The sequence below is a fragment of the Geotrypetes seraphini genome, chromosome 2 (genome assembly GCF_902459505.1).
Source record: "Geotrypetes seraphini chromosome 2, aGeoSer1.1, whole genome shotgun sequence".
Classification (NCBI taxonomy): domain Eukaryota; kingdom Metazoa; phylum Chordata; class Amphibia; order Gymnophiona; family Dermophiidae; genus Geotrypetes; species Geotrypetes seraphini.
In genome coordinates, this window is record NC_047085.1 from 76,511,664 (window position 1) to 76,583,752 (window position 72,089).

General features: G+C 44.6%; 1 pseudogene; it reads left to right on the top strand.

Annotated features, from left to right (window-relative positions):
* The first annotated feature begins 13,830 nt into the window (after positions 1 to 13,830).
* LOC117354807 lies at positions 13,831 to 42,988 on the top strand (annotated as a pseudogene).
* Positions 42,989 to 72,089: the final 29,101 nt, after the last annotated feature.

Consider the following 72,089-nt stretch of genomic DNA (forward strand, 5'->3'; position numbering starts at 1 on the left):
TGAAGGTTAGGGTCCATGTCAATGGTACGAACCCAGGCAAGACGACGCATAGCCACAGAGCAAGCAGCCACTCGGGCAGATAACTCGAAGGCATCATAAAATGATTGGAAGAGATGCAGACGTAATTGAGAGAAAGAAGCAATGACTTCTTGAAACTCAAAATGCATTTGGTTATCCAAATAAGCCAAAAACTTTGGTAGAAGAGAGAGAAGAAATTCAAAATAAGTAATGAAATAAAAATTATAATTGAGGACTTTAGAGGACATCATAGCATTCTGGTAGATGTGACGTCCAAATTTGTCCATAGTTTTTCCCTCTCTTCCAGGAGGAACTGTGGCATAGATCTTGGAAGGATGGGATCTCTTCAAGGAGGATTCAACAAGAAGGGATTGATGAGATAACTGTGAATTGTCAAACCCTTTGTGATGTACAGTCTTATACCTAGAGTCCAATTTTCCTGAAACAGCTGGTATGGAAAAAGGTATCTCCATGCATCGAGCAAAAGTCTGATTCAAAAGCTTATGAAGTGGAAGCTTAAGACACTCTGCCGGAGGTTGGGGAAGATGCATGACTTCTAGATAACTCCTTAGAATATTTGGAGCCAGTATCCAATTGAACATCAAGTCTACAGCCATCTGTCGCAGGAAAGACGAGAAAGATAGCTGATCTGCCAATGCTTTGCCTCAAGAAGGACTCGAGGACATCGAGGCAACCTGTATCGAAGAAGAAGCTTCGGCATGGAAAAAGGCATCAAAGGAACCTGGTGACTTGGACGAAGCAATCGAGACCGGAACATTCTTGAGGTTCAGCATCGGAGACCTCGACAGAGGAGTATGTGGTCTGGTTGAGGTTGGAGTAGATCGAGGCTTCGAGGAGGAAGGTCTGTCCTGAGAAGAAGAATGATGCCTGGAAGGATGCCTCGAATGGTGATGAGAACTATGTCTGGAACCAGATCTCGAGGATCGAGGAGGTTTTGTCTCGGAGACACAAGCAGCCAATGTATGAATAGGGCTAGAGGCTGTAGATCGAAGCTCCAGAGGCTTGGTGGAGGAACCTCGATGCACTCAAAGACTCTGCTTCTTGTTTAGAGTGTGAGGATTCTCTTCGAGGCACTCGCAAAGAATCTGCCCCTTGCTTTTCGTGCTTGGATGACAGACTAGACACTCGCAGAGACTCTGCTCCCTGCAAAAAGTGTGGAAGCTCAGACTGGGGCAAAGTAAACGGCTCAACCTTGCAGGAGTCTGCTGAATGCCCAGGCTGGATAAGAGGAAGCAGTTTAGGTCCCATGTTAGTAAGGAACTGATTAAACTGCTTCTCTAACATGGTCTGGAAGGAAGCCGGCAAGGATGGATCCGCGTCTGAAACTGGACCACCTGCTTTGGCTGGAGGTTCCTTCGAGGTAGTGAGAGTGTGTTTCGACTTAGAAGTCATGGACACTTTAATCACCACCGGTGGAACCGACTGCTGAGCTATCTGACCTGAGGAAACAGGGGAAGATACAGCAGATGACGTCGAAGCAAGAGCCGCTGCAAACAACGAGGGTCTGATGAGGCTCGAGGTGGAAGCAGTAAGCGCAGATGGAACCTCGATGGAAGTCGAGGCCGAAGACGCTTTCGAAGTCGAGGGATCAGTAGGAGACTCCATCTCGAAAAGCTTGTCCATCAGAATGCAACAACGCTTGAAAGCACGAGGCTGAAGTGTTTGGCAAGGCAGGCACGACCTAGGATGATGTTTCGGCCCAAGGCACTTGAGGCAACGTCTTTGAGGGTCCGTGAGAGAGATCGCGCGCTGACACTTGCTACACCTCTTTAAGCCTGTAGCAGGCCGGGACATAGACAGAAAAATAGTCGCCGCAAAGTTGAAGCCCTCGGGCTGCGGCTGAGCGGCATGTCCTGGAAAACAAACGGAAGAAGAAAATTTTTTTTTTTTTTTTGACTAAAAGAAATAAAATAAAACATCGATTCTTGAAGAAAAAAACACAAACCTCGGTTGAGAGAAGGGACAAAGTGTCGAAGTTAAACGCAGAGAGTCAAAGACGGACTTCTCGGCTCCGCAGAAAACTGAGAACTGAGGAGACGCGCCCTGTGCTGGGCAGGAAGGCACTTGCGCATGCACGATGCGGGCAACTCGAAACTTCGAGTTTCTTCAAAAAAGTCTGCTTGTGAGGCATCCGCATCTGGGCTCCATCAATGACATCACCCAATACCTGTCTGCTTGTCCTGGGATAATAGCCTTATTGTAGAAAGTCTGTCCACATAAAATAAAGCTTTGGTTCAAGCTGGTTGTTTGTGATTAATTTATACCACTTTGGTATGTATATATTGCCATTGTTGCTTTGGTAGCTATATTTTATGTGGATAGCTTTACTTTATGTGGTTGGACAATGAGGTTTTATTGTAGTGCTCTCATATGCAATTTATGGTTTTATCAGCTATTGTACTGGTTATTTGTATTAAGCTTTTAACAAGTCAATACATGTTTATATATTTGTGTTTTGATTTTCATTTCTATGTAGCTATTCATTCTTTTTTGTTCTTAGCAGTAATTGCCCCTGAAGCAGCACTCTATGAGTAAAACTTGGCTGTTGGTGATTATCCCGCCTGAGCTATTTAACACAATAAAACTTTCATTTTACTGTTTGTTGGTTTTTTGGTGTTTCACATCTGGAAACCATGATGCTGGTAGCTCCATATGGGCTTAAACTAATGGGATACCATCTTGTAGGTCTTTCATGGAAAGCTCCAGGAAGCAGGGATTCCCCACCATTCATCGCACAAGCTATCCTGCAGCTTGAGTCCCTTGCTCTTGCAGCTTAGATTTTGACAATTACTGGTTTCCAGGAGAGATTCAACTAGAATATTTTTTCAGTTTTAAGCAGAGGTGGTTTGGGATCTTACCAGGTACTTGTGACCTAAGTTGGTCTCTATTGGATACTGGTTTAATGGAACCTTAAGCATGTCCCATTATGGCAACACTTATATTTTTATGTTGTCTGATGTGAGGGAAGGGTCCTAGATGCCATTTCTTGTTCTCAAAATCTGTTTAAATATCTTCTACAGCTGGGGCAGGTTTGAAAACTTAACTCCCTTCTTTACTAATGCATAGCGCGGGTTTTAGTGCCGGCAGGGGCAGTAACGGCTCTGATGTTTATAGGAATTCTATGAGCATTGGAGCAATTACCACCACTGCCAGAGCTAAAACCTGTGCTATACGTTAGTAAAAGAGGGAGTAGCTCATTAAGGTAACCTTAATGCAGTTGGAACTGGCAGTTTATCACTAGCTTGTAGAAGGAAAATCCATACATCTTTAATTCATTTTCTTGTGCTTATAGGTGTGTCATTCTGGATGGAAAGGTATTACCCCGTACTCATGAGCCATGTAGAAGGAGTCCACTCCAGCTTTTGAATCCCTCCTCCTTCACTAGAGGCTCTACTTCCCCTTCAGTTTTTCCTTTGCACATGAGCTGCAAGGAGTCTTTCTGATTTGCTCTGCTTATTTCTTTATTTTTTTCGGGGGTGGGGATGGTGTCTTGCATTTTTTTGATTGATTTTTGGTGCTAAGAGCTTCCTTAGTTATTCCAGAGTTGACCCTATATGCAGATTTAGTGCATTTTCAGACAGGCCCAAGCCTCAGACTGCGCGTGCAGCCGGACCACCTTTCTCAGGGACCAGTAATCATAGCTTTGCTCTTATGGCATGGCTATTGAGCACAAGGTGTTAGCACACAAGGGATACTCTGAGGTAGACATTGCTATTCTGCTCAGATCCAACAAGCTGACATTCTGCCTATGCTAAGGCATGGGAAACTTTCCAGCAATGGTGCCTTAAGGAAAAGGAGGATTCTATCTCTGCTTCAGTCTCTGTGATGTTAGCCTTCCTCCAGGCTCGCCTTAATAAGGGACTTAACAGTGGCATCCCTCAGAGTTCAAATGGCAGGACTCTTGTTTCAGGGTTGGTGACTGAAGAGCTTCATTTACATCTCATGCGGACATAACCAGAATCCTAAAGGGGTCACTGTGTTTTAGTCCCCTGGTAAAACCCCCATTCCTTTCATGGAATCTTTTTTTTATCATTTTATTCATATTTCAATAAGATATATATTTAACAAAAACAAGAGTCTTACACATTAAAATAAAAAGAAGTTATAAACAAATAAATCAACAATTTCTTTCATTATATCAGTATTGTATAGTCTTCATTTCACAATCAGAAGGAATGATACTATAAGCAAACAGCTTTTAAGAAAAGTAGTAACACATCCCCATTTATAATAATAATTAATAATATAAGTTTATATACTGCAGGACCGTGAAGTTCTATGCGGTTTACAATAATTAGATGTTACAGATTGAATGGATTTAACAGTGTTCTGCCGGTTAACATTGACTGAAAGATGCTACAAGTTGAGTGGAATTAACAAAGTTAAAAACTAGTGATTAACAACTCTAGGGATCAGTTATTGTGGGATGAGGCTAGTTGCCTAAGTACTTTAGGAACAGATGTGTTTTTAGGCTTTTCCTAAATTCCCCATAAGTTGTAGACGTAAGCAATTGTTCTAGATCTTTACCCCATAATGCTGCCTGGTGTGAGAGGAGATGTTGATGATGTCTTTTGAATTTACATCCTCTAACCGGAGGGGAGACAAAATTTGAGTGTGAACTTCTCTTATGACTGTTGGCTGAGAAAGAGAAAAGGTCAGTTATGTATTTAGGGGCTAAACCGAATAGTACCTTGTAACAGAAACAACCAAACTTGAACTTCACACATGCCTCCATCGGCAGTCAATGCAGAAGTCGGTAGGAAGGTGTAACATGGTCGAACTTCTTCAACCTGAGGATCAGTCTGATCGCTGTATTTTGCACTAATTGTAGTTGCCGTATATTCTTCAGGGAAATTGCCAAGTAAGCAATGTTGCAGTAATCAAGTTGACTCAGTATGAGGGATTGTACCAGAATTCTGAATGATGACACATCAAAATATGCTCTAATGGATCGAAGCTTCCAGAGAGTGAAAAAACCCTTTTTGATTATGGAGTCCACCTGGTCTTTCATAGTTAGGCTCTGGTCCAGTGTTACACCCAGTAATATGGACTTCCATACTAAGGCTCACTCTTGGCAATCTGTGATATTACCCCTTTCCCCTCTAGAAAAATTGTAATTGGGAGGGCTCATAAAATACTTAAAAATTCTGATATAAGTAGATCACACATTTACAAGGATATTGTAATTTTAAATTTTGCTCACAATGCTTTCACGCTATCTTTCATTTAAAAAAAAAAAAATAAAACTTCCTTCAGCCTAAAAAAAGGCAAAGAAGTGCTTCTTTGTCTTGATGAAATACAAATGTTACAAGAAGTGTTGAACACAAAATGACTTCCTCTTGAGAATTCTTCAGTATATTTGATATATCCATCCAATGGACCTGCTGTTGTTGCCTGAGGGATAACCTCAGGATCAGAAGAGGAAGGCCTTTTTTTTTTTTGAGAAACTGGCAAAAAATAAATTTTATGTGGAGGAAGCAGTCCATTATCGGGATATTTAAAAACTTCTTTCAGAAACTTATAAAAAGTTTCTTTAGGTGTCATTCAGTGTCTTAGGGAAATTTAACAATCTTAAATTCATTTTTTTGTATAATTCTCAAGATTTTCTATTTTTCTCAACATCAGAAGTTTGTCCTGTATAATAGTTCCAGTAGTAGATTTTATTCCCTGCATCGACTGTTCTAAGGAATTAACTTTTCTCCCTGGGACTTCAAGTCCTCTTCAAATTTTTCTAACCTCAAAGATTGAGCCTGAACAAGAGGAAAGATTCCCAGACATACCTTATAAAGGGAGTCTAGCACAGTCCAAATAGTGTCCAAAGTAACTTCAGTGGGTCTAACAAGTTGTTGTAATGTTGGTAATTCCCCTCTCTCCGCTGGAGCTCTGTTGACCAAAGATCTTCCAGCCACGAGTTCCCCTCGTGGCCGCAAGGGAAGCGCAGGTCCCGCGGGACTAAGCGAAATCTCGCTTCCTACTGCCGACGCTTCCTTTGCATCTGGCTCAGCAGGTTCACCCTGAGGCGAGGATGTGAAGAAACTCTTAAGTACTCCTTCCCTTGTTAAGGCAGGTTCAGGCTGTCGGGCTGAAGCAGCCACCCTGCCTCGTCTCTTAGGCATAACAAATTTTCGCTCAAAGAGCCTGTACCACAAAGAAAAACCTTCTCTGGTGGGAAGAGAACTTAGAGTGTCCTTCCACTATGATGCCATCTTGTCTCTCCTTTCATGGAATCTTAATGTAGTTTTGCAGGGTCTCAGCCAGGCTCCATATGAGCCATTGAAGGAAGCATCCTTGATAGATCCGATGCTGAAGATGGTTTTTCTTGTGGCCATTACCTCAGCGAGAAGAATCTCAGCTAGAAGCTCACTCTTGCAAAGAGCTCAAATTTACAGAAGCCAGAGTTTCTTAGTGAACCGTTACATCCTTTTTGCCGAAGATTGTTTCGGCGTTCCATGTCAATCATGAAGTCAGATTACTGGCATTCTAGTCCACAGGTTCCAAGAAGGGCTGGATTCTGAAAATGTTGGGCATGAGAAGAGTACTTCTCCGATAGACTAAACTTGTTAGTGACCTCAATATATCTTGACCATCTTTTTGTACTAACTAGCCATACTAAACGCAGTGCACCTGTTTTCAAGGCCACAATCTCCAGAAGGATCCATAGGACCATTTTGTCAGCTTACATGTATATTGCTTGTCATCAGTCTCCATAAAGACGCATTCAACTAGAAGCGTTGATGTGCAGAGGTTCAGATGGTCTCCCCCAAGGAGATCTGTAATGCAGCATCTTGATCTACTCTACATACATTATTCCAAGTTTTACAGAATGGATGTAGCAACAAGTGAAGACTCCGCCTTTGGGTCCTCATTGTTACAAGCTAGCAAATGTGGTCCCACCCCACTCCAAATTTCTGGGTCTGCTTTTGTACATCCCATGTGTCCAGAAAGAAATATCTATTGCACTAGAAATATAAATTAGGTTCTTACTTTACTAATATCTTTTCTAGTAGATAGGTTTGTCATTCTGGAGCCTTGCCCTTTCAGTTTTTCCCAGTCTGCCTACTGTCTCAATCAGAATGTTTGTATCCAAACCTGAACTTTCAATGTTAGTCAGACTTAAGGATATGAAGAAGAGTAATGTAATGTAATGTAATTTATTTCTTATATACCGCTACATCCGTTAGGTTCTAAGCGGTTTACAGAAAATATACATTAAGATTAGAAATAAGAAAGGTACTTGAAAAATTCCCTTACTGTCCCGAAGGCTCACAATCTAACTAAAGTACCTGGAGGGTAATAGAGAAGTGAAAAGTGGAGTTAGAGGAAAAATAAAAATAAAATAAACATTTTAACAAGACAGCATTGATCTAAATACTTTGGAAGGTAGAAGAGAGGAGAGAAAGGAATAGAAGTAGAAGGGGGAGCCGTTGAACAGTAGAATTCTGGAGAAATTTAAATGATAGAAATAGAACAAAACAAAGACAAAAGGCAAAACAATAGATAAGATTAAAGATAAATCATAAGCTGGAAAGAAAAATAAAATAAAACTTTGTCTTCAATCCACGGTTTCAGCGTCAGTGATGAAGTGGAGCAAGCAAGAGTCTATTGCTAAAACACATTGGTATATTATTTGAGCTCCAAATAGGTTTTTGTTTGTCATGTTTCACTGCTTTGATTGTTCAGTGGCAATGTTTAACTTATTTTATGATTTCAGAACAGAGTTGTAATTTCCCATACCCCTCCTTCACGTGTTTCTATATGAGGCTATCATCTGTTTTGATACAAACTGAAGGGGGCAGTAGAGCCAAAGGAGGGATTCAAAGGCCTACCCCATGAGTACAGCCACAGTAACAAGTATGGCTAAAATTGTGTTGGAACAAATTACCCCACGATATGGGATAGTGGTGAACATAGATTTAGATTGGGAACCTCAGTTCATTTCCAGGGTGCTCCAAGGTATAATTACAGGATTAGGAGTATTCTAGGAGTTTCATACTCTCTGGTATCCACCCTCATGAGGATGGGTGGAACGGGGGAATCAAATGATATAGAGGTAATTAACCTAATTGCCTTGAGCAAAAGGGCTCTCATTGTTTAGAACAGGGGACCAATTCCTTAAAAAGCATATACTGGCGTTGTCTTTGCCTCTGTCTCTCCTCAGGGATGAAGGATTTTCTGGCTCAACCCCTATCCTTAGAGATGACAGATTTTGGAGAGAAGCCAAGTTACAACCTGAGTGGGAAGGACCATTACAAGTACTACTCACTAGAGACTGCTTTGAAAACGTAAGAAAAGGGATGGACTCATCATACCAGAATCAAGGGACTCATTGAAGTGCCTGCTGAGTGGTATATGCAGCAATCTGGAGAGAATCCTCTCTATACCTCACCAGTAGGAAACGTGGATTCAGCAAAGTGACTTATCTCAGCAAAAATGTCCTTTTATATATTGGACTTTAATGTTTTATGCTGCTCTGAATTTCTTTGAATTTTTGCTTTGGACATTTGTTGGACATTGTTTCTTTGCTAATAGAGTTAGTCTAACACATATGAGATTTGGGGAATGTGGGACAAAGAATCTACAACTGCTGAAATATTAATGTCTGTGTTGTTGGGGGGAAATATCTTTATTTTTCTGGTTTAACATTACGAAGTTGTGTGTGAAACAAAAGGAACATGTGAGGCTTAGTACAGAACAATATGAAATTGATTCTTTGGTTTTCCATGCTGGGAAGGGAGCTAATTGCAGCCTCATTATGGAAGTACAGAGGGAAACACACACTGAACTCTCTGAATAGGTACAATTTACTATCATGGTAAAAGAGAGTAATAATCCATAGGTAATACAGTTTGATACATTCTCCCTAATAGACTGTAGAGATGTGTTGAGAAAAAAAAAAGGTACAGTTCAAAAGAAAAATATATTGCCTAGACACTTCTGCCCAGATTTTGTATAGGACGCCCGGTCTCAGAAGCCGACGGGCGTCCTATCCAGAATCAGGCCTAAGACCACCTAAAATAAACCTGATTCTGTAACCGATGTTCATGTTACAGACGCCGGTTACAAACCCAGGTTATTGTAGACGCAGCCGCTGATAAATATAGCAGCCACGGCCGCCAGTGCCCCCTCCCTCCCCCCCCTGAATGAATGCGGCAGAAGCGATGCCAAATCCCTCCTGCCCGGAACACCCCCACTCCTCCCTTAATATAGCCGGCAGGAGTGTGCCCAATCCCTCCTTCTGGAATCCCCCCTCCCCCGGGCTAACCTTGAAAGTTGGCCAGCTGCGTGTTCTTGCTGGCTGGCAGGCCTGCCCCTTTCCGGTCCATCCCAGAGGAGCCTACTTTCAAGGTTAGCTTGGGGGGGGGGGTTATTGGGGGAAAGGGGCAGGCCTGCCTCATTTTGATGGAGGTGGTCCTCCTGGCCGGTGGGAAGACCCATCCGGCCGGCCAACTTTCAAGGTTAGCCAGGTTATCTTCTGGGAGGGGGGGGTGTTTGGGAGGAGGGGGTCTGGCTGGTTAGACAGCTGTAGGACGCCTACAGCTGCCTACAATCAGGACACAATTTATAAAATCCGGGCCCCCATATCCCACTTGGGGACAAGTATGGTAGCCCACCCAAGCATCAAGGTGGACAGCTCAAACACATTCTTGGATAAAATATATAATTTCCATTGTAAGGGGATATCTGAATCCTAAATGTGAAACTGAACAGTGTAACACAATTTAGATGACCATTAAGCAAACATGGCAAGAACAAATTGAGGAAGAGAATCAGGAACAAAGTATTAATGACACTTTATTTTTGATGGGGATTTTGGTTATAGGGAGAGATCCTATAACATATTGTTTCAGAATTAGGTTCAACAAAAGTAAGGTAGTCAGACACACTGGGAAACAATTTTCTAAACATAAGCATACATCTTTCCAGCCTCCTAACAATCCAAAGGTAGTTCAGGTCATAGAAGTAGAGAGGCTTAAATGCTTGAGTAAAATGGGTTAAATTACTGTGAAACATGTGCACAAGAGCGATTGCTATGCTTGTGTCACTGGGTGTCCAGTGGCCCAAGTAGTACCTTTCCCTTTGGGGTGAGAAAAGAAGAACCACAGAATGCAGTAGATGATGACACTGTATCAAGACACTAATGCCGGGGAAAGAGAGAAAGCGAAGTTGCACACCTGTAACAGGTATTTGCTGTAGACAGCAGGGGAATGTAACCACACTTGCCTGCCCGCCATCCCCACATGTCAACTTCTTAATGAGCTAGAGACATACTGTCAAACTTGGGGGTGGAGCTACCCAGGTAAGGTGGCTGCCCATGCCCAGTAGGTAAAATTAAAAAAAAACAAAAAACACAACCTACTGGGCATGTGCAGCCACCTTACCTGGGTAGCTCCACCCCCAAGTTTGACAGTATGTCTCTAGCGGTGACAGGTCAAAAGTGCGCCGAGACAACTGAGCGCAAGGCGGAAGTCCATGCCGAAGAAAAATAGTGTTTCATGGGGCTCCGACGGGGGTGTGTGTGTGGAGGGAAACCCCCCCACACTTTACTGAATACAGATCACGCCGGTGTTGTGGGGAGGTTTATGGGGTTGTAACCCCTCACATTATACTGATAACTTCACTTTTTCCCTAAAAAAACGGAAAAAGTTTCCAGTATAATGAGGGGGGGTTACAACCCCCCACAACGCCGGCGCGATCTGTATTCAGTAAAGTGGGGGGTTCCACCCCACGCCCCCTGTCAGAGCCTCAAACCACTGTTTTTCTTCGACGTGGGCTTCCGCCTTCCACTCAGTTATCTCGGCATGCCTTTGTCGATGCACGCTTTTGACTATGAACTGTCTCTAGCTCATTAAGAAGTTAACATGTGGGGAAGGCGGGCAGGCAAGTGTGGTTTACAGTCCCCTGGAATGGAGGGAAGATCTGAGACCAATACTTCCCCCAAAATGGAAGGGTACTTGTTCATTTGTACAATTGGGTATACCATTCATACTAGCATTTGAGAAAAATCAGAGTGAGACACACAATAATAATAATAATAACTTTATTTTTCTATACCGCCATAGTCAGGCGACTTCTAGGCGGTTTACATTGTAAGAAGGCTGGACATTCAGCGAATAACAAAAGGTCTTAATACAAAACAATAAGTCTACATACAATACAATACAATACAATACAATACAGTACAGTACAATACAGTGAGTCTAAATACAATACAATACAATAAGACTAGATACAATACCATGCAATGTGTCTAATACAATATAATAGTCTAATGGGAAACTAACGTGCTAATTGGAGTTCTATGGGTAATGAATACCTGAATACTTTAGAGCTTACATATGAGTAGGAGTTCTATGAGTAGAGGATATCTGAATAGATATCATTTGATATCATATACGTAGATGCTATAGGGGGTTCCCCGATAAGTTTAAAGGAATACCTCAAATAGCAACAGGATTTGAGTCACTGTTTTGGTGGGTTACAATAAATAAAAATGTAGTTTGGATAAATTAGTTGTTACAATCAACAGGGATTTAGAAACTATACAAAGGATGCAGTAAAAAGGTATATCTGAACAATTTGATGCCACTAGCTGAATGGTTTGTTTTAATAGAATGATTTTTTAGACATAATGTTAGCTGAAAAAGGGGAAATATTTTCATTCCCAATAACATAGCACCTAATGGAACAATTACTAGGGTTTTGCAAGGTTTAAACACATTAGCTGCAGAATTAGCTGTAATACATACACTTACTTAATTGTGAGAATTGGGGTACTAATATCTTTAGGGTGTTGTATAATTCTATGTGTGAGAGGTATGACACAAAAGCTAAAAGAAACTATTAACAAACATTACATTGAAAAAAAAGCAGTCAGTAAGTAATCTGCTTCTATTAGAGGAGAAAAAGAGGAATAAGAGAATCATTTGTACATGAAAATTTGGTAAAAGTGATGTTATTACAAGGGAGAATTAATAAATTTTTGATAATGGGAATCAAGTAGAAGTAATGGTATCATAACTAAAAACAGTTCATTACAATAAATAATGCAAAATTAACATAAGTATAAAATAAAAGGAGGGAATTGTGAGAAATTAAAATACTAATATTTTCTAATGGTGTTAATTGTTGCAGAACAACACAAAGAGGGCGAACACTTAAAGAGTATAACATTTACATATAATACATTTAATTAGGTGTGGTTAAATGACTACAGAAAAACTATAAAGATACACTTCTCCCTCCATATCTGTAGTTTCTGTATGTGGATTCGCTTATTTGCGATTTTTCGACTGATGAATCCGCCCCCCCCCAAAAATTTACATCATCCTTAAAATTCTTTTTCCTTTTACTGTACTGATAAAAAAGTTTATCGCTTACCATTCACTCTGAAAATCGCTGCTTCCATGGTTGTTCCCACAAAATCCCTGCTTCCTGAGAAAAGACAAAATCCTGCACTAAGAAAAACATTGCTTCCCAACATCCATAGAGAGAAAGGCTTCTTCCCAGCATGCATGGAGGGAATTGCTGCTTGCCTGCTATTTGCCCTAAATTCTTTTTGAATCACTGCTCCAAGCCCTGAAATTGCTGCTTGCCTGCTCCAAGTTATTCGTGGTTTCAGTAATAAAAACGACAATGTTTTCTAAAAACTGTAAATAACATATAAAAAGTTATTCGCAGGTTTTCCATATTTGCACCTGTGGTCGGCCCGTATCCCCCGCGAATACGGAGGGAGAAGTGTATTACCAATGCATATAATTTTAATAAGGCAAGGGTAATTTTTGATGGAGTGAAAAATCGATCCACTTGTACCCGTTCTACTCCACTCAGGATTTTGTAGACTTCAAACATATCTCCCCTTCGCCGTCTCTTTTCCAAGCTGAAGAGCCCTAACTGTTTTAGTTTTTCCTCATACCAGAAGAGTTCCATCCCCTTTACCAACAGAAGAGAGAAACAGATAATGGTTACCGCAGATGGGCAGATTAGTTAGGCCATTTGGCCTTTATCTGCCATCATGTTTCCATCTAAGAGCCTAATTTTTCATTCTTTGTATTTTATTCCAGTGGTGATCAATTGCTTTGGGAATAAACTGAAGGGAGCACTATACTCCACTGGCAATGTGGGAGGTGCTGAAAGCTGTGTCACTTATGCAAGACCCGGTTTCTGGGTTTGAACACCATACATATGGAATTCGTAACAGAAAGAAGATTATCTGGGTAAAAACATAATCTTTCATTATATGCTGCTTTGTCCACTATAAGTGTTGGAACATTTAGGCTCTGGGCCACAGGAAAAAACCTCTACCGCGGCTTTGTAAAAGGAGGGGTTAGTAAAAGGTGTGTGTGTGTGAGGGTTCTCATCAGTGTAGATTTTAAAAGTTTAAACACCCCCCACCCCCCTTTTATGAAGCCGCTTTGGACTTTTTTATTGCCAGCTTCGGCAGTAAAAACTCCGACGCTCGTAGAATTCCTATAAGCGTCAGAGCTTTTACCGCCAGTTTGCGATAAAAAAGCCTAATGTGGCTTCGTGAAAGGGGGAGTAAATGTTTGAATTGTTTTCTATTTTTAGCCTGCCTTTCCAACAAACACTAAAATGAATTGCTTCAGGTACACTAAATCTTTGCCTTAAAAAAATTATAATTTAAGTGGCTATTGGGAATTTAAATATGAAATGCATTAAACAATCAAAACCCGAAAAACGTATTCCACCTACTGCAGTTCGACTGTTAGCAGTTGGCTGTACTGTCACCATAGTGATCTTAAAAGGAGCAGTGGCGCGAAATAACGGGTGCGCATGCGCTTTATCAGACATCGAGCCGTTAACTTCCGCGCATTAGAAGTCTTTGTCGCCATTTTGATGCAGGGTGCTTCGGGCTGTGAAAGAAAAGAGAATTTGTCTGTAAACACAGTATGTGAGGTTATTTGTAGGCTTTTTCTTTTGCTTGTTGATAGATCTTGTTCTTTCTTCTAAATTTTAAGTACGTTTGTGGGGAATTAAGGGGATGGGATGGGTACTCCTTTTCGTAGGTGAAGCAGATGCTTTAGGGGTGGCGCAGAAACTTTGGAACGAGCGTAGGCCGTAAGGTTTCCGAGTCGCTGCACAGTAGAGTATTGTGTGCTTGGGTATATTGTGGTTAGAGGAATTGACCTTTAATATGCAATTGTTTTGTTTTGTATGGTATAGTTGCCGTAGTTTGCGTGGCAAGGAATTATTATGTTGGTTGGTATTACGGTGTTTGTTTCCCGCGTGGCTATTAGGGCGTGCGTTAAGCTTTGGTTTCTCCGGTGTATATATATATATATATATATATATATTTTTTTTAAGACTGTTTTTAAACTTGGCCTTTTCTGGTTTTGGCCTTTCTGCTCTTGCACGTTTTCAGGTTAGATGGTTATGTCTTTTCTTGGAGTTCAATAATTGAGACCAGAAAGCGGCCGTTCTCCTTCGCTTCACTTTTTTATGGGGCCTGGTAGAGCAGTGTAACAGGTATGTGCTTAAGCACTTTTTCACTTGTATCTACATAGTGCTACCATTATTTAGTTTGGTAACTTTAGGCTGGTAATTGCTTGTTTTATAGTTGGGGTCTTAATTAGAAGGTTCTGCAGCCAGTGTGTATCTCTCCGAGACTCCCGAATAGTTTTGGAGTTTTGGTATAGGAATAGTACAGAATTCTTGCTTTGTATACAATTCCAGTGGATAAAATAAGATTAATATTATAATAAAGGAATCGATGATTAAAATCATTGCGTAGACGGGTCAACAACGCAACGGTAACGCACAAAAGTAATATGCTTTAAAGCAGATAGTATGTAAATTTTACGTGCAGTTAAATTGTGGTGTTTAAACAAAAGTTGGGGAGGAATTTGCTTGGGGCATGTCTACAAGGACTGGTAAGTGTGACTTTTTTGTAGGACGTACTTAATGTTTTCTTTCAACTCCCCCTCCCTGGTCAATCTAATGCCTTTTATCTTGCAGCAGTAGTTGCCCCTCCCCCCTACACACACACACCTTCACCACATGTGAATCTATTATTACTGCTCCTTCCTCAGTTTCCACTCTGCTCATTAATTGTCCCTTAGCTTGGCAGCAGTGCTAACACTTCTGGGCTAATTCAAGCTGCTTCTTTTCTGGGTCCTGCCTACACTTGAATAGGAATTTGCATCAGTGGGGCAGGATCCACTAGAGAAAAAGGTTCTGGGTCAGCCCAGACATGTACTAATCCTGTTGCTGCTATTGAATGACAAGTAATGCAGTTTGAGAGGGAGAGAAAGCTAAGGGAGGTTGAGGAAGAATTACTAGATATGGAGGGGGGATTCTGAGGGAGAAGTGCTGGACTGTAGGGGGGCTGAAGAAGAGATGCTGGTCTAGGTGGAGGAGGTGCTGTGCCATGGAGGTTTGTCAAGGGGTTGGTGAGTACAGGAGTGTAGAAGTATACCATAGGAAAAGGAAATAAAAGGCCAGGCAAAGAGAAAACAGGGGATCTAGGAGGAGATGGAAAGTTGATTAGTAAGTGAAATTTCTAGTAAGATACACACACTATTCCTAAACACTTAGGTAGTCAACCTCTTCTCCCAAGAACTCTTGTAGGGAGCTTCAGTTGCATTTTTGCTCCTCATTTACTTCTGGACTGTTCAACTTCTCAGTTGCCTTCCTGCGAATGAGACAGTAGGAGCTTGTCTTTTCTTCTTGTTTTTCGCTAACTACAAAGGCTTTCGGTGCTACAATTGATCCCCTTTGTGGGACAGCTCTGGCTGTGGGAGAGTGCAAAATTGCTGTAGCGACTGTCTTGGATTTCCCATTTTAAAATTAAAAAGCCTCTATCTGTCTCAAAGCATCTCATTTTTGCTTTAAAAAACAGGTGGGATGAACTTTGGTCAGGATACTTTGGATTCGTGCCCTACTTGTGGCGGCTGGACATTTGAGGAGCATCTGTGTTCCATGTGCCACGCAACATGTGAGGGTAGGCGGAAGTCACTGGCTTGGCCCCCTCTGGTCTCTTGTGAATGTTGGTACCCAGTTGTTTCAAGGAACAGGAAAAAAAAGTCAAAATTTTACCTGGGGAGCAGCGCAAGTGCTATGATGTGGCTGAAACCCTTCCAAAAAAGAGCTAGACAAGTGTCCACAAGGGCTGTCTGGATGTTGGGGGCAGGGTTTTCCCCTTGAATTTATTAATATGATGTTTGAGGCTTATATGATTAACAATGACCAATTGGAACCCTCTGGAATCGTGGCTCTGCTAGTGCTGGGAGTTAACCCCCCAAAGACCATAGCTCTCCAGCAACAGTGACATTTACAGGTCAGGGAAATTCGGTCAGAAGACAAATCGGACAATGATACTGTTTTCATGCCTTTGCTCTCCCAGTCAGGGTCCTCTATAGCAAAAGATGCTGAATCCCTGGGGGAGGGGAGGGCTCCAGAATTTGGCGAGAATACAACTATGCACAGATGTTTAAATGTTCAGCACTTTACAGGGATGATCACAGAAACTCTCCAAGAATTGAAGCTAGAGGCTTCTCAGTCTTCTGTCATACAGTCCTCGCTTATGAGCAGCGACAAAGCACAGGCCTCTTGCTTTCCTTCACATCAAGACATTACAAAAATGCTTACAAATTATTGGGAGGTACTGGAGGGGCCCCTTTGGGTGGCCAAAGTTATGTCAAAAGTTCTATCCGATGGATGCTGCGTTGAACCATTTTTTGTTCCCCAAAGGTAGGTTCACAGGTGGTGCAGGTTTCCAAACGTACCTCCCTTCCCAGTGAAGGCTGCGTGGTATTGAAGGATGCCCAGGACTGCAGACTTGATTTGTGCACAAAAGGCTCTTTGAAGCTGCGTCCTCATGATTGAAAGCAGCTGCATCTTTTGTCACCCGAGCTTGCCACTTAAGTTGCACCATGATCTGGACCCTAATATGGACAAAGATCTCCAGTTTTTAATGGCTGGTGTGGATTATGTGGCTGATGCTGTGGATCAGACAGTGGGCAGGGGATTCTTCCTTGAAGGTGACCCTGAATAAACTGCCATTTAAGAGTTATTTTTGGGAAAGTCATGGGTGTTATGGTCAGCATGCAGAATCGTAAGCCAAAATCCTTGCCAAATAGCAGACCTTGAGCCCCTAGGGCAGGGGTGTCAAAGTCCCTCCTCGAGGGCCGCAATCCAGTCGGTTTTTCAGGATTTCCCCAATGAATATGCATGAGATCTATTAGCATACAATGAAAGCAGTGCATGCAAATAGATCTCATGCATATTCATTGGGGAAAACCTGACTGGATTGTGGCCCTCGAGGAGGGACTTTGACACCCGTGCCCTAGGAAGACTTTTTGTGTTAATTTTGGACCTCCAGGTGCTACTGCCAGTTCTTGAGGACCATCTGGCCAGAGATTGTTTAGAGTTCCATAATGAAGATTCGGAGGGGTCAAGCCCCTCAGTCTTCACGATCCCACTCCGCCACAGCCCTAAACATAGTAAATGGTAGCAGATAACAGCCCATCCAGTCTGCCCAACAGTCACACTCATTTAACATGTTTAAATTGTCTTTTCTTTAATATTTCTTGGCGGTAGACCATAGAAATCTGCCTAGTACTGTCTGTTTCCACTGCTGGATTTGCCATTGAAGCCCACTCTAGCCTATATTAATCATTCTGTCACTGGAGCTTCTATCAAAGCCATCCTCGGGTCATCCTAAACCAATTCACCAAACAATAAACTTGGCTATCTGTCACCATGGGGGATTGGTGGATGCCAGATAACTACCGTGTTTCCCTGAAAATAAAGAGTGTCTTGTATTAATTTTGGGCCCAAAAAACACACTAGGTCTTATTTTTTTTCATTTACAATGGTCATCCTCTTCTTCCCCCTCCACTCCAGTTCTTCCTCTTTCCCCACATGTGCAGCATTTTTCATCCCCTCTCACCCATCTCCTTGTACCTTCCCTCTGCAGCATCTTTCTATCCCTCCCATCCCTCGTGCAGCAGAACCCTTGAGCAACCCCCGCTGACCCTTCCATCTCTCCGATCCGAACCCTGCTGACCACGAGTCCTACATACCTCCCTCTATAGAGCAGCGTCAGCAGCACTCTAAACAGGCTGCTTTGCAGCCTTCTCCCGCTGGGGCATTCCCTCTGCTGCATCACTGATGTCATCAGCAATGTGGCGCATGGAAGGCCCTGGCGGGAGAAGGCTGCAATGCAGCCTGTATTGAGTGCTGCCGACGCTGCTATGTGGTGGAGGGAGTTATGTAGGACTCGCGGTTGGCAGGGTTTGGATGGGAGAGATGGAAGTCAGCGGGGGTTGCTCAAAGGTTCTGCTGCACGAGGGATGGGAGGAACAGAAAGATGCTGCAGAGGGAAGGTACAAGGGGATGGGTGAGGGGAGGAAAAATGCTGCACATGTGGGGGAAGAGGAAGAATTGGAGTGGAGGGGGAAGAGGAAGGAGTGGAGGAGAGAGGTCAGCAGGGTTCAGGTGGGTGGGAGAGATGGGAGGGTCAGCAGGGGTTTGGCTGTGTGGAGGGAAGCGCTGCTGCCGGCAAATCCAGGAAATAGGACTTATTTTTGGGGTAGAGCTTATATTTAGACATTTTAAGTGCTTATTTTCAGGGAAACAATACTTTCTGGTTGCTTGAGAGTTACTGTAAAAATAGTTTTCTCTCGCTTCCCCCTCACTCTTATCACCCCCCACCCCCACTTGTAGGTTCAGCATTTGTTTTCCCTTCCTGTGTAATTTTCTGTCCCACTTTCTCTTCTTCCCCCACTCCCTTCCTGAAGCAACAGAGACGATCTTGACAACCTCCTTCCCTCCCCCAAAGCAGTAGTGACAGCCGGTGAGTAGAGGAAGCGTCGATAAACAGGCTCCTTCTGGCCAGTTTTGGCAGAGCCTTTCCAATGCCGCATCAGAAGTGACTCTTCCACTGCTCACCTGCTGCTTTTTTTTTTTTTTTTTTTTTTTTTTTTTTTGAGGGGGGGGGGTCATCAGGACCAGCTCAGCTGCTTTGGAAACTGAAGGAGGGAGATTAGCTATGTATTTTAAGAGCTGGAGGGAGATTGTGGTGCTGCTGATACCTCTGGGGATGGAGGGGGGAGTTGGGTCAGGAGCACAATTTTGGACATTGTTCCTGGAGTGCAGGAAACAGGGTGGGTGGTGGTGTGGTTGTTTTGTTTTGTTTGCTGGTTGGTTGAGAATGCTAGTTAACTGAAGATTTTACTGTATATGGGACACCCAGAACCAGCCTAGAGAATGACATGGTGACAGAATTAATTACCATTTCCATTCCGGCAGTAAACCAACCCATGTTGGTTAACTGAAGATTCTACTGTATATGGGACACCCAGTAATGGCCTTTGTTTTATACTATACTAGAGAATGACACAGTGATAGAATTAATCACCGTTCCCATTCCGACAGGAAACCAGCCCATGTCATGCTTTAGTGTCTATCCCAACCTTAGTCCTTCTGCACCAGCATTCTTTAATGCAAGGCTTGAGGGTCAATGGTTGTGGCCGTTCATACTTATGATTTTTCTCTCCATAAAGAATGACATGGAGTAGTTTCCTCGGTTATCTGCTGAGGTGGGAACGGTGATGAATTCTGTCACTGTCATTCTCTATTTTATACCTTCATTTTCTAATTAGAGATCCTCTGTGTTGGTCCCACAATTTTTTGAATTCTGTCACCGTTTTCATCTCCACTTCCTCCTTCAGGGCGTTCTAGGCATCCACCACTTTATCCGTGAAAAATAATTTCCTAATATTACTCATTATCCCAGGACAAGCAGGCAGGTATTCTCACTAGTGGGGTGATGTCATCCGACAGAGCCCCGATACGGACATCTTGCAAGCATGTCTTGCTTGAAGAAACTCAGAAGTTTCGAGATGCCCGCACTGCGCATGCGCCAGTGCCTTCCCGCCCGATGTACCGGGCATGTCTCCTCAGTTCTTTTCTTTCCTCAGAGCTGAGAAGTTTCTCTTCATTCTGCGCTGACTGAATTTCAGTATTTTGCCTTCTTTAACCCGCGTTTTTTGTTTCTTTGAATTTATTTCAATTTTAATTTATATTTTCTAAAAAAAAAAAAAAAAAGTTAAAATTATTTCTTCCGGCGGTTCGGCCGGGCCGGCAGCAGCGTCGATTTTCCGGCCTATGTCCCGGCCAATCACCGGTTTTAAAAAGTGCAGCAAGTGCCAGCGTGCGATTTCGTTGATGGACCCGCATCGACGCTGCCTTCAGTGTCTTGGTCCAGAACACGTTCCAAAATCGTGCCGGCCTTGTTCCACGCTCACTGCGCGCTCGTTTAAACGGCGCTGCTTGCTCTGGGAGTCGATGTTCAAGATGGAGACTGCCAAGGACATGTCTGCTTCCACTTCTGTTGAGGTTTTGCCGGTCCGTTCGAAACCTGCATCGACGACTCCTGCATCGGGCATCGTGAAGCCGGCATCGTTCACACCGGCTTCAGCATCGAGTTCAGCATCGGTGCCTGCCTCCGTCTCCTCGGTTCAGGTACCGCCTTCCACTGTCCCTCCGGTGGTCATCAAAGTGCCTAAAGCTAGCAAGCAGAAGCACTTGGCCACAAAGGAGCGCGAAGACCGTGCTGGAGGACCCCCTTTCGGTGCGGATCCCTCCATATCGGCTTCGCTACGATCCCTGCTAGAAGCTCAGTTTGTCGAGCTTATGCAGACTATGGGACCCCGGCTTATCGCCACTATTCAGGGTGACCTCCCGGTCCCGGTTCCGGGGGGCGGTCCGCCCCCTCCCCCTCGTCCTCGTCGTTCGATCTCCCTGCTAGACGAGGAGGATCGGCGGAGGGCGGCGGAATCCTCCAGGTGGGCTTCCCTTCCTGATATGCCGCCTTTGGAGCCCATCACGCCTCCACGACAACAGGGTACTAGGTCGGCCCCTGATAATCGGAGTCCTGGGCATACTACATCGTAGGAGGAGTTCTTCCGCACTCCATACCAGACCTGGGTGGCACTGCGTGAGTCCGCATCTTTGCCACCTCTGCGATCTAGTCCTATCCATTCCTTCGAGGCTTCGAGGGATCGATCGATGCATAGAAGATCTCGTTCCCCGTCCCGTCACCGGGAGGGGCATCGATCTCGGCACTCTTCTTGACATTCCTCACGTCATTCGGAGGTGTCTCCGCAAAAGAAGATGCAGCGTTTGGGATACTCCTCGTCGGACTTATCCCCGCCTGAGGGACCAGAGTTTGAGGAACCATCTACCTCCTATTCTCCGTGCCGCTCCCAGCTCTCCCTGGAACCGGAGGCTTCCACTTCTTCTAGTCCGTCTCGCCGGCCGGCGTTGGCGGACCAACTGTCCTTTTCCTCCTTCCTCCGACAAATGGCGGATGACTTGGATGTGACTTTGGACACTGGTTCTCGATATTCTAAAGAGTATCTGGACACTATGCATTTGCCTCACCCTCCGGCGGAGACGCTCCGGCTTCCTCTACATAAACTGCTGGACCAGACTTTCATGCGTTGTTTTGAGACACCGTATTCCATCCCTGCAGTTCCCAGTAAGCTGGATGCTCGATACCGCATCGTTCACCACAAGGGGTTCGAAGGAGCTCAACTTTCTCATCAGTCCCTTCTGGTCGAGTCCTCCCTCAAGCGTTCTCATCCCTCCCAGGTCTACGCTTCAGTGCCTCCGGGCAGAGAGGGGAGAACGATGGATAAGTTTGGTAGACGTATCTATCAGAACTCCATGATGGCGACTCGAGTGCTCAATTACAATTTCTTCTTCTCTTCATATTTGGATTTCTTCTTGCCGGTGCTCCGCAAGTTCATCCCTTTCATCGATGCTCAGGCTCGTTTCGAGTTTGAAGAGGTGGTGGCAACCCTGTCCCAGCTACGCCTGCAGCTGATGCAATCCTCCTACGATGCCTTCGAGCTCTCGGCACGTGCTGCGGCCTGTTCGGTCGCCATGCGTCGCCTGGCATGGCTTCGTACCATTGATATGGATCCGAACCTCCAAGACAGACTTGCAAATGTGCCTTGTGCGGGAGCGGATCTGTTCGATGAGTCTATCGAGACTGTCACTAAAAAACTTTCGGACCATGAGAAGTCCTTCCAGTCTATCCTGCGGCCTAAGCCGAAGCCTCAGCAGTCTCGTCCCTCTAGACCGCCTCTGATCTACCAGCGGCGTTATCAACCGAGGCAGACTCCTCCTGCGAGACAACCGGCGAAGAGACAGCCTCCCCAAAAGACTCAGCAGAAGCCTCAGATGCCGGCTGCACCCAAGGCTACTCAGTCTTTTTGACTCTCTTCCAGGGAGCATAACCGACCTCGTTCTGTCTTCCCCAGTTTTTCCCATAGGGGGTCGTCTCCATCATTTTTGTCATCGATGGGAGACAATTACCACGGACCTTTGGGTCCTTACCATCGTAAGAGAGGGATACTCTCTTCATTTCCAACGGGTCCCCCCGGACCACCCTCCAAGAGAGTATCCTTCCAACTTAACGCAGACCGCTCTTCTCCTCCAGGAGGCTCAGGCTTTGCTTCGGCTTCGGGCCGTCGAGCCGGTCCCGTTAGATCAGCAAAACCGAGGGTTTTACTCCCGGTACTTCCTGGTCCCGAAGAAGACGGGCGATCTGCGTCCCATTTTGGACCTTCGAGTCCTCAACAAGTTTTTGGTCAAGGAGCGGTTCCGTATGCTGACCCTTGCCTCTCTCTATCCCCTCCTCGAGCAGAACGATTGGTTATGCTCTCTGGACCTCAAGGAGGCCTACACTCACATCCCGATTCATCCGGCCTCCCGCAAGTTCCTCAGATTTTGGGTGGGACATCTGCATCTGCAGTATCGAGTGCTTCCATTCGGCCTCTCTTCGTCGCCCAGAGTCTTCATGAAGTGTCTGGTGGTGGTGGCCGCTGCACTCCGGAACATGGGTCTCCAGGTGTTTCCATACCTCGACGACTGGCTCATCAAGGCACCGTCGGCTCCAGAGGTCATTTCGGCGACCTTGACTACCATTTGTTTCCTGCAAAGCTTGGGCTTCGAGATCAACTTTCCCAAGTCACATCTTCAGCCCACCCAGTCTCTCCCCTTTATCGGGGCGGTCCTGGATACCATCCAACTTCGAGCATTCCTTCCTCCTCAACGCATGGATGCTCTCCTTCTACTATGCCAGTCAGTGTCTTCTCGCCAATCCATCTCAGCGAGACTCATGATGGTCCTCTTGGGCCACATGGCATCTACAGTTCATGTGACACCTTTTGCCAGACTTCATCTCAGAATCCCTCAATGGACCCTGGCATCTCAGTGGACTCAGGTGTCCGACCCGTTGTCCCGTCACATTGTAGTCACTCCTGCTCTACGGCAGTCTCTTCTCTGGTGGATGACCTCTTCGAATCTATCCAGAGGTTTGCTGTTTCACTCTCCTCCCCACCAGAAGGTTCTCACGACCGATTCATCGAACTATGCATGGGGGGCTCATCTGGATGGTCTTCGCACTCAGGGGTTCTGGACCAGTGCGGAACGTCTTCATCAAATCAATCTTCTGGAGCTCAGAGCCATCTTCAATGCTCTCCAAGCTTTTCAGCATCTGCTTCACGACATGGTGGTCCTTATTCGCACAGACAATCAGGTCGCCATGTATTATGTCAACAAACAAGGGGGCACGGGCTTGGCCCCTCTTTGCCAGGAAGCTCTTCGAGTCTGGGATTGGGCGGTCCGCCACAACACCTTCCTCAGAGCTGTCTACATTCAGGGGAAGGACAACGTCTTGGCAGACAACTTGAGTCGTCTTCTCCAGCCTCACGAATGGACGCTCCACTCCGACCCCCTTCATCAGATCTTTGCTCAGTGGGGAACGCCTCAGACCTCTTTGCAGCCCCCCACAACTTCAAACTGCCTCAGTTTTGCTCCAGGATCTACACTCCCCATCGCCTCGAGGCAGATGCCTTTCTACTGGATTGGGGGAATCGCTTCCTATACGCGTTTCCTCCGTTTCCTCTCATTCATAAGACTCTAGTCAAGTTGAGATCAGACCATGCCACCATGATTCTGATTGCTCCTCGGTGGCCCAGACAACCTTGGTACTCCCTTCTACTTCAACTCAGCAGCAGGGAGCCAGTACTTCTTCCAGTGTTTCCTTCATTACTCACTCAACATCAAGGTTCACTACTTCATCCCAACCTGCAGTCCCTCCACCTGACAGCTTGGTTCCTTTCAACATAACTCCTCACCAGTTTTCTCAAGCAGTGAGGGAGGTCTTGGAGGCTTCCAGGAAGCCTGCTACTCGACAATGCAATTCCCAAAAATGGACTAGATTCTCTTCCTGGTGTATTTCCAATGTCACGGAACCTCAGCGAGCTTCCCTTTCTTCTGTATTGGACTATCTTCTGCACCTATCTCAGTCTGGTCTCAAATCTACCTCTATACGAGTCCACCTGAGTGCTATTGCGGCTTTCCATCAGCCTCTACAGGGGAAACCTTTGTCTGCTCATCCTGTGGTTTCCAGATTTATGAAAGGTCTTTTTCATGTCCACCCTCCTATCAAACCTCCTCCTGTGGTTTGGGATCTCAATGTTGTCCTATCTCATCTAATGAAGCCTCCGTTTGAACCTCTCAACAAGGCTCCACTTAAGTATCTCACCTGGAAGGTGGTTTTTCTGGTGGCCCTCACGTCTGCTCGCCAGGTCAGTGAGCTTCAGGCCCTAGTAGCGGATCCACCGTTCACTGTATTCCATCATGACAAGGTGGTTCTCCGTACTCATCCAAAATTCTTGCCTAAAGTGGTCTCTGAATTTCACATCAACCAATCCATCGTGCTTCCTGTGTTCTTTCCAAAGCCTCATTCTCATCCTGGAGAATCTGCTTTACACACTCTGGACTGTAAACGTGCTTTAGCTTTCTACTTGGATCGCACAAAGCCACACAGAACTGCTCCTCAACTTTTCGTCTCCTTTGATCCAAACAAGTTGGGACGACCTGTATCGAAGCGCACCATCTCCAATTGGATGGCGGCTTGTATCTCTTCCTGCTATGCCCAGGCTGGATTATCTCTTCCCTGTAAGGTCACAGCCCATAAGGTCAGAGCAATGGCAGCCTCTGTAGCCTTCCTCAGATCGACACCGATTGAGGAGATATGTAAGGCTGCCACTTGGTCCTCGGTTCATACATTCACCTCTCATTATTGTCTGGATATTTTCTCTAGACGGGATGGACAGTTTGGCCAAACAGTGTTACAAAATTTGTTCTCTTAAGTTGCCAACTCTCCCACCATCCCATTGGGGTTAGCTTGGAGGTCACCCACTAGTGAGAATACCTGCCTGCTTGTCCTGGGATAAAGCAATGTTACTTACCGTAACAGTTGTTATCCAGGGACAGCAGGCAGCTATTCTCACGTCCCACCCACCTCCCCTGGGTTGGCTTCTCAGGCTTGCTACCTGAACTGAGGAGACACGCCCGGTACATCGGGCGGGAAGGCACTGGCGCATGCGCGGTGCGGGCATCTCGAAACTTCTGAGTTTCTTCAAGCAAGACATGCTTGCAAGATGTCCGTATCGGGGCTCTGTCGGATGACATCACCCCACTAGTGAGAATAGCTGCCTGCTGTCCCTGGATAACAACTGTTACGGTAAGTAACATTGCTTTATCCCAGGACAAGCAGGCAGGTTTTCTCGCATATGGGTGATGTCATCCACGGAGCCCGGATGCGGATGCCTCACAAGCAGACTTGCTTGAAGAAACTCGAAGTTTCGAGTCGCCCGCACCGCGAATGCGCGAGTGCCTTCCCGCCCAGCGCAAGGCGCGTCTCCTCAGTTCTCAGTTTTCCGGGAAGCCGAGAAGTCCGTCTTTGACTCTGCGTTTAACTTTGTTCACCTTCTCTCAACTGCGGTTTGTGTTGGTTTCTTCACGAATCGCTGTTTTAGTTTTTCTTATTTTATTTAAAAAAAAATTTTTTTTTTTCATTCCGTTTGTTTTCCGGGGCAGCCCGAGGGCTTCGACTTTGCGGCGGCTATTTTTCTGCTTATGTCCCGGCCTGCAAAAAGCTTTGAGGTGTAGCAAGTGTCAGCGCACGATCTCTCTCACAGACGCTGCTTCAAGTGCCTTGGGCTGAAACATCATCCTAGGTTGTGCCTGTCTTGCCAAAAACTTCAGCCTTGCGCTTTCAAGTGTCATTACATTCTAGTGGACAAGCTTTTCGAAATGGAGTCTCCTACTGATCCCTCGACTTCGAAAGCGTCTTCGGCCTTGACTTCCATCGAGGCTCCATCTGCGCCTACTGCTTCCACCTCGAGCCTCATCAGACCTTCATCGTTTGCAGTGGCTCTTGCTTCAACGTCACCTGCTTTATCCCAGGATTAAAGTGATTAAAGTGTCCAAGACTTCTAAGTCGAAACATATTCACACTACCTCGAAGGAATCTCCAGCCAAAGCAGGTGGTCCTGTTTCAGACGCGGATCAATCCTTGCTGGCTTCTTTCCAGACCATGTTAGAGAAGCAGTTTATCCAGTTCCTTAGTAACATGGGACCTAAATTGCTTCCTCTTATCCGGCCTGGGCATTCAGCAGACTCCCGTGAGGTCGAGCCGCTTACTTTGCCCCAGTCAGCTTCCACACTCTTTGCAGGGAGCAGAGTCTCTGCAAGTGTCTAGTCTGCCATCCAAGCCCGAAAAGCAAGGAGCAGATTCTTTGCGAGTGCAACGACGAGAATCCTCACACTCTAAATAAGGAGCAGAGTCTTTGAAAGTGCATTGAGGTTCTGCCACCAAGCCTCTGGAGCTTCACTCTACAGCCTCTAGCCTTATTCATACTTGGGCATCGGCTGCTTGTGTCTCCGAGATGAAACCTCCTCGAGATCTGGTTCCAGACACAGTTCTCATCACCGTTCGAGGCCTTCATCGAGTCATCCTTCCAGGCATTGTTCTTAGGACAGACCATCTTCTTCGAAGCCTCAATCTACTCCATCCTCGACCAGACCACCGACTCCTCCTTCGATGTCTTCGATGCCGGACCTCAAGGATATTCCGGTCTCGATTGCCTCATCCAAGTCACCAGGCTCCTTTGATGCTTTTTTCCATGCCGAAGCTTCTTAGACACATGCTGCCTCGACGTCCTCGAGTCCCTCTCGAGGCAAAGCATTGGCAGATCAGCTATCTTTCTCGTCTTTCCTCCGACAGATGGCTGTAAACTTGAATGTTCAATTGGACACTGGCTCCAAATATTCTAAGGAGTATCTAGAAGTCATACATCTTCCTCACCCTCCGGCAGAGTGTCTTAAGCTTCCACTTCATAAGCTTTTGAATCAGACTTTTGCTCCATGCATGGAGACACCTTTTTCCATACCAGCAGTCCCAGTGAAACTGGACTCGAGGTATAGAACTGTGCATCGCAAAGGGTTTGACAACTCAGTTATCTCATCAATCCCTTCTTGTTGAATCCTCCTTGAAGAGATCCCATCCTTCCAAGGTCTATCCCACAGTTCCTCCTGGAAGAGAGGGAAAAACTATGGACAAATTTGGATGTCGCATCTACCAGAATGCTATGATCTCCTCTAAAGCCCTCAATTATAATTTTTATTTCATCACTTATTTTGAATTTCTTCTTTCTCTTCTACAAAAGTTTTTGGCTTATTTGGATAACCAAATGCATTTTGATTTTCAAGAAGTCATTGCTTCTTTCTCTCAATTATGTCTGCATCTCCTCCAATCATCTTATGATGTCTTCAAATTATCTGCCCGAGCAGCTGCTTGCTCTGTGGCCATGCGTCATCTTGCCTGGCTTCATACCATTGACATGGACCCTAACCTTCAAGACTGCTTAGATAATATTCCTTGTCAGGGCAACGACCTCTTTGATGAATCCATCAAGGCAGCTACCAAAAAATTATCTGACCATGAAAAATCATTTGCTTCAATAGTCAGACCTAAACCGAGGCCAGCTCCTGCCAAGCCTGCACGCCCTGTTGTTATCTATCAAAGGCGTTTTTCTCCGAAGCCAGCTCCTTATACTCGCCCTCCTCTGAAGAAACAGCAACCTCAGAAGCAACAGAAACCTCACCCTTTTGCTGCACCTAAGGCTTCTCAGCCTTTTTGACGTTTTATAACAGAGCATAACCTCCACCGTTCTGTCTCTGTCTCTTTTTTTCCCCCTATAGGAGGTCGTTTCCATCATTTTTACAATTGATGGACATTAATTACATCCGACATCTGGGTGCTTACCATCATCAGGGAAGGATACTCTCTTCATTTCACTCAGATTCCACCAGAGCTTCCGCCAAGAGAGTATCCTTCCAATCCATCCCAGACTGCCCTTCTTCTTCAGGAAGCTCAAGCTCTGCTTCTCCATGCCATCGAACCAGTTCCCTTGGAACAGCAGAACAGGGGTTTTTACTCCCGTTACTTCCTTGTTCCAAACAAGACGGGTGATCTGTGACCCATTCTGGATCTCAGGGCTCAACAAATTTCTAGTCAAAAAAAGTTTTGCATGTGGTCCCTGGCATCCCTTTATCCCCTTCTCGAGCAGAACGACTGGTTATGCTCTCTGTATCTCAAGGAGGCCTACACTCATATTCCCATTCATCCGGCCTCCCGCCAATACCTCAGATTTCGGGTATGGAATCTGCATTATCAATACAGAGTACTACCCTTCGGCCTGGCCTCGTCTCCCAGAGTATTCACCAAGTGCCTGGTAGTGGTAGCAGCAGCTCTAAGGAATCATGGTCTTTCGATATTTCCTTACCTCGACTACTGGCTCATCAAAGATTCCACATCTCAAGGGGTTATTGTAGCGACCCAGTGGACTACCTGGTTCCTCCAAAGTTTGGGATTCTAAATCAACTTTCCCAAATCAACTTCAGCCCTCACAGAATCTACAATTCATTGGAGCTGTTCTGGACACTGTCCAACTTGGAGCATTCCTTCCACAACAACGTCTGGAAGCTCTTCTTCAACTCTGTCACACAGTGTCTTCCCGCTCTTCCATCTCAGCCAGACACATAAAGGTTCTTCTGGGTCACATGGCCTCCACAGTCCACATGACTCCTTTTGCCAGACTTCACCTCAGAATTCCTCAATGGACCCTGGCATCTCAATGGACGCAGGTTTCCGATCCTCTTTCTCGACACATCACAGTAACTCCTTTGAAGCAGTCTCTCTGTTGGATGCTCTCAATCTTTCCAGAGGCTTGCTTTTTCAAATGCTCCTCTCATCAGATGGTCCTCACGACAGACTCTTCGACCTACACTTGGGGCGCTCATCTCGATGGTCTACGTACTCAAGGCCTCTGGACCAGTATGGATCGTCAGTGTTGTATCAATCAGTTGGAACTCGGAGCAATTCTCAGAGCTCTCCATGCTTTTCAACACCTACTTCACAACACGGTAGTCATCGTTCGCACAACTTGAGTCGTCTACTGCACCTCATGAATGGACTCTCATTCTTCGCCACATTTTTTCACAGTGGGGAAAGCCACAGATAGACCTCTTTGTAGCTCCCCACAACTACAAACTGCCTCAGTTCTGCTCCAGGATATATACTCCTCACCGCCTCGAGGCAGATGCTTTTCTTCTGGAATGATGAATCTTTTCCTTTACACATTTCCGCCATTCCCTCTCATTCTCAAGACTCTGGAGTATCTCATTTGGAAAGTGGTGTTTCTCATTGCCTCACTTCTGCTCGATGAGTCAGTGAGCTACAAGCTGTAGTTACTGACCCAACATTCACTGTGTTCCATCATGTCAAAGTGGTTCTTCGTACTCATCCTAAATTCCTACCTAAAGTGGTCTCAGAATTTCATCTCAACCAATCTATCGTACTTCAGTGTTTTTTCCAATGCCTCATTCTCACCCTGGAGAATCGGCTCTTCATACTCTGGACTGTAAACGTGCTTTGTCCTTCTTGGAACGCACAAAACCACACAGAACTGCTCCTCAACTTTTTGTCTCCTTCGATCCAAAAAGGTTGGGACATCCTATTTCTAAGCGTACCATCTCCAACTGGATGGCGGTTTGTATCCCTTTCTGCTAAGCCCAGGCTGGATTACCCCTTCACAGTAAAGTCAGAGCAATGGCAGCTTCATTAGCTTTCCTCATGTCTACATCTATTGTGGAAATTTGCAAGGCTGCTACTTGGTTCATACCTTCACTTCTCACTATTCTCTGGATACTTTCTCCAGACGGGATGGACAGTTTGGCCAAACAGTATTATAAAATTTATTCTCCTAAATTGCCAACACTCCCACCATCCCATTCTGGTTAGCTTGGAGGTCACCCATATGTGAGAATACCTGCCTGCTTGACCTGGTATAAAGCACAGTTACAGGGTGGCAGAAAGCAATTATTTACTGTAACAGGTTTTATCCAGGGACAGCAGGCAGTTATTCTCGCATATGGGTGACGTAATCCACGGATCCCAGATGCGGACGCCTCACAAGCAGACTTGCCTGAAGAAACTTGAAGTTTCGAGTTGCCCACATGGTGCATGCGCGAGTGCCTTTTGGCCAAACAGTATTACAAAATTTATTCTCCTAAATTGCCAACACTCCCACCATCCCATTATGGTTAGCTTGGAGGTCACCCATATGTGAAAATACTTGCCTGCTTGACCTGGGATAAAGCACAGTTACTTACCGTAACAGGTGTTATCCAGGGATAGCAGGCAGCTATTCTCACAACCCACCCACCTCCCCTGGTTGGCTTCTCTGCTAGCTATCTGAACTGAGGAGACGCGCCCTGTGCTGGGCGAGAAGGCACTTTTTGGGATCCTTGCTCTCAGGAGGCATAGAAGCTCTATTCGGTGAGTTATGTGGATGCTGTTTGGTCAGGGTGGTTTGAATTGTGGTGGAAAGGATACTCTGGTCATGTGTTAGGATTTGGGCCTCTGCATGATTTGTGAGCTAACCATGATTCCTGCAAGGCTAGAGAATGTGTTTACGCCCTGTCTCCTTGTTCTCCTTCCAGTCTCTGCCTGGTTGGGATGGTTCATGTCTCTTTCCAGATCTTTGTCAGCATGAGTTATGGAAGCACAGCCGCTTCGCGTGGGACTTCTTGGCAGTGAGTTAGTATCCTTTCAGTGATCTTGCAAGGGAAACCTAATTCCATTCCTGATGAGCTAGGAAGACCTAATATACTTCTCGGCTGGTGTGGGTCTGCAGATGCATACGGGAAACTCTGAAAGTTGGGCAGCATGCTTCTGCCTGGGAAATCTGTTGTCCTCTTGGGCATTTTCTGGGTAATACCATGCACTCCGGCAGTCTCCCATGTGATTGTGTTATAAGCTTAGGCATCCTTGCCTAGACCTGATGCTGATCTCCTGTTTGTCAGCAGCAGATGAATCCAGATAAGTGGGTTTAAGTTCATCTACCAGCAGGTGGTAATAGTACAAACTTGACCTTTGCCATATACTGTGGTCCGCTCACTGGTACTTCAGTATTGGGTCATTCCATGTCAAGTGGATCAATACTGGAAACCGCCCACGCTCGACCCCCCCCCCCCCTTTGAAATCCAACCAAATTTTACAGGGGTGTTGTCTAGGGTCTCAAATTAAACTTTGCAAAATTTTTTTGATCTATCTCAATTTGGTCAGGAGCTAGGGGTGGTTGAACAAAAGCATTCGATCCACTCCCATGCCTTGTGTGACCTAAAACGCCAACTTTGCTTAAGCACTGCGGCAGAAGGAAACTACCTAGGAGTTTGAAATTTTGCAGTTTGGTACAACACCTTGGGGCAAGTTTCTGTGCCAAGTTTGAAATCTTTTGCAAACGTGCTTCCATTTCTAGAGGTCAGCAAAGTAGGCAAAAAAATTCACGAATGAAAATTTTTGGCAGTTTGGCTCCATACTGCTGCTGGTAGGTAAGTCAGCTGAGGGTATAAGTGTACCAGCAGACATGTACCCTGAGGTACTTCCAAGATTTGCAATATGAGCTCTTACAATCAAGTGAAGCTGAAGATATGACCAACCAAAAAAAATGGCTTTATGCATTTATGCAAATTTTCACTGTATTTCACTGCATTTCCTTCCCCTGATCGCATGATGAGGATCTGTGGGGAGGGGGGGGGCAAAGGTTACAGTGTCTGGCCAACTGCCAATCCAAAGATCTTCCAAGTCTGGCAGTCTTGGTGCAGTTTCTGAGGCAGAAAATATTTTTTTCTCCATTCAGCTGTTGTGTGAAAGAGCTGACAGGCTGGAACTGCAGAACTGAGTAATCCTCCACTTTTGAATACAATATCCCCTGTGCAATCCTGGGAGTCCTTAAACACTACTCCAATTCCAGGGAGGACTGTGTACTAGGTTCACCACGGCAGAATCCACTGTAGGGAGCTCAAAACTGCTGAAAAGTAGGAGCAAGTAGAGAAAGCTTAACACATAGCTTGAGAGAGCTGGAAAAAGAGCAGTCTGGGCATCTTATTGTCCTGTAACCAGACCAAGAAACTGGATGGGATGGAAAAAGGAGATTCATATGTGTATGTAGGGTTTTTTTTTCCTTTGCTCTTTCAGAACCCCAGCAGTAAAAGAGTTGACAAATCTATGCATAAAAGGCCTGCTGACGAAGGAGTCCTTAGCCAAAATCGAACTCTCAGGGTGACGCTGGACTAGTCCCAGCAAGGGTTATCGGTCAGATCTAAAATAAAAGCAGTGTCAGGAGACAAAAGCGGCATGATATCTGTATGACACAATGCAATCTAACTCTGCCATATTTGGACTAGAGGGCTCCTGAAAAGGGATATCTGCCACAACTGGAAGAAACAGCACCTGCCGGCTGCATCCAAAGATTAAAACTTTCCAGCAGAACCGGAAAAAGTCCAGTGAAAATTCACACCTTGTCCACTCTAGAGTAGAGAGTTGCGCGGGGACAGAAATCCCACCCGTTCCCGCCAAAGTCCCACCCGTCCCCGCGAGGAATCCCCTACGTCCCCGCCCGTCCCTATAAACTACAGAAATAGTTATTTCATTTAATTATGATACTGAATTAAAGGCTCTGGTAGAAACCAATTTAAAAATAAGCAAAAAGACTTTATTAATTTGGAAATATTAATTGGGAAGAATACATACTTTGTAAACGGGTTTCTACCAGAGCCTCTAATGTTTATAAATTTTTATCAACACAACTAACATACTACTTTATCCTTAAGCAAAAAAAAATTATTATTTTTTTTCCTACCTTTATTGCCTGGTTTCTGCTTTCTTCATGTTCTCATTCAATTCCTTCCATCCACTGCCTCTCTTCTCTCTGTGTCTTCCATTTGCTCTGTTACTGTGCCTCTCCCTTTCTCCCCCCTCCCCAATTGGTCTGGCACCCATCTTTTTCCCTCCGCTCCCCCCATAGTCTGGCACCTCTGTCTTCTTCCCTGCCAGCGTCTTCTTCCCATTCCCTCTTCCCCATTTCCTTTCAGTGTCCTTCTCCCCCACCATCTTCCCCATGTCCTGTCAGGCAGCATCCTTCTCCCCCCCTCTGCCTTCCCCATGTCCTTTCAGCGTCCTTCTCCCCCCTCTGTCTTCCCCATGTCCTTTCAGCGTCCTTCTCCCCCCTCTGTCTTCCCCATGTCCTTTCAGCGTCCTTCTCCCCCCTCTGTCTTCCCCATGTCCTTTCAGCGTCCTTCTCCCCCCTCTGTCTTCCCCATGTCCTTTCAGCGTCCTTCTCCCCCCTCTGTCTTCCCCATGTCCTTTCAGCGTCCTTCTCCCCCCTCTGTCTTCCCCATGTCCTTTCAGCGTCCTTCTCCCCCCTCTGTCTTCCCCCTGTCCTTTCAGCGTCCTTCTCCCCCCTCTGTCTTCCCCATGTCCTTTCAGCGTCCTTCTCCCCCCTCTGTCTTCCCCATGTCCTTTCAGCGTCCTTCTCCCCCCTCTGTCTTCCCCATGTCCTTTCAGCGTCCTTCTCCCCCCTCTGTCTTCCCCATGTCCTTTCAGCGTCCTTCTCCCCCCTCTGTCTTCCCCATGTCCTTTCAGCGTCCTTTTCCACCTCTTTGTCTTCCCCAGTGCTTTCAGCGGCCTTCTCCCCCCTTAAGCGTCTTTTCTTACCCACTCCACCTTTCCTCCCTCCCTGCCTCCACCTTTGTGGCGCTTTTGCACCCGACCGACAACAGAACAGGCCCAGTCGGACAAATCTCCCTGTCCTGTAGCCGCAAATTTAAATTACCTTCTTACAGCAGCTGGAGTAGTGAAGCTGCTGTAAGAGGTAATTTAGATTCGCGGCTACAGGGCAGGGAGATTTGTCGGCCGTGCCTGTTGTCGGTCGATCGGGGGACCTGACCGGCTGTGCACATTCTACGGGGCGGATCGCCCCCCTCTTTCGTACGCCATTGCCTTCTCCCTACCTGCCCTGCCGCACACAGCCGACCGGAAGTCTTCCTGATGTCAGCGCTGACGTCGGAGGAAGGGAGGGCTTTGCTTAAGCTCTCCCTCCGACAGCGCTGACATTGGGAAGATTTCCGTTCGGCTGTGTGCTGCGACAGGGCAGGTAAGGAGAAGGAGACTACCCTCGCGGCTCGAGTGCACTGCGATCCAACCCCGCAGGAACCCCGCGACCCTCGGAGGCGTCCCCACGGGATCCCCGCGACCCAAAGGGGGAACCCGCGGGATTCCCGTCATCCCCGTTTCCGTGCAGCTCTCTACTCTAGAGCCCTGATGAGGTGCTCGCACTATGCCAAGTCCCCAGACTCGGAACATAGGCTTTGGTACCAAACTCCAGAACAGCCACTGGGTGAGAGATTTCCCTGAAACCATGGACCCAGGCCGGCTCCCCAGTTCTGGAGGACCTGAAGGAGGCGAAGTCCAAAGCTCTTGCCCCCTCTCCCAGCACTGCTGCGGCACTGTATATAGTTGTAGATCCGGCACAACAAAGGCACACATTCAACAGATTAGGGGCTGGGGAATCTTTACCAAAAGATTTTTAATCAAGCAAGTGTTTTGAGGCAGAAATAACAAACCTTTGAAAAAGAAAATCAATCACAATCCAAGATGGCTACTGCCAGCAAATTTGCGCCATAAAAAATAGCGATCTGGGGAGGTGGGGAATCTGAACCCCTTTCCCTCAAACTGAAAAATGATTTTTAAAGTGTTTAACAAGCCCCCCTTCCTTAAAGTTCCCATAGGAAATGTTTTATTTTTAAAGTGGCTTTTTTAGGCCTCAAGGCAGCGGCAGCCTCCTTCACGTGAGATTGAGCATGGTGTTCTTTGCAGAAGTAGATGTTTCCTCTCCCCCCCCCCCCCTGCTAGTGCTGGACGATGTGGATTATGTAACAGATGCCCTTTCTGATCTCATTCGAGTTCTTACTGCTTATACAGTGTCTGCATGCTGGTCTCCTTAGATCTGTCCTTGGTCTGGGGACGCTGCCTCCAAGGCCACGTTGAGCAGACTTCATTTCAAGAGACATCTTCTTTTTGGGACAGGTTTCTGACCTCATGGCTGGTGTTACTGATCGCCACTCTACGTCTCTCCCTATGAGTAAGTCTTGCCAGACTTTGGGCGGGGAGGGTAGTAATTTTTGCTCCTCCTGCCATTTTCATCAGATATCCTCGGGCTCTTCCAGAGATATTCCCAGTGATCCATTCCTTCTGACAACACTTCCAATTCCAGCCGTCCTCTGACATCTGAATCCCGGGCAGCTAATGCTCCTAAACAGCCCTCCAGAGGGTTGTCTAGCTGAGTTTTACTAGGAATGGACTCTAATATTTGCAGATAAATGGGTGCTGAACATCAATTGGGAAGGACACAAGAAGGATTTTTTTTTTTTTTTGCCTGCCTTCGGATTTGTTTCTGGGGTTGCCAGCAGGTCGGCCAGAAAAAGAGTCGAAGGTCTGCACTACTTTGCAGCATCCCTTTGATATCTGAGCACTAGTACCCATTCCAGAACATGGATCAGGCTTTGGCAGATACTCTTTATACTTCTTCATGCCAAAGTACGATCAGAGGCCCATTCTGGATCTCATGTCGGTTGCTTGCTTTCTGCGCATTCCTTATTTCCAAATAGAAGCTGTGAACACAGTCACTGCTGCTGTCTCCTGGGGAGTTCCATCATTCTTGGATCTTAGGCTTTCTTCCATATTCCAATATTTCCAAAGCATCACAGATTTCTGTGTTTCCATGTTCTGCAGCAGGGTTTGCATCTTTGGCCTTGCAAGAGCGTCCCGTGCTTCCACCAAACTGATGGTAGTTGTAGTGGTTCTGCCAAAGGGTGTCCTGGTTCCTCATTTGGATGATTGATTGATCCAGGCTCTATTTCAACAGAAGTACAGTGGAGACAGTAGTGTCTCTGCTACAGGCTTTAGGTTGGATTATCAACTTCAGACGTGCCAGTTGATGCCGCTCCATTCAGGGGCAGTGGACTCTTTGTTCGAAGCATTAGTTGATCACTTATCTGAAGCTCCGGGTGATTCAGCCTATTCTGTAAGGAACAGTGGTGTAAGTATTATGACAGTGCCATTGCGTATGTAAATGGTCAAGGGAGAACAAGAAGCGCTCCCTTGAGCTAGCAAGCTGCCATACTGTTTCATTGGGTGGCATCACTTCTGTCCCTATTGGCAGCCCATGTGGCCGCAGTTAACAGTATGCAGGCAGTCTTCTTAAGACGATCAGTCCTAGGAATAAAGCATGGCTTTACAAGAACCTAATCTTTCGTTTTGAGTCAATGAGATTGGCGATTGTATCAGTGAAACCAGGCGAATTTCGTGTCTCCCTGGATTTGACAGAGGCCTATTTGCAGATCTCCATGAAAAGTATTTGGAGCAACACTTCCAGTCACAGCTTTGCCCTTTGGGCTGGCCACCTCACCACAGACCTTCAAAAAGGTGATGGTGGTGGTTGTAGCTCACCTGTGCTGGATGGGCATACAAGTACATTTATAGTCCAAATCTGCAGGCAGAGTAGCGGTTCATAGAGGCATCCAATTGATGCAGAAGCTCAGCTGGGTGTTCAACTTCTGGAATAGCCACCTAGAACTGAAGCAGGGCCTGGAATACCTGAGCTTTCAATTCAAGACAGGAGAAAATAGTGTTTTTTCCAGAAGCTTGCAGAGAAATGCTTCTGCATCAGATATGGGAGTTTCGGGGCAGAAAAGGGGATGTGTGTGAGAAGGAAGCTGCAAAAGGGACATATGAGAATAGGGGGCTGGAGGCTGAAAGGGAAAAGATGGAATAAGGGGGCTGGAAGGGCAAAAAGCGGTTTGCAGCTGGGGCTAAAAAAGGGGACATGTGAGGGAAGGAGGCTTTAAAAGGGGGGGGTTCTTGGGGAAAATAGACCTGGTGTAGGAGGCTGTTAAAATAAGACAGCTTGGAGATGAGGGGTGGAGCTTGGGACTGCAAAAGGTGAGTTGTGAGAGAAGGGGTCTAGGTCTGGATTTGGGGGCTGAAAAGGAAGATGGGTGTGATGAGACGAGCTAGAACTGGGGGCTGGAAGAGAAGGTATGAGAAGGGGGTTTGGGGCTATAAAAAGTGAATGTGAGAAAAGGGGGAGGTGGGAGAAGGGGGTACAAAAGTGTACATGTGAGAAAAGGACTGGGACTGAAGCTGGGGACTGAAGGTAAGAGCTGGAAGAATAAGTGAGCATGCAGAAGCAAAAGTTGGGGAAAGGGGGAATGGAGATGGAGATGAAGGACAGAGAAAGGGGGACAGATTTTTAAGTTAGTGAAAAAAAGTGGAAATAGGGAAGGTAAAAGGGTAAATGGGAGCCTGTTAATGTAACGGGCTTAAACACTAGTATGGTAGATAAGGAAGTTATTGTGCAAACACTTGCATATTGATTAAAAATAAAGCCTTGTATCACTGTATTCCATGTTTGTAAACTTAACAGATGATCTAAGTAGGAAGCAGTTTTGTTTTGGTGTTCATAAGGATCAAAAATCTACTGAAGGTGATGAGTGTGTGTGTGTGTGTGTGTGTGTGCATATATTTTCTGTAGTAATTGAAGTAAACCTATTGGCTTTTGATTTCACATTTACATAAACTACAGAGACAACTGATGTGCCTTTTTTTATTCACTATATATTCACTATATGCACCTTTATTTTCTCTTTTGTAATGTATAGCCTTTCTTTGGTTTAGGACAGTGGTCTCAAACTTGCGGCCCGGGGACCACATGCAGCCTGCCAGATTCTATTTTGAGGCCTTTGGTATATTTATCATAATCACAAAAGTAAAATAAAACAGTTTCTTAATCAAATGTCTCTTTAGATATAAATGACAATATTATTATTAAGACTTAGCCAAAAGGAAAGATTTATAAACTATTATTTTACCTCATGTAAAACTGTCATTTCTGTAATAAGACATTAACTATTTTTTCTGAGGCCGTCCAAGTACCTACAAATCCAAAATGTGGCCCTGCAGAGGTTTTGAGTTTGAGATCACTGGTTTAGGACATAATTGAATCGGACATAAATCATAAGTTTCCTAAATTGCAGGTTAATTTCTCATTTGCCCTTTCAGATTGCCTAATTGTACAAGAGAAATGCTGGTCTTCCTAGTTTGAATCTAATCTTCTGAATAGAGGATTTTACTTTCACTATCATTTTTTGTAGGCTTAGTATATGGAGGAAGTGTAAATTTATTTGAATTTGTACTTTAGTTACACTACAGTTCATTGACAAATTTTTAGTATTTCTATTTAGGAATTCCTACAACTTTAACTTGGATTTGTGTTTAAAATTAGGTTTTCTTTTTGGTTTCAAATTTTGATAACTTCATGGACCTGCAGGTTTTGAAGTTTTTAGTATCAAGGAACATGTATAATAGAAAACCAATCCTAGGAAACTGAATTAAGGTGATTTTCAAAATGAAAAAAAATAGATTTAAAACCTCAAATGCAGCATTGTGGCAAAATGGAATGTGTGCTTTTGAAGATCAAAGTCGTCGCCAAGAATTGTGGCTTTGATTACTCGCAATATATTGGCATCCTTTCAACTGGCATGAAACTAGCTTTTAATTAAATGTGTATCCAAAGATTATTAAATAGACTGATCATCACCGTTTTGAACATTTGCACAGCACGCCTTTTTAAACTACATTGTTGGGGAAAAATGTTAAGATTTGACCTTTTTAATAAAGGCTGGTTTTGTTTGTCCTGTGAAGTAGGAGTTCTGTTCTTAATAGAACAGCTGCTTTCTTTAGATTGATTTTTTTTTAATTTTTTTTTTAGTGCATTTGGAATCAAGAAAGTCTCAAGGCTACTTTTTATTTAGAATCAGAAGTTCAGTTTCAAACTTAGTTTTGTACACTAATTTTATCTAGGCATTTAATAAAGTGTTAAACAAGGGATGGGTTAAATTTGGCTCGTCGCCAGACAATTCTGGACTGCACGTAAGAGTTAGAATAAAATTTTACCATTTGAGTGACTTATCTTTTTATGGCTTGTTCAGTTGAAACCACGTGGGAGTTTGTAAAACAAGACTTGCCAGATGTGTAGGAATCTTGTATATCCTTTGTTATTATAAGTTAAATCTCCTATTTGCTTTTTTTGGTTGGGATATAAGAGTTTTTGAAAGCAAGCATTGCAACTGTACTATGTGAATTGCTGGGCACACTGCATCTTAAAAATATTGTATAACATAAATTTCTAAATTGATGGATTATTGCGCAATCTCCACAGATAGGGCTGGTGATGAATTTCAGCATTTTCAATGGGAGGCGAAAAGTTAGGTAGACTTCGTTGATAGGTGTCTGAGATTGATTGTCATAATGGTTTTTCATCATTTACAAGTGTCTACTTTGAACTTAGAAGAAAAATGCTATGTCAAATTCTTAAGGATATTAGGATGGATTCGCTTTGTTGCATTTTACTGGAGCTTTTGTCGAAACCAGGACAGGCAGTGACGGCCAGGAAACTGGATTTGTATAAGGAATTTTTTTTTGAAGATAACTGCTGTTGATGGTCTATTAAAGCAGTGGCCAGCAGTGTAGGTGTTGACAATTAATTTTGTTTCAATTTCTTTTCACAGTTAAAATTGGTTTTACGAGATTAGCAGGTCTTCGCACTATAAAAGGTAAGCTTTTTAAAGCAGAATATCACCTAGAAATGAGTGGTGTTTACCCATGGCTTTATGAATGGGAGAAGAAAATGATTACTGAGCCCCCCCTCATCCCCCCCAAAAAAAACAACTTTTTTTTCTCTTAGTTACATTAGTGAACACTTGTAGCTAGTTTTATTGCAAATAATGAAATTGGGGAAGATGTTTTGTTCTCTGAAAGGCAGATAATTTTGTATTATAAAAATATGTAATGTCTAAGCCTCAATTAAAATAGACTTCATTCTATACTGGCAAATGATAGCCAATAGCTAGGGCCCTCATTCCAGGGAACGACAAATTTGATTCACGCCTTTTGATGCAGTAGCTGCAGTCTATTTAAGCAGACATAGGGGAATCTGAGACACTCTTTTTTTCTTAAAGAATTTGGTGTAATGGGCATTATTTTTAAGCAAAGGTTAAATGTTAAGATCCATGAGTATTAAAGATTTGTCACGTGTACCTTTTTGTCTGCAGGTGATTGCTATTGGTTGATCTCAGCATGGCTGTAGTCATCCGTTTACAGGGGCTTCCTGTTTCTGCAGGCTCTGCAGATATTCGCCATTTCTTTATGGGATTGACTGTTCCTGATGGAGGTGTGCATATAATTGGTGGAGAGTTTGGGGAAGCATATATTATATTTGCAACAGACGATGATGCCAGACGTGCAATGAATCGTTCAGAAGGGGTTATCAAGCAATCAAGAATACAGCTTTACCTTAGTAGCAGGTCAGAAATGCAAAGCACCATAGACATGAATCGAAATAGAGGAAGAGAACCAAAACCTGTTACAAGAGGTTATGGATCCACTAACACTGATGGTGCTGGAGATAAGAATTTTTCAAATGTAGTTGCATCCGGTAAAAGAATAAATAAAACGGGCCCTATTTCTTCAAATTGTTACAATCAAAGTAGAGAAGCACAGCCATTTGACTCTGATAACCTTTACTTGTTTTTGCAAGGACTGCCTTATTCAGCTGGTGAAGAGGAGGTGAGAACATTTTTTCATGGCTTGCATGTGGATGAAATGATCTTTTTACAACACCGTAATGGTCCTTTCCTTGGTCGTAAAAATGGTAACAGCTTGGTTAAATTTGCTACTCGTAAAGATACTTTAGAAGGACTAAAGCGTCACAAACAGTACATAGGCACAAGGTTTATTGACATCTCAAAGGCTACTAAAGAACAGTGGAGAGAGAATAGTTGATCTTTTAGTGAGGATGTAGGTCCTGCTAATCAACATGGAGATCAATCTTCATCTCGGGAACAGAATTCTGTTACAGTCAAAATCTCCCAAAGAATGACAGAGCCCGATCTCAGCTCACCCCCACAACTAGACTTTTATGTACATATCAAAAATATGTCTAACATTGTTTGAGAAGAAAGATGTAAAATCATTTTTTGAATAATTTAGAAATCTCTGATGATCAAATCAGGTTTTTATATAACACGCTACTACAGAACAAAAGATGACTTTTGTTCAGTTCAAGAATGAAAAGGATATACCGTACTGCTTTGGGCCTTCACAAGCAAATTTTAAAAAAATCGTATGGTTATATTATTTATCCTATTGGTCGAAAATCAATGTTGAAGTTAATTGAGAATCAGTCTGCTCTTAAAGGGAAACCTATTAATGAATATAGGCCAGGCAACAGTTTTCAAAATGCTTCATCAAACCCAAGGTTTTATATATATATAAGAAACTTTCCCTTTGATGTGACAAAATCAGAAGTGAGAAGTATCTTTGTAGGATTTTCGCTTAATGATGATGATATTTATTTACTTTATGATGATAAAGGAGTTGGCCTTGGCGAAGCACTTGTGATGTTTCATTCTGAAGAACTTGTGACACATGCTGAAAACTTAAATCGTCGGAGATTCTTAGGAACAGAGGTTTATTGCAGCGAATATCTGAGGCACAGCTAAAGAATTTGGTATAAATCCTTTTCCAGGAGAATCCAGCGACAATATGTATCATATGAATCAATATCTCATTCAGGCAGTTCACATGCACCATCAGTACGATCATTTAGGGCACCAGATGATTTTAGATATGGTCCTGAAGAGGGCAGAGTCCCTCCAAAATATTTCAGAGGTCCGCATTTTGGTGGTAATAGGTTTGCAAACCGAAATAATGAAATTGAAGGTAATCCTGAAAGAAGGATGAGGTTTGATGACGATGGTGATTCCACAGGCCCTGCAGTAATTCAATTGTTCAATATTCCTTTTACCACCACAGTGAATGAAATTTTGGATTTTTTCTATGGTTATCGGGTGATACCAGATTCCGTTTCAATTCAGTATAATGAAAGTGGGTTTTCAACTGGGTTTGCTACAGTTTCCATAGAAAATGCTCGTGAAGCGATAGCTGCTGTTCAAGAACTTAATGACAAACCAATTGGCCCACGCAAAATAAAGCTAAGCTTGCTCTAAGTACAAGTTAAAATGCATGCTGAGGAATTTATATAACTTACTGTATTGGTGTTAAACTGCACATCTGTATATGTAGTTACTATAAGGATTCTACAGAACACACTGTTTTCAAAATTTTTTGCAGGCTGTAGATAAGTGCAGTATTTAGATATTTGGCCCTTTTTTGTTACAAGTCTGTCAAAGGTTTTTGTTTTTACTATTGGTAAGTTTTAGGGTTTTTTTTTTTGTTTGTTTTCATGTAGTGTGATCCCTTCTTGCTGATTCCATTGACATGATTGTTAAATTGAAAACTTAGAATTGTACTGCCTTTTAAGGATCTCTATAAGTGCTGTTTATCATTACTTCTGATTTTATGCTATTTTGCAACAGTGTTGATCAATTAAATCAGACCAATTCAAATTGGACAATGTCGATGATCTCATTTAATGGTAACTTTAGTTTATATTTACTGTATTGTACATGGGATACATTTTTATGTGAGCTGTTTACCCAAACAACTGCTTTTTCTATTTTACTCACAGGCATTCCCTGTACTTAAGTTACAATAATAGTTGAAAAACATTTTCTTTAAATAAAGACTCCAGAGTTGATTGTATATCCTGTAGTATAATCTTTTTAACAGCTTAATTTTATATCCCAGAAAATATTGGTATAATAACATGCAATACTTCTCTTCCCTCTCAATATAGTGCATTCCAGCAAGGTGCCTGATAGTTACATTGGTGTTCCCCATTCCTAACAATCTTTGAAAGTTTGACAAGAAGGAATTCATTTGTAAATTTTTTTCTTTTTTACTACTTTCACTTGTTTTATTGGGATTTTATTTTAAATTTAACAGGGTTTTTCTTCCGTTCTGGGTTTTTAGCTGCATTAGAACAGGCCTTTTGGGTTATGGCAAAATGTTTTTGATCACAACCCCTCTTGGGTTATGGCAAAATGCTTTTGATCACAACCCCCTATATATTCCCACCCACCCCTGTTTGTGTCCATTCCTCACAATAAAGCAATCTTCCAAACTCAGGAAGTAGAGAACTTGTTTAGACAAGAGGTGTTGATCCTAAATGATGGAAACTGTTTCCCCCACCCATGCCTCTGAATGCTGCTTCTACCGGTACATTACGCAGAAACTTGATACGGGGATCAAATCTAAGTAATCCATATAAGTGTTTCTGGTGCAGCAAAATACTCCGTTCCTGAGCAAGTGGATAGTCAACTTGTCTCAAGTGAACTCTTGTAGGGAGCTTCATTAACATTCTTTTGTCGTTTCTCCCATCCATCTGGGCATCCTTCAGTTCTTTAGCGTCCCTCCAGACTGGCACAGAAATGGATGGGTTTACACTCCTCTGCCAGCAGGTAGAGACTGAGAGACTAACGTTTGGCTACAGTACAAGTGGGCTCTGTGCAGTCCCTATTACAATCAGTCTTTCCTCAGTCTCCAACAGGTGGAGTGGTAAGATTATGCAGTCTGCTGAAGTTTGTTTTGGGGGCCTGTTGGATCTGATTTAGTGAATCTTATCCCTTTTGCTGTCCAGACAGAGCTTGGGGGACCCTCTCAGGGGTCCTACTGACCTTGGGGGGGGTGCTACACTTGGAAGGGTCCAGTCTCTTCTCCCCCTCTCCCATCTCTCCAGGTTTTCTGAACTTGGAGGAGCCTCAACTGTATGCCTGGCCACTTGTTTGGCACAGACTACATTTAGAGGGCCTGTGGGGGTCTGCTCTTGAGACAGTTGGTAAGCAGAGAAGTTAAAAAATAAAAAATAAAACGCAATAAATGGGAGCATAAAGTGGTCCTGAGGCCTCTGTTTTTGTATGGAGTTGTGCATGGGTTTTAGGCGCATTCAGTATGAGTGCTTCAAAAAAGTAGCACAAGTATGTTTTGTGTGGGTACTGAACGCTGGATGCGGCTGATGGGTGCACGAGACATTCCAGCTGCCTTGAGGGGAATGTGGCTTTGGTTGTCGGCGTGTCAGGCTCCCATTTGCATGTGCACCACTCGTCAAGAAGCGGTAATGACATCTGGGCCTTTCCTGCTGCCCACGTTGGGGTTTCCTCATCTGCTGGTAGTCTGGCAGATTTGGAGTTGGGGCAGCTGGGGATTCCCTTGTTGCTGGGGCTGATAGCAGTTTCTGTAGCTGCGGGTTCAAGTTTGTCTTCGGTGCCGCATCTTTAGTGATAGCTTTGCCTACTGCCTTGGGCGACCTTCCTCCTGTCTTAGAAATGAACAGGTCTTAAATGTATCTTGTGTTCCTGCTATGATTTCTGGATTGCTACCGGTGTTTAACCCTGATTTTGTTAGGCATGTGCAAGGTTTATTTACAGGTGGCTAGGGATCCTGCTTCGGTTCCAGGGGTCTTGGAGATGTCTGGGGAGTTTTCCCCTTCCAGGGTCGCCCCCGTTCAGTCTCCAGCTATGGCTGCTTCTATCCAGTCTCCTCTGCCATCGTCCAAGTGACTGCGGGTGTCTTGGGATGAGGATTCTTTTATCCCAGGACAAGCAGGCAGCATATTCTCTACATGTGGATGATGTCATCTACAGAGCCCCCTAGTGGATGTTCTCGCAAGCAGACTTGCTTGAAGATGTTTAAGCTTGCGAGTGGACCGTGCATGCGCGAGTGCCCCTCCTGCCAGACCTAGGGCATATGTGTCCTCAGCGTGGCCTCAGTTCTATGTTTTCCACGGAGCCAGAAGCCCTGCTCTCTTGCTTCGCGCGAATTTGTTGTGCCTCTTTGCACCGCGGCTTACTTTTTTATTTTATTTTCGGGTGAGTCGCTGTGCTCGTGTATTTTTTGACCGTGTTGCCAGTCTTGCTCAGGCCGCTTGGCCTCGCAGGGCCGCAACTGTACTTTTTCTTATGTCCCGGTCTCGTACCGGGTTTAAAAACTGCACCAAGTGCAACCGGGTGATCTCCACCGACCCCCATCGTTGGTGTGTGGAGTGCCTGGGTGCGGATCACCACGCCGAGTCTTGCCTGCGTTATGCGACTTTGTAACTGTGGACTCTGTCGGAGGGTGGCTAAGATTCTCCAACTCTTTGGCCCGATGGATCCTGAGGGATCAGGCCTCGAGCTCGGCACCATTGTTGGATGCCTTGGCCTCGAAGTCCCCCTCGGCCTCGAAGGCTCTGGCCTCAGCTAGTCCCGCTACACCGGCCTCGGTAAGTCACCTCTTTCTTCCTCAAGTGTGCCGGCAAAGAAGCCTACCTCAGAGTCTCATGCGAGTGCCGCCTCGTCAGCCTCTTTGAGACTTCGTTCAAAGCGTGCCTCCTCACATAGGGAATACTCTTCCTCGATGTCGCCCCCAAAGGAGCACACTGCTTCACCTCCGACCCAACATCCTTTGGTCTCGGTGCCTATGTTCAAGGACATGCTTAAGGCTATCCTTACTATGCAGATTTCCTTGGTTGTGAACCAGCTGGTCCTGACCCTGACTCAACTGGTCCCGGTCTGACCAGCCTGGGCGTTCTTTCGTGGTACTTCGTGGCTGTACCCGCAAGACTCGCAGACTGCCCGCGAGTGATTCTTCGTCCCTGGAGTTGGGGCCTGTGGCTTTTCGGGGTCCCGGAAGGGGTATCGTTTTTCGCCCTCTACTTTGTCAAGGCTTGCCCCTTCTTAAAAGCTCCGGTCTTCTCTGCCCCTTTGAGGCAGGTCTCCGACCTCGAGGGCCACATGACCTGTGCTAGCCTCTGAGTTGGAAACTGGTTTATTTTCCACGACGAGGCAGATGACCACCTCCCAGGGATCTTCCTCAAGACCTGTAGGGGAGTTTTCGATTGTTACTTATCATAACAGCAGGCAGATAGTCTCGCAACCCACCCATCTCCCCGGGTTGGCTTCTTTGCTAGCTATCTGAACTGAGGCCACGCTGAGAAGACACATGCCCTAGGTCGGGCGGGAGGGGCACTCGTGCATGCGCGGTCCACTCGCAAGCTTGAAGATCTTCAAGCAAGTCTGTTTGCGAGAACATCCGCTAGTGGGCTCCGTAGATGACGTCACCCACATGTAGAGAATATCTGCCTGCTGTCCCTGTTACGGTAAGTAACTGCTTTCTGGCTTATCCATTTCCTACAGATGAGGACTTTGATCTTGGGCAAGATTTTCCAGATCTGTTGGGGGTGGGGGGATCTGTTTTGGATTGAGATTTTTCAGAGGCACTGGTTGACTAAGAGGCATCTGCGCCTTTTTCATAGAGAATTGCAGGAGCTCGTTCTTCAGGTGTCTTCAGTTTTTTATACTTTGAAGAGGAAGCTAAGGACACCCTCGTGTGGTGGACCCTCTTCTTGGAGGGATCCGTCAGCATCCCATGCTTTCCCTATGCATTCAGGATATTCGGGATGTGTACGCTTGGTGGAAAATTCTGGGTGCGTTTTTTCAATTGACTCAGTCAGTGGCCAGACTCTACCCCATTCCAGATGGGGATAGAGAAACCTTTGTCTCCAGTGGTTGATGTGGTGGTCTTTGCTATTGCATGCAGACATACCATGCCGGTGGAAACCATGCCAAGAGATCCTCAGGAAGATGAAAGCTCTGCTTAAACACAATTTTGATGTGGCGGTCTGGTAGCCCAGGCTTGTTTTCGGTGGTCTGAGAGTTCTTGACTGAAACAGTTGACTGGTCCTTGTCACACCCACGCTCCAGATATGCACAGCAAGCCCACGGGATTGTGACAAAACTTCTGGCCCAGCATGTCCCTTACAACCAAGGAACCCTTCAGGACTTATCTGGCTAGCTAAAAGCCTAACAGGGTCATTACAGATAGGTGGTTTGTTAGTGCAAAAATGAGTCTTAGGAATGCCAAGATCAATACCTTTATTCCAGCCACTGGCCAAAAGAAGTCCCTAACACAGGCTTCAGCTTCACAGCATCAGAAAAAAAACTCATACCAAGAAATCATATAGTTCTCATACAGAGCAAAAACAAAAATGTTTCCAAGCTTGTCAGTAATGGCTTAAACACAGTCCCGTGCTTCTGGACTTTAGCAGTAAATTTATAACAGTCCTCTTCCTCAGAGCAGTCAGTTTATACATTTCAGGCTTGCAATATTCACTCGGATGTTTATTCAAAAGGAGCACTGCCAATCCTTGGCCAGATAATGGGAAAAAAAAACCCAACTAGCAGCAAACAGGTAGCATAGCATGAAGGTGCATTACATTGATTCACTTCAGCATGACCTTTCCTCAAATAGGCTGTTTCTTTATATGCGGAACTTATGCTCTGAGTCACAGGCAATGTCAGGAAAACTCAAAACAGCCCAGCATGTAACGGAGTTTAGTTCATAGCCAATGTTCTGGCTAAGAGCTTCTAAAGTACATTTCCTTCTGAAACGTTGCTGTGGCAACTATACACATCTGTGGGAGTGAAATGCGATTGCCTAGCCTGGCTGCTAGCAGGTAAAAATGTTTGAACCAAAATCGATGCTTTCAGTTTGATAAGGCAGAATTCAAAACTCAGAATTTGAGGAGAGGAAAACCAAACTCCTCAAAAAAAAAAAAACACAGCAACAAGCAGGTACAGTTCAAATGAAAAGCTTATCTTGCCCAGCGTCTGCATGCAGGAAGATAAAACACATACATTTCTACTGCACCTCCATGTCCACAGGAAGTCTCAGCTCCTATCACTCTCATGAATGTTGTCACACCTGTGCCCCCAAAGAGCGTGAAAGGCAGCCAGGTAGTGACAAGCTGCTTAAATCTGGCGTGGTTCCCCTGGAACTAGGGGAGCCTCTCAGGTTGTTATCCCTAGGCAACAGCTTAAAACTGCTCTTTTCAATGGTCTTTCAAAGAATACCACTTAGAATGGCCATAAGAAAAAAAATTGTAAACTTTATTTGGCCAATGGCCTCAAAATCATAGTCCATATCATGAGCTTGGCAATGTACCACAAACTTAAGCTCATCACAGGTTTTCATAAAAGCAAAAACAATATAATCAACAAAAGATTTGTATTGTAACCCAAAAATCAAGTTTAACCCAGTCATTGGCTCTGGGCTTGGTAAATGAATTAAGTACAGTCTTCTCCAGAGCCTCATCCTGGGAATGTTTTTGAAAATTTTCAACACAGTTCCTTTAGTTAATTGCTTTACCATTTACAGTGGTCAAAAGAAAGCAATCCTCTGTCCTGAACTTTAGGATGAGTTTTGCTGCAGTGCTTCCCAGGTTAACAATGAGGGCTGTAGGCACAGGAAGCCATGAGAGAGACAACAAACTTATATTCTGAGCAAAGGTTCTTATTTCAGGAGAGAGACAGCTTTATGGCATTATAGCAGCAGAGAAACAATGATTTTAAAGGACAGTCTTAGGCACAAACCAGGATGGTGGTTGGCAGTGAAAATATACCAGCATTTACTCTCAGATTTTCACTACATTTGAGAGATATGCAGGCACTGTGCAATCAATGGGCTACTATGGCAAAACTTAGCAGCTGGTCTCTGAGCACGGAGCTTTGTCAGCACTGATTCATAAACAAAAACAGGCTGAGTTTCCTGCCCAGCGTTTGACTTGGTTTAACCACTGTTCTTATCAGTGAAAGATACAGTTCCTTAGTTTTAAGATACAGAGAAAAAAATGCAGAAAACTTTACAGTCCCAAAATACCTTCTCTTGCAGCACCCACAGTCTGCAAACTCATGTTTGTTTCAAGCCACTTCCATTTGCTCTGGCCAAACTTCAGCTGCAGCACTGTTGTCCTTAACAATCATAGCCTCACCCAGCTCTGAGGAAAAGAACTCTGAAGACAGGTTACCTTCAGCTTGCTCCTCTGACATTTCCCAATCCGTGCTTTGTACCTCAGCTGGCTGGTTTGTGGTAAGCTCAGTCCCCCACTGAGCTTCCTGTCTTTCGCTTTAAGCTGAGGAAAACCACAACCCCTTGGCTTCAGAGGGGAAGGGCTTTCCTTCAGCCTGTAACATTTCTCCGAGGGAAAAATTTATTTCTGGTTTCGGCCTTACAGTAACTGGGTAATAGCAGGGCAGAGATTTCCTGCTTGGTTTTGGCACTGCCTCAGGTAAGGCAAACCATTCCTGTTCTGTTTGTCTCATCTTCACTGCTCATAGGGTAGTCAGCTAAATTACTGTCATGGGCTCTGACCTGGTCTGCCCTTCTGCACCAAGGTTTGTAAGATTTTCTGAATTTTCCTGTGATAAAACTTTGGGTTTACAGTAGGTTTGTCACAATGTCCATTGCTTCTGGGTCCTGCTCACAGATTCCAGAAGGAGAAAACACCCCTCAACCTCTGCCATATGCCAATCTGTTTCCACAGCTTCCTTTGGCTGGTCAGTGAAAATCCCACTCTCTCCCTCCTGCTTGTCGGCTTCTGCTTTAACACTTGCCTGCCTCTCAAGCAGTGATCTCAAACTCGTGGCCTAGGGGCCACATGTGGCCTGCCAAGTACTATTTTGAGGCCCTTGGTATGTTTATCATCACAAAAGTAAAATAAAACAGTTTCTTGATCATGTCTCTTTAGCTCTAAATTAAGACTTAGCCAAAAGGAAAGATTTATAACTATAAAGAGTTTTACCTTGTGCAAAATTGTCATTTCTTTAATAAGACATTAACTATTTTTTCTGAGGCACTCCAAGTACCTACAAATCCAAAATGTGGCCCTGCAAAGGTTTGAGTTTAAGACTACTGAGATAAGGTGAGCCCACTGAAGCCCAAGAGGTGGAAATTCTCAGAGACCCTGTCTGTGTTTGGCATCTTTTTGAAGAGTGGTGATCTGTGCATTGCATGGTTCCCCTCAAGCTAATTTGCCTCATATTCTGGAAGTTTTTGCAGGATGGCCTGGAGCGAAGCCTTTTCTGGTCCTCCCTTCGGGTGAAGAATGCCATTTTGTCTTCCTTTCACGGTCTCTTGCGTGGTGAGTGGCTCCTTCTCCAGCTGGGAGTCAGTTCTTGAGATCTGCGAAATTTCTCCAGCCATCAGTTCAGCCATTGGTTCCTACCTGGGATTTCAGTCTAGTCCTCTCCATGCTCGGTGTGTCCTCTGTTTGACCCTCTCAACCATCTGTACGTTGAAGAACCTTGCTTTTAAGGCGGTTTTCTTGGTGGCCATTACTTTATTGAGACGCGTTTCAGAACTTCAGCCCTTTCATGTAGGTCTCGCTTCCTGGAGTTCTCTAGGAAATGGGTCATGCTGATGCCGGTTCCCTCCTTTCTTCTGAAGGTGATCTCGCAGTTTCATGTCAATCAGTCCGTGATCCTCCTGGTCTTGGGTAATCGGTAGGACTCTCAGCAGAAGCAACTGCACAAATTGGATGTCCGTAGGGTCCTTCACTCACTCTTATGTGCAAGCTTGAGTTTTTTGTCCTCTCAAAGACCTTTTTTTAGGTTTCTGATGAGGAAGCAGGAAAAACTATCGGTTAAAAGTCAGAGCAACGGTTCAAAGATTATTGGGTTCTGGAAACCATAGAGCCCATACCAGACGAACACTTTCACACTAGCAGATACTCAGTATACTTCATAGTTCACTCTAGCAGATACTCAATATACTTCATAGTGCCGCATAGGAGGCTCGGACTGGAGGGTAGATTCTAAATTTCAAAGTAATGAATGCAAGGCCTCGTGATACGTTGCCAAATGATGGTGAGGTTGCTGATTGCATATTAGTGGTGCTGGGAGAGTGTCTCCCTGGATTTGGGAGAGTTTGTCTCCCTAGATTTGACAGAGGCCTATCGCATTCCCATTTTCCAGAGCACAATAAGTTCTTGCAATTCCATGTGCTGGAGCAAAAATTTGTTTGTGCCTTGCCCTTTGGGCTGGCCACAGTGCCATGGACCTTCACCAAGGCTTATGGTTGTTGCAGCCACATCTGCACAGAGTTGAGTATAAGTCCCTCCGCATCTGGATGATTGGGCTAATGACAACCTAGTCTGAATCTGAGGGCAGAATAGCGGTTCACTGAGTAATTCCACTGCTGTCAACTTTCTGTAAAGCCACCTGCAGCTGACACAGCTTTGGAGTGCCTTGAGTCTGGTTTGACACAAGGGAAAAGCAAAGTGCTCTTTCTGGAAGCACGCAGAGACACTTCTGTGTCAGTTACAGAAGTTTTGGAGCAAGTTCATTCCAACAGCCTGGCATTATGTAGAAGTTCTGGATCAATGGTTGTGACTATGGACATAATCCTTGGGCAGGGTACACTTGCGCCCACTCCAGGATTCGCGTCCTTTCCCAATGGTGCCTGCAGAGGGTTACACTTCGCCTGTAGCTTCCTTGAAACTTTGGACTATCCACCTTGTGCTCCTGGAGTTTGGGAGCAAAGCAGTTTGGTTTTTCTCAGACAACACATGGTGGTAGCCTATGTCAATATCACCAAGGGGGCACCAAGAACGCGAACCTGTGCTTGGAAGCACAGATGTGCCTTTGTCAAGAAAAAAGCATCTGGCATACTCAGCAGTGCATGTGCAGGAATGGACAATGTGAACAGTAGATTCCTCAACTGGACGATCCTGGTGGAGTGGAAGCCTTCAACCTTCATCGGTCAACCAATGGAGGTGCTGACATTCAATCTGATGACTTTGGCTGCCAACAAAAATGTGGTGTCAATTCTTCAGTCAAAAATTGCGAGCCGGAAGTAAAGGGCCTAGACGCCTTGATCCTAACCCTGTCCAAAGGCAGGTCTTCTATATGCCTTCCTCTGTGGTCCTTGATAGGCCGACTACTGTGCAGAACATGGCATACCAGGGGAACATTGTTCTAGTAACATCAGACGGCCTTGGTATTCAGACCTGGTCCATCTGCAAAGGGATTGGTATCAGACTTCTCTGTAATCCCGACTATTCATGTGGGGCCCAATTGCCTATGCAGGATTCAGAACGCTTTGATCTTAAGGCACGCTCTTGAGCAATGCCATGTTAGCATGTGAAGGCTATTTGCATGCGGTAATCTTCACCATTAATAAGATGTAGGAAGAATCAGCTTATAGCAGCAAATCTAAGGCCTGGAAGTGCTCCTAAACTTGATGCGCTCAAGGAGTGAAGACCGAGCTCGGTATTGAACCAGTGATTCTTGCCTTCCTGCAGGAATGTTGGCTCCCTTTTGGGCCCAGGATTAATAAAGAACATTGTAGTCACACATTCAGATGTTGCCAGGTTTTGAAGGAGGAGTTATGGCTTTGCCCTCTGTGACAGCCTTGCCTGGCATGGAATCTTAATCTAGTCCTCTGGGCACTAGTGAGAGCACCTTATGAACCTCTGGAGCAAGCTTCCTTGATGGATCTCACCATCTTTTTGAATGTTTCCTATATCAAGTTGTGTTCTGGTACTGCAGCACATCCCCTGACGAAGCCTATCCAGGTGGAAACGGAGGCCCCGTTGGGAACAGTAATGCATGTGCTGCTGTTACCTTTGGTGTTCATCATTAAGATAAGTGCCTTCTTTAAAAAATTGGTGCTACCTTGTGTTTAAATTAAATTATTTTCAGATTTCATAAAGTTTTTTTCACGTTAAGCATTCAGGGGTTTTGATCTATGATTGAGCCGATGACTTGCTATATCAACTTTATAAGCAATCATGTCATGCTGCAGGAATTAAGGTCTTTTCTCCCCTTATGCATTAAAATCACCAGGATTGTGCTTTGAAGCTGCTGCATCAGCGCATTGTATTTACTAGAGTATCTATAGTGTCTCCTACACTTAGTGCAGGTTGTGCTCAAGTTGGTGATTGGGGGGGGGGTCGTCAGAGGTTTTAACCTTGTTCTGTTTTACAAATGGTTAAAGTTTGTTACTGTATTCTATGTTTAATGCTATGAGCAGAACTGACATGTTTCTCAGGGAGTGTCCCCGTACCCCTCTTAGTTTATTTTTCTCCAGGGCTGACCATCTGCTTTGATATGAACTGAGGAATTGGACAGTCGAGATGAGTGGGAGGAAGAGCAAAAGAATGCTAATGAAGCTCCCTGCAAGAGTTCTCATGAGAAGAGGTTGACTACCCACTTGTTCAGGAATGGAGTGTCTGTCAGAAAAAATGAGGTAAAACCCTAATTCTTTCTTTAACCTGAGTCAATTTGTTCAGTTATATTCCAACAACAAGCAGAAGGGTATTTTCATCCAGCACTTAGCACCCAGTTCTATAAATGGCACCCTAATCGCTGATGCTTAGTGACGCCTAACAAAATTTCACATGCAACCTGAAATTTAACAAGCTTAATTGGCATGGTAATTGACCATGCCATTGAAGTTTTATTTATTTATTTTTTTTAATTAAAAGTTGTGCGCAAAGTTCTTCACAGTACCTAGTGACACCTAGGCATAAAGGTGGTCCGAGGGGCATCTCAACTTATCTGAAAAGTAGGTGTGGTTGGGACGGATAATAGGCATGGGGTCGATTTAGGTGTCGGTAAGCATTAGTGGTAGACTCTGTAAAATAGGCCAGGAAAATCCTGCCTAAAATTACTGATGGCTACCTCTAGGATGTCTAAACACACCTAATGCACTTGCTAGTGCGATTCTATAAAAGGACTCCTACAGTTGATTAACCTTGTAGGTGCCAGTTGGCACAGTTGTTCAGGCACCTTTTTTATAGAATCAAGGCCCTTCAAGAACATGCAACCATGAATGCATGCTTTCCCATTTGCAGTTACCAAAGAAATACATTGTTTTTACTTTCCACTAAGCTGGTCAGATATATTTTGGTTGTGGTTGCTTTGTGATTCTCTTACTATTAGCTACATATTATAAGCTCTGTTGCTGCCTGTGCAGTGCTCTCCCTGGGTAGCTTTCCTAATTATGGCTTCTAGAGCAATAGAGGTGTCATTCTGGACTGTAGGGTATTCTCCCTGTGCTTGCAAGTGTATAGAATGCATTCATTCCATTTGCAACTCCTCCTCCAGAGGACTCTGCTGCTCCATTCAGTTCTTCCCTCTGCACACGAGCCGGAAGGAGTTTTCACTGTTCTCTATATAATTGGGTCAGTGGCCTCCCCCCCATAGTTTTTGGTGCTAAAGAGCTCCCCCTGATCGAGGGGAAAGCTCTGCCTATGTGAAGAAGCAAGGCAAATCCCTCTGTGGTATCTGTTAGCCAGCCTGCAGAAACTTTGTGGAGCTCATAGTTTGGACTCCTAGAAGCTTTGCTCTCCTACTGGGGTCATAGGCTTTAATACAGGCTGTTGGGCATCTGCAGCAGGGCTCTTCAGGGTGCCAGCTGTTTGCCTCCCCCCTTTTTTTCATGTGCGCAGGTCCATGAGGGTTGAGGATCAGTCAGGCTTCAATCTGACTGGCAAACCCGAAAGAGTTTAGCGTTTTGAGGACAGTTCCATTGAGGCAGTGATTTCTTCTCCTGATCCAGCTATTTTTAGAGCTGAGAGAAACTAGCACATTCAGTCAGTCAAGTCAGTGATTAAGGCTGTTGCAGCCTTTGGAGAAAAAATTGGGAGGGGGAAGAGGTCTGAAAATGCTGGTTCCTTAGCAGTAGCAGATGAATCCAGATGAGTATAAGTCCACCTACCAGCAGGCGGAGATAGAGAGCACAAAGTTGAGCTCATCCATACATACAGTGGTCTGCTCACTAGTACTTCAGTATTCTCTATCACTGCAGACAGATGGATGGTGTTTCTCCTTATGGTTTCATATGTTCAGGGTGGCTGGCAAGGTTCCAGGCACAGTTCAGCTATTTTATATAGGCTAACTTAATTGAGCAAGGTGAGTAGGTCTCCTAGGGCCTATCTCTGGGTATAGTCCTGTTACTACCCCTTCCTGTACCCCCATCTTGGTCTTGACCTTGCAGTCTAGTCCCTCCCCATTTCACAAAAAAAAACAACAAACCACCCAGAGGAGGTGCAGTGGTTTGGGGATATCTTCTTGGGTAAGAGCAGTAATTTGTAGCTCTGTGCTGTTTTCATAGTATGTTCCCTTTACCTTATGGTTCATTGTGGCTTCCTGCATGCTCTCCTATGTCTTGGCCGGGAAAGGGGTAGCATTGCCATTATCATCTCAGATGGTGGGGATCCTGTCCCTTGTGCTTTTCTCTGTCATTCGGAATGTGTCGACTGTAAAAATAAAATAAAAATTCTAATCCAGCTTTCAGACTGCTGATCTTTGTCCTCTCTTCCCTCCATGGTATTTCCTATGGCAGCTGTTTGAATTACAAATAGTGGCATGTTTTGGGCAGGAAATAGGGTTACTGATCAGTTTGGTTTCCTAGCGGTAAGGGTTTTAGCCAGTGGGGAGGGAGCCAACCCAACATTGGACTGTGCATTGCACTGAGGTTTTGTTTTTGTTTTTTTTGGGTGGGGAGCACATCTAAATTTCACGGTCTGCTTGGTGGGCATTGAGTATATTGGCCCTAAGGGAATTCTGCAGCAGCTGGACCTGACCTTTATTGTCCTGAGGAACCAGCCTTGTTACCTGCTGTTGTCCCATGCCTTGAGGACACCCTTTACTTTTTCCTAGGGCAGGATTCAATCTGTTTTTCTCCTAAAGATCTTGCCAGATACTCATGTTCTGGTTTAGTCTCTGTTGGTGCCAGTTTGCTGGGCTCGCTGGACCCTGGTCTCTTGGTTGTCTGGGTGCCTGCAATTTGCGGATATCTCTGCATGGATCCCTAGGCCCGTTCATGGTAATTTCCATGGCCTTGTCCAGGCCCTGGATATTTCCTTCTCTGTCACTGCTTTCATTTGCCTACCTATGCACTCCCTTTCTGGTTTGGGGCCTCTTCTGGAAGGCTACTGTTTCAGAGACATTTCTCCTATGGCTCTGGGAATTTGGATGTCGGATGAGTCTGGATTAGTATGAGCCACTTTTCCTGATTTAACCATTCATTCTGCTTATGCCTGTTTCCTCTGGTGGTGGCTTCTCATCCTTGCAGCACAGGATAGATGTGGGAACCCTGTATTATCCTAGGACAAGCAGGTAGCATATTCTCACATGTGGGTGATGTCATCCATGGAGCCCGGTATGGACAATTTAAGTGTACTGTCACTAAGTTTTGAAAAACTTCGGCCCACACATGTGCGAGTGCCTTCCTGCCCAACACCTGCTCGTGGCATCTCAGTTCTTTTTCTGCGGAGCGAAGTACTTTTTTTGACTGGACTCCAGTCTGCACTGCCTTTGGATTCCATTCAGTCTGCACTGCCTTCCCGCTTTAGCAGGTGTTTTCCCTTTTTAAAATCTTTTTTTTTTTTTTGTTCTTCTGTAAGGTATATATTTTACCTTTCATCACTTGGGCTTCGGTCTCGGGTTTTCTCTTAGCGAGTCTCGTTCACTTTCAGAATTGAGTTTAATTTTTCTGACAATTTTTTCATACATGTCGAAACCTTTAACAGGTTTTAAGAAGTGTTGTAGGTGTCAGCCTATTTCCATCACCGACCTTCCATAGTTGGTGTCTAGTGTTTAGGTTCTGAACACTGAGTGAATCTTGTACTTGGTGTTCTATCTTACAAAAGCACCCTATCAACTGGAAGCTGTTTGGCTCGGCCATGGACACCAACAGATCTTCGGAATTGTCGACATCGGAAGATCTTACAGAATCGGGTAAGCCATCAACTTCCCAGCAATTGTCACAGGTTTCAACAACATTGAGTCTCTTGATACAGACCAAACAACGATGCCATCGTTCTCTAGCTTTGCAGGTTGTTTCTCCTTCATGGTGTGCATGCTCATCGAAGTCACCCACTCAGACAACTGATGAGCCATCAGTATCTGTGCATACTTTCAAGGAGAAACTCGAGTTCTTCCAGAGGGAGTTTGGTAATGTTTAAAATTGCACTGCATGCCAGTGCTAACATCAACTCCCTTTGTACTGGCCCAGCCTAAGCCATAGCACTGAGGCCTCAAGCTTACTGATGTCAGCTATCCATTGGAGCATCAAGCTACTTCTCATGGATCTTCTTAGAGACATCATCACTCGCCATCTCGACGTTCTACCTCCAGGCATCGATCTTTGCATTGATGTTACTGCACATTGCATCATATCTACTATTTTGAAGCATCAATGCTCTTCAACACGCATTTGAAGCCAAGATGGTATCATTCCTCATCGCATCGATCTCGTGCTTTGAAGCGAAAAGAGGTACTCATTGATCCTCATCAGATCAGTAACGAAGACGTTTCAAACCTTCCTGTAGATATTGTTCTTCTCGACGCATAGCTTCTCCAAGTCTTCTCTATGATTCAGATTTGCAATTGACACAGGGTGAACTTTTATCTGCAGCTGAGTCTAATGGCACACCTTCAGAACAGGCGCCAGAAAAAATGCCTCCCAGAAGATATCCTCCAGAAAGACTTTCCTAGGTATACAGTCAATCTCAGTTTGCGAGTGTTTTGTAAGACAAGCAAAACATTTTCACAAATTGTCACTCGCAAACCGAGCATTAACTCGATTTGCGAGCACCCACCCGCGAACGCCTCCCCCCCTCCCAAGAACCGGCATTGCACCCCCTTGCTGGAAGTGGCATTCCCCGCCCGCTCAAACAAGCCACCTTACCCCATCTGGCACCATGCAGCACCAACCCACAGGATGTGGCTAGGTGCCAGTCAACGAAGATCTGCACCATGCACCATCTGCACATGCTCAAGGCCTTATTGTCACCTCCTCCTTGATGTATTGCTTAACGCTTACTGTTTCCTGTTTGTATAGACCATTTCAAATGAAACATTACAACAGAAAGTGTTTTCACTTATCTTTGGAATTAAACAATCAGTGTTGAATTAAGTGGGTTTATTGACCCTTTAGCCCTCCTTCCTGCCCTGGATCCTTGGAAGTGGGGTGTTTTGCCAATTTTGGATCTTAATGTTCTCACCACACTGATGAAACCTCCATTTGAGCCAATGTCTTCTACACATCTTAATATCTCGCTTGAAAAGTGGTGTTTTTAATCGTGTAATGAGCTTCAAGCATAGGTGTCTGACCCACCCTTTACAGTTTTCCACCATTATAAAGTAGTTCTCCACCCCATCCTAAATACTTGCTAAAAGTAGTTGTGGAATTTCATCTAAATCAATCGATGAGCCTCATGCTCCCTCTCCCTGTCCTGTACAGGTTCACGAGTGGCACCTCCTGCATAGCTGGATGACTTTTGTTTCTGGGCTCTTTTCCTGCACTACAGGGGGAACACCTTGCTCTTCACCTCAACGTCAATGGCTATTCCATGTATAGGTGTAGGGCACGATGTTTTCCTCCATTTGATCAAGGTCCCTTTTCTTGGGCCTCCATTTCTGAAGCACCATTTCTGAATGTCTCTGCCCACTCTGGTTGCATTGTAGCCTTGACTCCCATGTTGGGAGTGTGATGCGCAACTTCAGTTGCATAGTTACCAGGGCTCTGTCTCAGGATCCAGAACACAGCTTTTTCTGCAAAGTTGCCTTTATCTTTCAGTCTGGCCTGCCTCCTCTCTAGAGGTGCAGCATAGCTCTTGATGCCGGTTGGCTCCTGCCCTGCTTCACTTATCTCCTGGGACAGCTTCATCTTTGGACGCAGGGTTTCATTGTCGCTCTCTGGCTTGCCCAGCTCCAACTTGAATGTAAAGCGCAACCTCCGCAGCTCTCTTTGACCTTTTTGACCATACTTGATTGGTGAGCGTTTTCTATCTTCAGCTTTGGAACATGGCTCTACTGCCCTGTTGAGCACAATTACATCCTTGGAGGTTGTGCATAGCTCTTTTTGGCCCGGCTCCATCTTCAGATGTAAAACTTGAATACACTTGCTTGGCGCAAATCCATCTTCTGTGTCTGAGAGAGCTCCACTGCCCATCTTTGGCTTTAGGGTGCAGCTCTACTGCCCATCTTGTTATGGCTTCCTCTTCAGATGTAGAGCACGGCTTAGCTTCCAAGTGTGAGATAGCGCCATCTTTGGATGCAGATCGAGGCCTTTCTTCCCTTTTGGTACTAGTCTACTCTTCTATGTGCTATACACTTCTTGCCTGCCTGGCACAGGATGCCAGTCTAGCGCTTCTCCTCTTTCAGCTATGGACCACTGCTTTGAATACCCTCCATCTCCGGATGTGATCTGTTGGGTTGGATGCCTGCTTGGTGCGTCTCCTTAGTGGTGAACTGCAGCATTGGTTGCCCACTTCCCATGTCTTTCGGGATGTACACTGTAATTCGGTGTGTCTTCCAGGTGTCTCCTGTTTTCTAGGCAGACTGCAGTTTTGGACGGTGCCTCGCAGTGTATCCATATCTGGAAGTGGAGCTTCTTCAGCACACTCTCTTCTCACCATTGATTTCCGGGGGAACTCCTTTAAGTTGCGGCACAGCTCCATTTGAGCAGTTGTCTGTGGCGCAGGGTTACTAGGCTGAGCTCAGTGTGTACTTTGGTGCAGGCTTCCTTCCCTAGTGTTTGTTGATATCTCAGGGAGTCCCTAATGGTAGGTTGTCTATACAGCTCTGCAATTCTTGGGCTTCTTCCCCTTGGTCTCTTAGATCCCTGATGGACTTTCAGGGATTCAGGTTTTGGTCTATATTCCTTCTCGGCGCTGCTATCTCCCACCCTACTATGGATTGCTTTGTTACACTCATCTGGATTCATCTGCTGATGATACAGAAAAAAACATGCATCTTACCTGATAATGTTTCATTCCTTTTGTTGCATAAGATTTAATCCAGAGCCCCACCCTTTACCTTCATGTTAAGCTTTTCTTTTCTTTTTTTTTCATTTTTGCTTCATAGGGATTGGGCTTGGTGACAGCTGCCATGTCCATTCAACAGTAGTGAGGAGGGAGTTCTTGGCTACTAGGCATCTTCGATTGATCCTACTGCTTTTTCATGAGGAATACTGAATTACCAGCGAGCAGACTATTGTATGTATGGATGAGCTCAACTTTGTGCTCTCTCTCACCGCCTGCTGGTCAGTGGATTTAACCCTCATCTGATTCATCTGATGTGACAAAAGGCACGCCGACCTGGACGTGGTGGCGATATCCAAGACTTGGTTCATGGATTCACATGGGTGGGATATGGCAATACCAGGATACAACATACTTCGTCGAGACAGAGAGGGCAAATTAGGAGGAGGGGTAGCGCTATACACTAAAGAGGGCATCAAAGTTACCAGAATCGCAGATGCCAAGTACACCAGGGAATCCCTCTGGGTGAACCTGGCCAGGGGACATGACAAATGTCTATATCTTGGTGTAGTATACAGACCTCCAAGACAACGGGAAGACAAGGATATAGAATTAATCGAAGACATGGAGAACATCACTTTGCGTGGGGACACAGTATTGTTAGAGGACTTCAATACGCCTGATGCATATTGGAACAAACTTTCTTCCACGACCAGCGGCAGCAGAAGGCTATTAACCTCCATAAAGGGAGCACACTTCAAACAAATGGTTTTGGAGCCCACTAGGGATCAGGCGATACTGGACCTGGTACTCACCAATGGAGAAAGTGTCACAGATGTTTCGGTAGGCGATACGTTGGCCTCCAGTGACCACAACACGGTGGTTCAACCTCAGGAAAGGTTTCACTAGATCAAACACATCAACAAAGGTCCTCAACTTTAAGGGCACTAACTTCAAAAGCATGGGAGATTTTGTCCAACGGGTGCTACACAATCAAGCCGCAACAGATAATGTAGAGGTAATGTGGTCAACTCTGAAATCTACCCTACACAAAGCAACCAACCGCTATATAAAAACAGTAAGTAAACAGCGGAGAAACAATAAACTTCAGTGGTTCTCTGCGAAGATCTCGGACCTTGTAAAAAAGAAAAGAGCTTTTATCTCCTGCAAACAATCAGGAAAACGAGAGACTAAGGAAGAATATCTGGCCAAGTCTAAAGCTGTCAAAACAGCAGTCACAGAGGCCAAACTCCAAATGGAAGAGAATCTGGCTAAGAGCATTAAGGGGGATAAATCCTTTTTCAGGTACATTAGTGACAGAAAAAGAAACACAGATGAGATAGTACGCCTTAGGAAACCAGACGGGAATTATGTAGAATCGGATCCTGATAAAGCTGAACTACTAAATGAATACTTCTGCTCAGTCTTTACCTGCGAGGCGCCGGGGTCCGGTCCACAGTTGCAGACAAGGGAAAGCTCGGAAGACCCATTTCGAGTTTACACCTAGCAGCGTCTACTGTGAACTATCTAGACTCAAAGTGAACAAAGCCATGGGATCAGACAATCTACACCCCAGGGTGCTTAGGGAGTTGAGTGATGTCCTGGCGGAACCATTATCTGCGCTCTTCAATCTCTCCCTAAGTACAGGAAGAGTCCCGTTGGACTGGAAAACAGCTAACATCATTTCACTCCACAAAAAGGGATGCAGGACGGAGGCTGCGAATTATAGACCGGTGAGATTCTCCTCATTCAGGATCGTATCTAACTTATGGAAACACTAATCAAACACAAGTTAGATACGATCCTGAATGAGGAGAATCTGCAAGATCCCCATCAAAATGGATTTACAAAGGGAAGGTCCTGCCAATTCAATCTAATCAGCTTCTTTGATTGGGTAACAAGAAAGCTGGATATGGGGGAGTCCCTGGACTTCAGTAAAGCTTTTGATAGCGTTCCACACAGCAGGTTATTGAGCAAAATGAGTTTGGGATTAACTGCATGGGTTAAAGACTGGCTTAGAGGTAGACTTCAGAGGGTGGTGGTGAACGGAACCCTCTCCAAAATGTCAGAGGTAAATCAGTGGAGTGCCACAGGGCTCAGTCTTGGGCCCGATTCTATTTAACATCTTCATAAGCGACCTGGCTCAGGGGCTTCGAGGTAAAATTACATTATTCGCTGATGACGCCAAACTATGCAACATAGTGGGCGAAAGCACAGTGCCAGACAGTATGACACAGGACCTACTCTTACTAGAACATTGGTCCACGACTTGGCAACTAAGTTTCAATGCCAAAAAGTGTAAGGTCATGCACCTTGGCAGCAGAAATCCATGCAGATCTTACACCCTAAATGGTGAGACCTTAGCAAGGACTACGGCAGAACGAGACTTGGGGGTAATCATTAGTGAAGACATGAAGACGGCCAATCAAGTGGAGAAAGCTTCATCCAAGGCTAGACAAATGATGGGTTGTATCTGTAGAAGTTTCATAAGCCGGAAGTCATAATGCCATTGTACAGATCCATGGTGAGACCTCATCTGTAATATTGTGTACAGTTCTGGAGGCCACATTACCAAAAAGATGTGCTGAGAGTTGTCGGTTCAGCGAATGGCAACCAGGATGGTCTCAGGACTCAAGAATCTCCCGTATGAGAAATGGCTGGGTAAGTTGCAGCTATACTCGCTCGAGGAGCGCAGAGAGAGGGGGAGACATGATTGAGATGTTCAAATATGTCACGGGCCGTATCGAGGTGGAAGAAGATATCTTTTTTCTTAAAGGACCCACGGCAACAAGAGGGCATCCGTTGAAAATCAGGGGTGGGAAACTTCATGGCGACACCAGGAAGTATTTCTTCACCGAAAGGGTGGTTGATCATTGGAATGATCTTCCACTGCAGGTAATCGAGGCCAACAGCGTGCCAGATTTAAGAAAAAATGGGATAAACATGTGGGATCTCTTCATGGAAGAAATTAGGGGGGTGGGTCATTAAAGTGGGCAGACTTGGTGAGCCGTGGCCTTTTTCTGCCGTCATTTTCTATGTTTCTAAACCAGTGGTTTTTAACATTTTTACACCTATGGACCGGCAGAAATAAAATAATTATTCTGTGGACTGGCATCAGTCTGTGGACTGGCGGTTGAAGAACACTGGGCTAAGTCGTGGGCCAGACCCCGCTCATCTCTACCCAATCTCCACCCCAGACCCCACCCCCATAATAGTATCAAGTTTCAAGTTTTTATTAATATTTGATGGATCGCTTATTCAGTTTATTAAGCAATGTACAGCTTTATAAAAACAGATTGTGAAAACAGACAAAATAACTTCGGACTTACAAATCTAAAATAGACTTGAGTCATGGAGGGTAGGGGGAAAAAGTTACAATTCTTTGTTGGAGAGAAAAAAACAGAAAGGGGAAAAACGAGAGGGGGTAAAAAAAATTTGGGACCTTGAAACATCTGGTCATAGGTCGAAAGATGAAAGGTTGAATGCGTCTTTAAAAAGGTAAGTTTTAAAAAATTTTTTAAATGAGGGAAGATCTTATTCTTTCCTAATGTACTGTGGTAGTGAGTTCCACAGTTGGGGGACCATGACCGAAAACATATCGTGTCTTCTAATGCCTATAATTTTCAGGGATGGAACAAATAGGAGGTTTTGAGATGTCTAACGGAGAGACAGATACACAATATAATCTTATTAACAACACATAATGGTTAACCACAACATTAAACTACACAAAGCACACTGACAGCAGATGTAAATTCTCAAAATTGACATAGTTCAATCACTAAATTAAAAAATAAAATCATTCCCCCCTACCTTTGTTGTCTCCCTCCCTCCATGCTATACCTTACCTTCTGGCCTGTTCCCACTTGGCCATTTTATGCCGCCCCTGGTGTTATCTTCAGGCCGGCTCCCTCTTCCTCATTGATGCAGTGCACAAAGCTGTGGGCAGCGGCTCCTTGCGCGCCCCGTGCCTCATCTGGAAGCCTTCCCTCTGACGTTGCAACGTCAGAGAGAAGGCTTCCTGTTCAGGCGCAGGACACGCATAGGAGCCACTGCTCGTGGCTTTGTGCACTGAATCAGTAAGGAAGAGGGAGCTGGCTCAAAGATAACGCCGCATCGATCGCACCGTGGACCGACGGTTGAAGAACACTGTTTTGGGCCTGATACAAATGCTGGCCCTGTGGACCGGCAGGCAATTTCTGTGGACCGGCACCGGTCCATGGACCGGTGGTTGAAGAACACTGTTCTAAACTACAGATAAGATGTATAATGGTTCTTTTTAAGGATTTCTGCCCTTCCATTTGAGGTCCCCAATTTTTTTTTTTTATTCTTAATTTTCCAAAACTAACAGTGTAATACAACCAATGCAGCTCATAATAATACAGTAAAAGCACATTCATCTTTCATGTTCATAATCATCCATTTTCTCACCCACCCAAACAATTATCATTCCATATTACACAAACATTATCATAAAGATCCTATCCTGAATATTATCATCACACCCATCCCAATTATAAATATTCAAAAATCAACTTATGACAAAGAATCCCTCTCCCTCCCCCTGCCTGGATATGTACCATAGTAAAGAAACTGATTCACAGTCAACAAAACAATTACAATGAGGTAACATAAGATGCCAATGGGCCCCATATTAATTTAAATCTATTCTTATTACCATGTCCTAAATTTTCAGCATTTATTCTTTCAAATCTGTAACTAGAGCAAAGACTTGCCCACCAGAACGAAAAATTTAAACGATCACAGTTCTTCCAATTTCGGGTGATCATCTGGTTGGCTATCCCAGTCATTATAAGGAAAAGATGACTTTTATATTGATCTATAAGGGGTTTAACTTGTAATATTATACAACAAATAACTGCCTCATATGTTAGAGGAATTGATTCCAAATGTTATTTATTCTACCCCACATTGATTTCCAGAAGCTAAGGATAATAGAACAACAGATGATCCAATGTCCCAATTTCTAAAAATCCTATTTACTAAGTTTTTTGTTAAGCCACTTTTGAGCTGCTGTTTGGTACTATAACACTGCCATGGTGGCCATCTCGGATTTCCCAATATTTCTCTTTTTTTTTTTTTCCTCCCCAGGACCTTCATATCTTCTTGTTTTACCTTACATCTTGCAGGGATGGAGTTCTCTGGCTCTTATGCCTAATTCATGCCAGATTTGTGCTAGATAGATGCTGTAAGAGCACTCTTGCGCTACATGGTATGCCACATGTGAAGGGAGGGGTGGGAGTTTCAGGCATTCTGGTCTCTAGGGCTGAGGAGACATTGGAGGGCCTATCTGCTCTGAGAAAATCCTTTCTAGAACAGTAGCTTACCTAAGCATTGGAGCATTGAAGCTGCAGAGCTCAAGAGGTGCAAGATGGAGACTCTTAAAGGGGATTCCACACTGCCTAATACAGCAGTTTCTCCTGAATTTGTTAATCTGATGTGAAGAGCTTTTATGGAAAGCTGAGATACCCTGGGGAGGTTAGGGCAGCGACCCAGGAGTTGTACGAGGAGGTTTGGCCTTATAGAGCATGCCTTTTCAGTATGAGGCTGGCCAAGATCTAATGGACTTTTCAGACAGACTTGGAGGATGAGGGGTCTATCTGTATGCATTTGCTGTCACAAAGTAAGCCCTCCCTGCTGGGAGACAGGGTCACGGGCAAGAGCGAGTACACGTCCCTTGACCAGGGGGATGACACCACAGTGTGCCAGCTGTTTAAGCCCTCTGCTCTGTTAGAGCACATAGCTGACTGCCTGTGGGAGTTGCACCTAAACTTCAAGCAGGCCCCATCTGCTGTGTGCTGTATCCTGAGCAGAGATCCCAGTCCATTTTTCCCTGGTATCCTGATGAGTGTGTTTAGTCACGGTGATAAATTCAAAACAACAAAAGTTGAACAGGTGTCCTTATCTGATTTGACAGTCATCAGATTCAAAAGTTTATTATCAAAATATACAAGAACATCAAAATTTTAAGTCTTAAATGCAGACAAAACATATGTTGAAATCTCACACTACGCTAATTGCTCCAAGGATGATAAACGATTTTAATTATGTTTAAAGGATATACAGGATCACAGAGGTGGATATGGCTCTCAAGACTTTAGCTTTGGGAATCAATGCTGCCTCTGCAGCATCCTTTGTAGCCTATGCCTGCTGTACCAGGGTATGGATACTGGAGCGTGAAAGCAAACACCTGGTGCCCTAGCTCCTTCTGATAGGAGTGGATTACATGGGTGATACTCTATATGACATTAGGGTCATGAGCTAGTCTTCAGCTTATTCAATCTCTGCTCACAGAATACTCTGGATCAGGCAATGGGTTTGGAGATTCCACCTCCAAAGCTACCTTCAGCAGACTCCCTTTCAAAGAGCAATTGTTCAGGAAAGATGTGGATGATCTTATGACCAGTGTGGCTGATTGTTGTCTGAAATCTTTGCCCGATAGCAGACCCAGAATCTCTAGAGGCTAAGGGCACTCTAATTTTCGTGGATCTAGACAGCCTCGGCAGTACTTGGGAGCCACATCCTAGAGATCCTTCCAAGGTTAGATTTATCAGCTCCAGGTGCAACCAGGCTTCCAGTTCCCATACTGCTGTTTCCACCAATAAGACACAATGGTGTCAGGTCTGGAACAGTCCCTCTCTATACAGGGGTAAGCCTCGTGGACTTACTCAGATTATCCTCAGACTGTTGGTTCTGGAAATATTCAGAGTGGTTTCAAGCTGGAATTTGCCTGCCCTTTAACAGACTGGTTTGTGGGCTCCCCAGCAGGGTGACCAGAAAAAGCATTCAAAGTGGAATCCACAATGAGAAGGTTGTTGAAGATTCAGGCTATAGAGACTGTACCACCCAAAGACTCTGGCTCGGATAAATACTCCATAAACTTCATTATGCCAAAGAGGCTCAGATGATTGGAGACCCATTCTAGACCTCACATCAATGCAGAACTCGGTTCTGCATTTCCACATGGAAACAGTTTGTTCGGTCATTGTGGCAGTGACTCAGGGAGAGTTTCTCGCATCTCTGGATCTTACTAAAACTTATTCCTATCTTTCCGGACCTAAGAAAGTTCTTGAGGTTTCATGTTCTGGAAAAACACTACTGGTTCTCAGCCCTTCCCTTTGCCCCTGGCAGTTGCCCCTCGCACCTTCATCAAGATGTTGGTTGTGGTGGAGGCCTACCTGCAGAAGTTGGGTTTACAGGTGCATCCCTACCTTGGTTACTGGCTGATCAGGGCTCCCTCATTTGCCAAAGGGCAGCACATGGTAGCTCAGGTCCTCAAGAGTCCTGGAGAGCCTGGGTTGGATTGTGGATTACCAGAAGAGCTATTTGTCACCGACACAGTCCCTGGAATACCTGGGCATCTTGTTCAACACAGTGGACTGCTATCTTGCAAAAGTATGTAGATAAAAGCTGTGCTCTCAGATAAACTTACTAGCCAATCAGTACCACACCAAAAGGGAAGATCTCCAAGTGCTAGGATCCATGGCAGCCATAATAGATGTAGTCCCCTAGGTAAAGGTTTGCATGGAGTCTCATTACTACTTTCCTGCCTACGGTGGTTTCGGCATTTTGTCAATCAGGAAGTCAGATTGCCAGTATTTCAGTTCATAGGTTCCAGGAAGCAAGACCAGATTCTAAAAAAAGCTGGATTTGAGAACAGTGCTTTGATATGTTGGGGTCAGAGTTTCAGCTATTTGACCATCTTTTTGTGTTTACAAATCCAGCTAGGCTAGGTGTGCCAGCTTCCAACATTGTGATTTCCAGGTGGATCCACAGGGCTATCTCATCAACATACATTGTGTGTGGGAAACAGTCTTCTGTTTCGGTAAAAGCGCATTCGACTAGAAGTGTAGCTTCATTGTGGAGATTTGTAGGTCAGCGACTTGGTACACTCTCCATACATTTTTGTTGAATTTTAGAGAGTGGACATTGTGGCAAGGGAGGACTCTGTCTTCAGGTCCTTGTACTATGTGCCAGCGCAGTCATCTGGCCCTAGATTTCTGGGACTGCTTTTATTTGTTTCACTTGGCCAGAATAACGCCTATTGCACTAGAAAAAAAGATTTAAGTTCTTACCTTGCCTGCCTACTGTCTCATTCAGAATGTTCTTATCCAAGCCTGTAACTTGGGTGCCAGTCACTCTTAAGGCTATGAAGAGTAGTATGTCAGTGGTGTAATTTTGGGTACTTTATTGAGCTCCTTTAATGCTTCTGTTGGTATGTTTGTTTCCATGTTTGATTGTTCTTGGGTCATATGTTTTATTTTGAGCAGAACAGTCTTATTAGTTAGTGGCTCCTACTTCACCTAGGTTTTCAGAAGAATCTTGCCTACTTGGAAACTAACTAGGTAGCAGTAGAGCCCTCTGAAGTAGGAAACAGAAAAAATTCATAATGAATTCTTTCCGCAAGGTTTGAGGATATAGGGAAATTATCTGCTTGTCCAGAATGACACACTTATCTACTAGAAAAGGGTATTGGCAAGGTAAGAACCTAATCTCTTTATACAGTATAGTCTCAGTTAACTGGTACTTGCACAACCGGTAAAACACCAACAACGGCATCCTGAGCCTCAACCCTTGAAGCAGCTACGAACCCCCTTCCCTTCTGCCCTGAAGCACCAGGGCAGCAGCTGTCATGAACCACAAATCCTTCCTCCATCAAGCCACAAAGCAGCTACGAACCCATCTCCCTCCTGCCCCAAAGCACCAGTGTAGCAGCGATCCTGAGCCACAAAGAGGCAGAAGGAGATGGCAGTCCTGAGCTGTGAACTCCCTTGCTCCCTCCCAACCTCCTCTCCCTTACCTGAGCATCAGCAGGAGGCAGCCTCTCAAAACAGGCTGCTTGTGGCCAGACCTGGCAGGGCCTTTCCTCTGATGCATCACTTTTGACGCATCATAGGAAAGGCACTGGCGGGGTTGGCCACGAGCAGTCTGTTTTGAGGCTGCCTCTTGCCGACTGTCTACTCTTGGGTAAGTAAGGGAGTTAGCTGCTCAGGACAACTACCTGCTTCTGCCACTTCAGGGCTTGGAGGAGGGCTTTGTGGCTCAGGACCACTGCCGCGTTGGTGGTGCAGAGGTGGGGATTGAGAGTGTGTTAGACAAGGTTTCTAATGCACTCTCAACCAGAAAGTTATCCGGTATCCACCAATCCCCATGGGTGTTGGGATAGCTGAGATTCTATTGTATTTACCCAAGGAGGGAGGGGCAAGCAGTAAAACTGAAAGTAAAAATTTTTTGTGCAGAATACTCCACACAATATGTTTGTGTAGCCTGATGTTTCACGCTCTCCTTGGTGAAGAGAGCCTATGCTGCCAGCAGGCCATAAATGACCGAGTTTGGAAATATTTTAATGAAGTTCTCTACCTATGGGTAAAGCAGGCATGCATGCAAAATGCAAACACTGCAACAGACATGCAAGGCCTGGTGGCCTGAATGACATCATGAGACGTACTTTGATGAAGATGACAAAAGGAGCATGTTTGAACAGGCAGGATCTTCAGGTTGGTAAATGTTTTCATCACTTTTCGTAGACTGCCTTGAATTTTATTTGAGCAATAATATATTTGTTACTGTCATTTTGATACAGGTCTTAGGAAGAAGAGTTGAAACGATCCTTTTTTGGGCAATGAATACAATGAATAGTACTAAATAGAAATGGTATCGGTAATAAAATAACAGCATTGACTTTGTTTAGGGGGATCTATCATCAAACTAAAGGATTTTAGAAAAAAAACTATCCTCTTTTTGAGACTATCATCTTTCTGTTCTACAGTTTGTGTTACCTGTCCAGGATAGTGTTTGTCACATATACATTGCATATCTGTAGTATATTGCCTTAAATCAAAATCTAGGAACCACCATAGAAAAGTTTGTGTTATTCCCCCCCCCCTCCAAGCAGGTTACAAAAAGAGGTAATTGAACAATTGCCCAGTTTGACACTCCTCTTTCTGTCTGATTGAAAAACTACTCTTCATCAATATGGTTCAGTCACTGAGTCCACTCGGCAGAGCAGAGATGTTACAGGAAATTTGCTGAATAAAGTGTATTGACATAGAAATGGAGCAATATGCAACAGGTCTAGAAGGTAAAATTGTTAACCTAAGTCTTGATGGACGGAGTAATATCCACAATGATCCTGTTCTATGCACTTGTATAACATAAGAAGGGAATGTTTGGGGTTTTGTGTGTTTTTAAATCAATTGATACCTTGGAAAATATACATACAGCAGAATACTTGCAAAAGGTAGCAGAAAAAGCTATAATGTTAACAAAACCTCTGTCTAGTAATTAGTTTGTCATAAACAATGCTACAAATGTATCCAAGATGAGAAGAAATTTAGAAGAGCATGAAGATAATACCAAGCTAATAAAAGTTATTTTAAACAATTGTAGCCCACATATTACATTACATTAGGGATTTCTATTCTGCCATTACCTTGCGGTTCTACCAGCATCTATGCAGGTGACAGCATTATATACATAACTAAAACTCAACAAAACACAATACAGTACAGTATATAATTTACAGCCCAAAACCTGCTCTTTAAAACAAATATGACCAGTCTGTCAGTCTTTGGAGCTATCCTGAGGGCACTTGGTTTATTTTTTTTAGATGTTTGTATGGAACACAGTTAAAGGCTTTGCTAAAATCTAGATACACCACATCTAGTGTTCTTCATTCATTTCTCTGATCATCCAAAGAAATTGATCAGATTTGTCTGACAAGATATGCCTCTAGTGCATCCATGCTGCCTTGGGTCCTATAATCCACTGGATTCCAGATAATTCACTATTCTCTGTTTTTAAAAAAAAGTGTTTCCATTTACTTTACTTACTACAGGTTAGACTTATTGGCCTGTAGTTCTCTCTTCCTGATTTACACTTTTATGGAAAAGAACCATATATGCCTTTTCCCAGTCCTTTGGTACCATTGCCGACTCTAGAGAAGCATTGAAAAGGTCAGCAAAACTGTCAGGACTTCACAAAGTTCCTTTGGTACCCTTAGATGTACACCATCCAGACTCATTGCTTTGTCCACCTTTAGCAACTCATGAACACAATCGGGGGGGGGGGGGGTGTCAACCACACCTCCAGCCCTATTTGTATGTCTTCTGCTGTCTTCCCAGTGTTTGTTGTGAGCTTAGAATAGAAATATTTGTTAAGCAATTCAGCATTCTTTGCTGCTTCATATTTTTCCCCTTCACCTTTTGTGTCTCAATGCCACTTTTTCACTTCTATCACTTATATCTAAAAAAATCTTGTCCCCTGTTTTACTATGTTGGCTTTTTTTTTTTTCTCTTCCATTTATAGTTTTGCTTTGACTACTCAGCCAACCTCTCAATTTTTCCAGATATTTTTGCCTGTGTTCCTCATTCTGTGATCTTTTGTAGTTTATGAAAGCTAGCCACCTTAGCTAAAACTTTTGAGAACCAAAGCGACCTACTTTTCTTACTTTTATTTACTCCTTACAAAATAGTTTGTTGCCCTTACAATAGCTTCTTTCACTTTTGCTTACTGATTTCCAACTTCTACCATATGTTCCCATCCAGACAATTCCTTAATGTAATATCTCATCTAAGCAAGTTGGTTGGGTTTTGGGGGTTTTTTAGGAGGGGTGATTAGTCTAGAACCTTCACTTTCAAATTAACCCTCTCTTTACCTGTCTTAATGACCTTTGTTAAGCCTCTCATCCTGAACAGGTCTGATTCTGTGTCCTTTGGGATAAAGATAAATTTGACACTGGGAACACTCATTGCAAAAGTCAAACAGGTCTTTTTACAGTAGTGTCAATTTGGTTCCTCTAATCCAGGGGTGTCCAACCTGTGGCCCAAGGGCCGCATGTGGCCCCAGTCGAGGGCGATGCAGTGTTTTCCTCTGCTGCCCCCGGGTGTTTACTGTCTTGCTGGCTCCCTCCTCTGTCTTGCTGCAGAGTTTGTGTGGCACCAGAAATATTTTTTTTGGCCAATGCGCCCCAGGGAAGCCAAAAGGTTGGACACCTCTGTTCTAATCCCATCACAACATGATTTTCATATTACAGCTGAATGGAACACTTTTTTTTTTTTTAATTTATTCATGTATTCAATTATTTAGCCCATCCTCCCAAAGGAGCCCAGAATGAGTTACAAAGTACATCCACAATATAATCAGGACAGAGATTACATAATTTACAATATAGACATGACAATAAAACATATACAC